At 40.3% G+C, this 72,089-nt stretch overlaps 1 non-coding gene across 1 annotated transcript; it reads right to left on the reverse strand.

The window, feature by feature from the left end:
* Window positions 1–250: 250 nt before the first annotated feature.
* On the reverse strand, window positions 251–394 carry LOC142447749 (small nucleolar RNA SNORA48). Its single transcript, XR_012784405.1, has one exon. It is a non-coding gene; the product is annotated as a small nucleolar RNA SNORA48 (small nucleolar RNA).
* Between the last annotated feature and the right edge of the window lie 71,695 nt (window positions 395–72,089).

Below are 72,089 nucleotides of genomic sequence, written 5' to 3' on the forward strand. Positions count from 1 at the left end.
TGATGCATAATTTTGAAAACTAGTTATATTACTAGACTTCCTTTGGTTGTTGTTAGGTGCCTTCATTGAGTCCGTTAGACTCATAGCAACCCTAGTGTCAAGAGAAGGACACACCATTTGCTCCTGGGTCATCCTCACTATTACTCTGTTTGAAGCCCATTGTTGCAGCCACTGTGTCAGTACATCTTGTCTAGGGCCTTCCTCCTCTCTCTCTCTCTCTCTCCTTCTTTTCTTTCTATTTTTCTTTTTTAAATGTGCCCTAAGCATGAAACAGCTCTGGCCACAATCTAGGCATCCAGCTAGGATGAACAAAGGACTTCAAGTTGGAATTGTCCCTGACTGATATAAGAGCGCCATCACCACTCAGGCGTCTCTTTGCCCATAGTCAGGGGGTTCAAGGTCTTCCTCTGTTTTGCCACCACTCTATTTTAACATGATGTCCTTTTCCAGGAACTGGTCTCTCTGGATAATAGGTTCAAAGTACATGAGACTAAGTCTCATCATCCTTGCTTCTCAGAAGCATTCTGGCTGTACTGCTTCCAAAACAGATTTTTTTTTCTTTCCCCCTTTGGTAACCAGTATTTCCACTATGCACCTGCTTTGGTAGCACATTGGTTGCTCATTGGGGTGCTAACCTCAAGGTCAGGAGTTAGAAACCACTAACTGTGCTGCAGGAGAAAAATAAGGCTTTCTACTCCTATTAAGAGTTACAGTCTTGGAAACCCACAGGGCAAGTTCTACCCTGCCCTACAGGGTAACTATGAGTTGGAACCAACTCAGTAGCAGTGAGTTTGGGGTTTATTTGAGTTTTAGACTCTATTTTATGTGTACAGATATTTTTCTATCATATAAAACAATGTACTTCAAAATCTGTTTTAACCTAACTGTTGTAATGGACTCTCTGATAGCAAGACGATTTACATCTCTGACCTATGTTCAGGGGATATTCACTGGAGACTTGATCCACCCTGAAAATTGATTTTGGGTTTCCACTGTAATGCATAGCTTTCTGCAAACTAGGTGTTCACAATTCAAGCTCTGATACCCTTCTCTCCTTCAGATTGGGATTGTATTGTTTACAATTGTTGGATCACACAAGCTGGTGGATTTAGTTGATGCCTCACTTAGATGGCTGCTTGTTTGAAGGTATGCCTTTAAGATGTTATTGTAACAGCTCGGCACCATCTGGATTCTTCACCACACTTTGCTATACCACTTATATCTTCAGTGATCTCTTCCAGGGAGTACCAAGTATGCCATATCACAAGAACAAATCATTCTTAGATTGGGCTAGAATTAAGTGCAAGTCCAAAATCCATTCACCTGTAGAGATATCATTATCATTTTATGATCAAGAACCTTATGAATCATTGCCCAGGGGTATAAGGTAATTCTATTGATAATATCACTGAGTTAGTCACTGGTATAGAATATAAAACACTGCTGAGAAAATGAAATTATGCAAGCACAGGATAGTGTCAATAATTCAGCAATACATGAATTGTTGACTTGTATGGATTAAAGTATTAAGTTACTGGACACTGTGTCAACTCTGCTCTGAATGGTAGAATTCTTCAGTGTAGCCATCTGGTCCTGTGCATTCAGTGGGGGGGGGGGCAGAATGGGGGGTGTTGTTTTGCAAATTTAAGAGCCATCTCCAGTCTCTTTTGCAAAGTGTAACTGAATTCTCTATCTGTATTGGTGTTAGTTCTTGTAAGCAGTGTGTCTTTAGGAATTTATCGTTTTCATCTACATTTTCCAATAATCAGAGTACAAGTTTTCATTGTAGCAGGCATGCTCTTCATTATCTCGATTAGAGCAGTCAGAGGATCACAAATTCATATCTGAGATGTTTATGCGACTCTATTGTCACTATTTTCTTTTGTCAATATAGCCAGCGTTTGAGCTATTGTTCCTTTCAAAGAACAATCTTCTGATTTTGTTGATTCTTTCAGAACAGAGAACACAAATGGAAAAACAGATTTTTGTTTATTTCTACCCTAATCTTATTATTTCTTTTCTTTTCTCTTTTTTTTCTGTTGTCTCCTGAGTTCTTTTGTTCGAGTTATCAGTTTTAGTTAATGATTTTGCATCTGTCTCCTTTTTTAATGCGGTTATTTATTACTATAAATTTTCATCTGAGTTCTGTTTCCACTTCGTCCCAAGAGTTTGGGTATGCTGTATTTTTATTTGATCCCTGGAATTTTTTTTTTCTATTTGTAAGTTCCATTGGTATTTAGGTGTGTATCGCTTTACAATTGCTGTCTCTTCTTGCTGGATTGACTTTCATTGCCTCTCATAATAGACTTTTTTATTTAAAGTATATTTTACCTGGTATCAACATAACCAATTCTGTCCTATTTTGTTTACTGATTGTGTGGAACATTTTTCTCGATTCTTTTATTTTCAGACTCTGTTTCCCCATGTCTAAGGTGAGTTTCTTATAATTAGCAGAAGTATGGATCATGGGGTGGGCAGTTGATTGGTATTTTGTTTTTGTACTTTATTCTGTCACTTTTGTTTGAGGCTTTTAGCCTATTTACACTTAAGATTATTAACTGAGAATAAGATGTAGGCCACATTCTTTTTACTATTGATATTTCAGTGTCTCATCTTTCGTTTCCTTCTGATTTTCCTGTTTCTGTTTGTACTTAGTGGTTTCTTCATGAAGAGTCTTTTCTCCATCATTCTTCATCTCTTCTGAACATTTCTTCTTGGTGATTTCTTAATGGTTTCCATAGAAATTACATTACACAACTTAGCACTTCAACAATATTTAATATAAAACCCCTACATGCCCTCCTTAATATATTTCCAGTCCGAACACTTTTCCTTTTTTTAAATAATTTTATTGGCAGCTCTTATAGATATTATAACAATCCATAATTCAATTAGATCAAGCATAATTGTACAATTACTGCCACCATCAGTTTCAAAACATTTTTTCTTTCTTCTTGAATCTTTGATATCAGCTCCATTTTATCCCCTCCCTCCCACCTCCTACTCCCCAGGAACCCTTATTATATTGTTATAATATAATTATTTTGCCATATCTGAGACCATCCGATGTATCCATTCACCTACAGTTCTATTACTTGTTCTCCTTGAGAGGGGTTATACAGTTATCCTTGCTCTCAGTTCCCCCTCTCTTCCCACACTATCAGGGAATCATTACTCCCATTACTATTTCTGAAGGTTTTTTCTCTCTTGGATTTCATGCCTCAATGATCTTAATTATACCAATGAATATACACAGCTCTAACAAGAGTAATGAGATAAATCTAAGATCATAATTGTAAGGGGAGGAAATATTCCAGAACTAAAAGACAGTTATGGGTTTCATCAGTACAATACTGTATCCTGGATATATCATTCCTTCCATGCGGCCCTTCTGTGAGGAACTGTCCAATTATCTTATAGGTGGGGATGGGTCTCTACTTTGTCTATGCCCCTTCACATCAATATGATTGCTTGTTTTTGAACTTCTGATACCTATTCTTGTCAGCACCTCATGATCACACAGGCTGGTGTGTTTCTTCCATGTGGGCTTCTTTGCTTCCCTGCTAGATGGTCACTTGTTTAATTTCAAGTCTTTAAGACCCCAGATGCTATATCTTTTAATAGGTAGGCACCATCAACTTTCTTCACCAATTTGCTTATGCACCTATTTTGTCTTCAGCATCGTGTCAGAAAGGCGAGTATCACATATTGCCGTATTATAAGATAAAACTGTCCTTGTGATGAGGTAAGATTTAAGTAGAGGCACAAAGTCCATCTACTTCCTTATATATGGAATACTAATACAAATATTTATATTCCTATCTTTATATATTTTTAAATATGCCTATCTTTATATATTTGTATATTTACATATATTCATATCTATATTCATACCTATAATTTAACCTTCTTGTTCTTTCCCCTATTTCTTTTTTCTTTCCTCCTATTCACTGTCATGTTTACCCATCAATCATCTCTCAGTAATTCCTCTTGGATAAATTTCAATTGATCATATATGGCCAGGAATGCTACATGCTACTCACTCACCTCCACTTGTAGATCCTTTGCCATTCCCCTGTCTCTGTCACTATTGGCTCATAGCTCCCCTCTTCCCACCTCCTCCTCTCCCATGGCCCACCCAGAATTGTTAGTCCCATTGCTATCTACTTGGGCTTGCTTCTCCTGCCTTCTCCTGCCTATCTTATATAGATAGACACCAAAAGAAAAAGAATACAAAGAGAGACCATAAAAATAATTCCATGTCAACCTGTTGTCCTGACCCAGAGTGGACAAGTATCTCTCTGTCATATAGCAAGAAGGCCCAGTTATAATATATCAGTCCAATCCATATTTATTTCAGGGATTTGTATCCCAGGACCGCTTACCTCACTGCACTTTTAGTGCTCCACCCTTGTGACTGGGGGGCACACCTCTACAAGACCCCGTTGCTCTTCCTGAAGTCGAGGATGGAGCAGTCTCGTGCCCCACCTCTCACCCCGTTATACCTTTATACGTTCAGTGTGGCCCCTTGTGAATATCCCCTAAACACTTCAGATGAGATGCCAAGCACTGCCCTCACCACCACCACCCTAGTCAGAAGTCTACAGGCAGGATTTCTCAGGAACTTCAAGGCTTTGTTCCCATTGCTGATCTGATGCACTCCCCTCTTTGTTTGCCCCATATGGGCAGGTCAGACCGGCCACACTCCCAGAACTGTATTTTCAGAGCTGTCCTCTGTAGTGCTGTCATCTTGGGAGGGGACATCATGTCTTGAGCTGAGGCTTGCCCTGTAGTCCTCTCTGTGAATTAGCTGCTCCGTGCAGAACAGCACCCACAAGGCTTGGTGCACCTGAATGAGGTTTACTCAATCTCCCTTTCCTGTGGAGATATAAACAATATCCTCCCTTTGGGTGGATTACTGCCCTGAGCCCCATACCCCTCTGTGGCCCATAAAGGCATATGAGAGGGGAGTTGGGAAGATGTCTTTCAGCACAGGGGCTATCTGCATCTTTTATTTATTTATTTTCTCCCTTTCTTTCTTTTATGATGTATGCATCACTGGGCTTGAGCTGGCTCTGGCCAGCGTAGCTGGTCCTCATCCTGGGACCTTTGTGATATGTACAGTTTCCCCTATGCCCATTCTGGTGTTTGAACCTACTTCAGTGGACTCGTGTTGCTCTTGTCCTTTTGTGCTTATCTAACTTCACTAAGCATAATATCCTCCAATTCTATCCACAAGATGAGGTACTTCATCTTTTCCTCACTGTTTGTTAGGGATGTGAAGTTCTCCATTGTGTATATACAAGAGGTTTTTTTTAAATTCATTTGTCTATTGATGGAAATTTTGGTTGTTTGCAATGCTTTGTGAATGTGAACTTTGCAGCGATGAACATTGGAACACAGATGTCTGGTCGTGGTCTGTTTCTTATTTCCTCTGGGTATATGCCCAGTAGAGGAATTGCTAGGTCATAAGGTAACTGGATTTCCATCTGTTTTAGGTACTGCCAAATTGTTTTCCACAGTGGCTACACGTAACTACAATATCACCAGCAGTGAATGCGCATTCCAGTTCTCACCATGCCCCCTCCAACATTTTTCTCTTTCTGGTGTTTTGAATTGGACTGTCCTGTGGGTGTTAGGTGGTGTCTCATGGTTGTTTTGATTTGCGTTTCCCGAATGGCCAATGATTGGGAACATTTTCTCATTCCAGTTCCCACCTTTATGAATCTGCTGTGCAATTCTTTCACCCAGCTCCTCAGTGAACTGTTCATTTTTTTCTTCTTATCAGCTTACAGGGTGCTGTAGATTTCAGTAATAAGAACCTTGTCTGATATGTCATTACTAAATATCTTCTCCCAGTCTGTGGGCTCTTGTATTATTCCCTTGATGAAGTCTTTTGATGTACACAAGTGTTTTATCTTTAGTATGTCCCACATGTCTATTTTATCTTCCTCTGGTCATGTACCCTTCATTATTACTGATTGTTCATGTATTCCCTACACTAAGGTTTTTAGTTTTTCCACAATTTTTTCATTGATGATCCTACCAGTTTGGGGTTTTACCTCGAGGTCTGTGATGCACCTTGACTTTGTCCTTGTGTATGGAGTGAGGTAAGGGTCTTGCTTCATTCTTCTGCAACTGATATCCAGTTGTTCCAATACCATTTGTTAAAAGGGGCATCTGATTCCCACTGGATATTTTGGGGGCCCTTATCAAAGATCAGTTGTGTGTATTCTGCTGTTTTTATTTCTGGATTTTCTGTTCTTACCCATTGGTTTGAGGATCTATCATGATAGAATTACCATGCTGTTTTGAAAACTGTGGCTGCATAGTAAGTTTTAAAGTCAGGTAATGCCAGCTCACCCACTTTACTCTTTTTCTTGAGGAGTTCTTTGTCAATTCTGGGTTTTGTCCCTTTCCATTTGAAGTTGGTAGTCAGTTTATCCATTTCTTTGAAAAATGAGGCCGGTGTTAGTTTCGGGATCGTGTTGAACCTATATAGTGCCTTACGCAGGACTGACTTCTTTACAATAGAGTTTACTGATCCACGAGCATGGGAGAGTTTTCCACTTGTGGAGGTCTCTTTTGGCTCCTTGTAATAAGGTTCTGCAGTTTTCCTTGAATAGATCTTCGGTTTATTTTGGCTAGATATATTAACAGATTTTCCAGTAATGCTCAGCTATTGTGAAGGGTACTGCCTTCTGGTGCTCTTTTTCTGCAATCCCATCAGTTGTACATCGCAAGCCAATTGCCTTCTGCGTGTTGATCCTGTATCCTGCCATTTTGCCAGATCCTCTATTGCTTCCAGCACTCCTATTGTGGAGTCTTTGGTGTTCTCAATATATAAAATCATATCATCTGCAAATAGTGATATTTTTACTTCTTCTTTCCCCAGACATATACCTTTGATATCCTTCCATTGCTTTACATTACTAGCAAGAACCTCCAGGATGATGTTGAATAAAAGTGGGGACAAGAGGCATCTTTGTCTGGTTTCCTTTTTCAGTGGGAATGTTTTCATCTTCACTTATTGTAACACTTGCTGTTAGATTTTCCTATATGGCTGTAATTATATTGAGGTATTTCCCTTCCATTCCTGTCTTCCTGAGTGTCTTAATTAGGAATGAGTGTTGAACATTCTGGAATGTTTTTTCTCTGCCTATTGGAATTATCATGTGGTTCTTGTTCTTGTTCTTCTCAATGTGGTGGGTAATGTTCATGGATTTGCAACTCTTGAACCATCCCTGCATCCCTGGTATGAATCCCACTTGTTCACGATGAATTATTCTTTTATATACTTTTGTATATATTATAAATTATTCTTTTATATACTTTTATAACATACTTTTGTATTCTATTTGTTAAGGATTTTTGCATCTATTTTCATTAGAGTTATCAACCTGTAATTCTCGATTCTTATTGGATCCTTGTTTGATTTGGGTATCAGTGTTATAGTAACTTCATAGAATGTGTTTGGAAGTTTATCGATCTTTGCTATGCTCTGGAAGAACTTATGTAGAATTGGTGTCAGCTCGTCCCTGAATGCTTGGTAGAATTCTCTTGTGAAGTCTCTGGGCCAGGGCTTTTTTAGTTGGTAGTTCTTTGATAACCTTATTTATTTCTTCTTTTGCTATGGGTCTGTTCAAGTTCTTGACATCTATATGAGATCATCTGGAGAGGGTTTGTTTTTCCAGGTATTTGTCCATGTCTTCCAAGTTGTTGATTTCCTTGGAATACAGTCCTTCATAGTACTGTGTAATTTTTCTGTGTACTTTTAATTTCATTAATTACTTTTTAAATTTATTTTTTTATTACTGTGTCTTTTAATTTCATTTGTGTCCACTGCAATGTCCCATGTTTCATCCCTCAACCTCAAGGATATTAACATCTGCTCCTTCCTATTTTTTGTTAGGTTTGCCAATGGCTTGTCAATTATGTTAATTCTTTCAAAGAACCCACCTTTTACTGAGTTGATTTTCTCTAAGGTGTTTGTCGTTGTTGTTTTTGCATTTTGTCGTTTATCTCCATCTTGATATTTTATAATTTCTTTCTTTCTTAGTTTTGCTATTAAGGTTATTATTCTGTAGACTCTGTTCCAGCTACTGAAGGTTTTGTGATAGGGTACCTACCCCAGGTCTCTCTTCCTTGTTCATATGCACATTTATTGCTGTAAAGCATTCTGTGATAACTGCCTTTATTGTACCCCATAGATTTAGGTATGTTGAAAGCTCATTCTCATTGGTTTCTAGAAACTCCATAATTTTGTCTCTAATTTGGGCCCAAACCCACTCCTTTTGAAAATGTAAGTTATTCATCCTCTAATTATTTGCCTTTTTACAATTTTTTTCATCTTTCTTTTGTTGATTTCCATCTCTTTGGCATAGTGATCAGAGAACGAAATCTGAGTGACCTCAATGTTTGAATTTGCTCAACCTTGACTTGTGTCCAGCATGTGGTCTGTTTTCAAATACATGCCATGTGAACTTGAAAAGAATTTGAAGCTTTTTTGCAGTTGGGAGGAGTGCTCTGAATATGTCTATCAGGTTGAGTTGTCTAATTGTAGAGTTTAGTTCTGTAGCCTCCTTGTTGAGATTCTTTCCCACTGATCTGTTCTCGGAGAATGGTATATGGATGTCTCCAATCCCATGATTGCTTTTTAAAATCTTTTCAAGGATTTGAGTAACGCATTTCGTGGGTCTATCGTTGGGCATTTGATGGGGGAATTGAGACCACTGATCTTCTGAGTTATTACATCCATCTGTGGATTCTTTGCTGTCATCTTGTATCTTTTGTGATATATATTTTTCTCCTTTCCTCATTAGCAGTGTGCTGTGTATGTGTTGCGGGGATTCATTCTTGTCTTCTTTTCACTGTTGGGTCAAAGACATCTTGGGCATTGCTTTCAGTGCTCTGACTTCTGGATAGTATTACAATATGTGGTGGTCTTATGTTTCTGCTCTGTGGATGTTGGCCTTCTGACCAAAGTGATTTGGAAAGTAATTTTTGTAATGCTGCCTTTTGTTGTTTTTGTTTTTTTTTTGGGGGGGGGGTGTTGAAGTATTCTCAAAATTTTTCCAGATCTGGGAAATCCCTTACCTCTCCATCTATTTTGATGGAGAGTTTAGTGGATAGAGGGTTCTTGGCTTATTTTCCTTCAACTATTGTTTGATGCTACTCCTCCATTCTATCCTCTTCTTCATGGTTTCTGCTGAGTAGTCTGAGCATATTCTTATCTTATTACCCTTATAGATGACTGCATATTTTTCCTCTTGTTGCTCTTATGAGTTTCTCTTTTTCTTCAAAGTTGGATAATTTGACTATTAAAGGCCTCGGTGTATTTTTCTTGGGGTTCAGTCTAATTGGTGTCCTCTCTGCTTCCTGAATGATTGTCTGGTTCTCCTTCATTACATTGGGGAAATTTTCTTCCAGGCATTTCCTCACTGTCTGGCCTGCTACTTTTGTCATTATGTTTTACTTTGGTATCCCAATTATTCAATTATTGTTTCTCTTCATAGCATCACTCGTTGTTCTCAAGTTTTCTTCAATTTCTTTGATAACATTGCTTGATTGTCTTTCATGTTTGGTGAATTCTACTTTACTGTCTTTGAGGTTGCTGATGTGATTCTCCACCTCTTCCAGCCTGCTGGTTCAGTCTTTTACCATTTGCTTTGCTTCTGCTGCATTTTCCCTTAATCCTTGCATTTCCCTTCCATAAGTGGAATCTATTCTCTCTATTTTTGCATTCTTTTTCTGTATTGATTCCCTCATTTCCTTTATGACTCCAAGTATTCTGTGGTGGTTCAAAGTCTGCTTCTTATATGTAAGTTGCTAGGTTCATGTCCTCCTCAGACATTGCCTTTTGTTTCACTTGCTTTCTTGCAGTGGTTGTTGGTGTGGTTTATTGTCTGCGTGGCATTTTGGTGAAGCTTGGCACCACTTTCCTAAGAGTCCATGAGCCCTGTGATTTCTTTCTCAAAGGCTAGTCGGAATGTATCCAAGGACTACCTGGAGCCAGCTGCCCCGTGGATTAGAGCTCTGACTCTATCTCCCTGGGATCGACTCTTTCCTAGACAGCAATAACTATCTGGGGGCAATGTGGTGACTTTCTTCAGCAGGGTGGGTCGGGTGGTTGTGGGCAGTAAGAGTGGTGGTGGGAAGGCCAATCTCATGCCGCTCAGACTAGCAGTTATGGGCCGTAGTGGGGGAGGGAGCCACTCAAGGGACCTGTACACAGACCACTCACAGGCTCCAATTGCTAGCAGTAGTGCCAGTTCTGTCGTGAACAGCGAGGGTGGCACTGGGCAGGCTAATCATGTATAGGTGGACCTGATTCACCAGAGGTGAATTTATAGGCATTTATAGGGACCAGGGTGCAGAGGATTATGGGGGAAACATATTTGGTGGATTGAGGAATAAGAAGCAGGTTCTAGACGCTGTAGTGGTAGGGGTGCTTGATGGGTATGTTGCATATACCAGGGTCCCTTATCGACCCTGTAAAGTGTGAAAGCGAGAGTACAGACCTTTAATTATTTGTGTTTACAACAGATGACCCCTTAATTATAGGTTGCTTCACAACTCCATATTCTTCTCGTCTTATGAACAATCCCAAGATAGATGTAGGCTATTAATGTGTATGCCCCTGTGAGGAGAGGCTTCTGTTCAGAAGGTGGTCTGGGTATGGTATGTGGGATCCTATGTTCCCCTGGCTACCTTGCCAGGGGTGGGGAAGGCTTCTGAGCAAGACTGGTCGGCACCCAGTGGTGCCCTATGTTTTCTTTCCAAGAAGCTAATGTGAATAGGTCTAACAACTATGTAGAGATAGCCATGCTGCAAGTTCAAGTTGTGTCTCTGTCTCCTTGCGGGGCTGGCTCTCTCCATAGAAAGCTGCTATTTGACTTGGTGAGTTTAAAGGAGGTTGTATGTTGCTGATGTGAAGGGAACAGATTCCAGTGATTATCATGGTTGGGATAAAGGGGGAGTATAGTGAGTCCACCAAGGTCCCTTGTCAACCCTGCATATTATGTAGGGACAGTGTTTGGTGGTATGATGTTTTACTGCCTTGTGCTCTTGTAGGATGCCAGAGAGAGGATGAGATTCAGGCTAGGGGGATGATTTTGTATCTGGTATGGCTGCAAGAGTAGTATTGATGTGATTGAGTTAATTATCTTGAGATAATGTACCTCTGGTGAATCAGGTCTGAGGGGACAGGGATGGTGGCAGTGGCCAAGTGGGGATAGGGGGATGGGTCTATCCAAAGTAGCCTAGGGGGTTGGAGTATAGCTATGTCTTACTCAGCAGGCAAGTGTCTTATGTGGAAGGAATGTTTTGCTGAATTACTATTGTGTGGTCTTTTAATGGCCTTTCTAAGAGTCCTTGTCAAGCCCAAACTAGTAAAACCTGTTGTGGGCCAAGGCCACTGACTTTACCTCCTGGGGGTATTCCCTGTTTTGTTATGTTAAAGCTTTGCTAATGAACCAAGCCTGTGTTGGCTTAGATTCAAAGATATGAAACTTTTTAAGTTTTGGGGTTTTTTTTTACTTTACAGTATCTGTGCCACACTGTCCCCCAGGAAAGAAGGATTTGCTTGGCCAAGTGAGTTTGGAGTTTTCTAGGTTTGAGTTCCCCTGACTGCCCTTTTGGCTCACGCCCAGCTCACTCCTGCCCGGCTCTGTAGGCTGTGCTCCGGAGATCTGCAATTTGATTAGGGTAAATAACCCAGGAACTCTCTGATTGTAGTAAGTTCATGTCTAATAATCTAACATTACCCACACTGGAACTGAAGAGAAGGGGATAGGGAGTGGCCAGTGTGGATGCTCTGTTCCTGGGAGGGGAAGTGGCAAGCCCATGAATGCAGTATAGAAGGGAGTATAGATGAGAGCAGAGAGGTGTGCCCAGTCTGAACGCTTATGGCTAACTTTCAGGGGCTCTCTGTGGGCCTGGGATAATGATAAGGTGACCAGATGTTCCGCTTTTGGTGGGACAGTCCAGATTTTTAACAATTTTTCCTGTGTCCCATAGCTTTTTAAAACAGTCTCAATTTTTGGAAAGAATGCACAACAAGCTAGGGTATACGGTTCCTGGCTGCCATGTAGCTATTTTGCCAGGATATGAGTTTTACCCGCTTTACCAATGTTAAAATCTGGTCACCTTATCATTATGACCAATCTTAGACAGCAGTCTGGGGAAATCATGCTGGCCAGTCTCAGATCTCAGGTGCAGGAAGGGGTGGTGGATGCTATCCCAGTGAACCTGAAGAGGGATGTGGAGAGACGATGGGCAGACCTGGTGAACTTAGAGCATCACAATGAGCCCTCTAATCATTCCCTGGGTGAAATCATAAAGGGAGGTCTGAACCCAAACCCTAGTACTCTGGGATTCTCTTTCTAGCACCCAGCCTCCCAATCTAGGCCTTCTTACTTCTTAATTTTTCCATCTAACAATGGGAGCAACAGGCAGATGATTCTACCTGGATGCCATCTTGAGACTCGACTCCTCCTTCCCAGTCCGAATAGTTTCCTCTCTTTCTTCTGTTCTGTTTTTGATGTTTTCGATTTCCTTGTTGAGTCTCATTGTGTACTGACATTTGTTTCTTGGTCAGTGTTAGTTTATTTTAGTGCGCTTTTGCTTACTTTAAATGAGCAATTCTTTAAAAGTCTTACCGCCATAGCAGAAAGATCCTTCTCATCGTTTGCTTTTGGTGGGTAATTCTTCCTTTATACCCTATGTGCTTTACCATTTTTTGTTGAACTTGGGCCACTTTATGTGTATGTGTGTGTGTGTAGGATGTTACTTCCCACACTAGCTGTTTCACGGGAGATAGGTGCGGCAGCCCACTTCTGCAAAGACTCACCGGGAATCCCATGGGATGGCTCCACACCACCTTGTAGACTACAATGTGGAGAAACTTAAGAGTCAGAAATCAACTGAGACAGTGGGCATGGTATCTTCTTCTGAAAACCACTAGAGGGCATGCTTACCCCTACATCTCTTCAGTGCTAATTCAGTTCTGAAGGCTTAGCCTTTAGCGTTCAATACATATGCTCAGGACAGGGCATGACTTTCCATAGGTGAAGGTGGCCAGCTCTCTGTTCCCTCATGGACATCCCCCATGGTGTTCATTGGAAGATATCAGCTAACCATTTCCCCTGCGTCTGTCCAAACTTTGGACTCCAAAGTACTCTCCCCCTGCTGCCTTTTATAGTTCTGGGCTCTGCCCATCCATTTCAGGTCTCAGTGACAATTCACAGCACATTTTTGCAATGTTACTGCCTTTCTTTGTCACCCAGTTGCATGGCTTGAAAATCCCCACAGCTGATAATTTGAAACTCCTTTTTAAAAAATGGTCTATAGTTTCTGAGATTAGCTCCCTTTCTGTAGTCCTTCCCTGGGGTATTGCCAAGTTCAGTCACAAAATTGCTGCAATAATGAGTAGGTGCCCTCAAAGTTCTTAGTTAGATTTTCTCAGCCTTGCGCCATCTCTGCCTATTCTCAGACTTCCTCTGACCCTCGGGCACCATCCAAATTTCTGAGAATAGAGCCTGTGCTTATTTTTACCTTTTTTTTCAGTGGGATAGCTTCTGGGGGAGTAAACAGCAGTTTTCACTCACTTTGTCCTCTTGCTCTACCTGGCCCCTTTCCCATTTCTAGTCTGAAGTGGTTAATGATCCTAGAGAACTTTGCCTTGAGTCTGTTACATTATATGATGAACCAAAAGCAACCATTGTCGAAAATACTTTATCTAATTCCAAATAGTTATGAGTTTTATGTAACACAATGTATGAAATGGCCCATCGCTAATACGTCTCTTTAGTTGAGTGTTTCTATGAATAGAATAAAAAACTCCAGCTCTAATATTTCAACAGAGAGAGCAGCAGAGTGTTAGACTGCATATTTGTATATCTTTTTAATAACCCCAAGTGCTAATCATTGCATTTAGAAGAAACAGAAAAACGGAGCAGCTCTTTTACTGAATATCTGAACATTTCTTCCATGCAAGATACTAGTATACAGTTAATTGCACTTACTTCTCCCCACAAGTCCTTAATAGAAGGATTAGTATTCTCCTGATTACAAATGACCAGACTCAAACTCTAAGAAGCTGAGTGACTTCTCCAACGTCATGTGCTAGTCACTGGTGGAACTGAGATATGAAATCTATTATCTGACTGACTTCAAAGTCCGGAACCTTGCTTTCCCATAACAAGGAGATACAAACAGACTTGGGGGCCTTTGAGATTGCATCTCTGAGCCTGTGTTACGATCATCTGTACGCTGCATGAGCTAGTGTCAGTTATAGCCAGACAACTTTTCTCTAACATAATCCTAAGATAAGTGAATATGTATGTCAAATACCCATCTCATTACTTCAATACCAGAATAATTTGGCCAAATTGGAATAATTATATTGTACTCATTAAACATATATGTATTCATTTATATTCTTCTATATATATATATTTAGATTATATCTCCCTACTCACAAGTTGATTAGAACTGATTTTTATAGTAGAGATTATATATTTGATATAATTGTTGTAAGTACCATTGAGAAAGTCAAATAAAGCAAAATCTGTAGTTTAAGATATATACCTTAGACATATAAATATGTATGCATTCACCAACCTTTTAAGCTAAGATAGAATATTTTCTTTGAGTGCACATGCACTGTCTACAGTTTCTAGCATCCTATAGGACATGGTATAGCTGTCCAAATGGATTTCCAAAACTGTAGCTTCTTATGGGAATAGAAAGCCTCAGCCAGTGGTTTCAAACTGCTGACCTTGTGGTTAACAGCCCAATGTATGACCACTACACCACCAGGACTCCTTTTTAGTAGATTATGTACTCAACCTTGATTTGGGCAAAAGATTCCAAAACAGCACACAAAGATTAACACCTGTGTTAGTCCAGGTGGACTAGAGAAACAAATTCATAGACACTTATATGTGTATAAGAAAGAGCTTTATATACAAGAGCAATTGAATATTGAGAAAACATCCCAGCCCAGCCCAGATCAAGTCTATAAGTCCGATATTAGCCTATATGCCTGATATCAATCTATAAATTCATCTTTAGACACATGTAATCACGCCAAATGCAGGATGATCACAGGCCAGTGGGTGGAAAGTCTTGTGGATTCAGTGGCAGTAGAGGCGTCTCAGCACTGGGGTGGGTCTCCACATGGCTCCTCCAGCTCTAGGTCTCTAGCATAGTTCCATGTGTCTTGTCCATAGGAATGTTTCGCAGGGAGTGAGTGAGTGTCCCATCTCCAGCAAGCTATTCATCTCCTTAGCACCTTCAAATGAAATCATCAAGCTGTCACTTGTTGACAGTCTAAACTCCACTCCTTCATTGTTAATAGTCTCAAATTGACAACAGATTATGTAACTACCACAGCACCTCTGTTCATTAAAAAGACTAAGGACTCTATTAATTATTATAAATTAAGATATAAACTCCCAAACATAGGAGATACACAGTTGAATAATTTTGTCTCTTTACCAGTTTCTCTCATTATATCTATCTATTTCTCTCTCTCTCTCTCTCTCTCTCTCTCTCTCTCTATATATATATATATATATATATATATATATATATATATATATATATACCTTTATTCATTTAAAAGGACATGTGTGAATGTTAGCATTATAAAATTATAGAAAATAATTCAAAGGTCTTCTCATCTACCATTGTGACTGATCAATGAATAAAAATTTGAAAACCCTAAGGTGAGACAGCCAGGGAGAGACATGGGAAACTTCCCTAGCACTATAAGTCTCTCTGTTAAGACACTTATTCTGTGGACGTCATTCTGGGATTCCCCAAGGGTAAATTAAATGGCAAAATAGGAATTAGATTCTTGGTGAATATCTGAAGAAGTTTTAGAGAAGAGGATCTTTATGTTTCTTGTCAATTCCTCATGATAGTACCTATGGCCATGTTATAATTAGCTGGTTATTTTCCACCCTCTGTTACTGTGGCTGTTTAAACCGAGGTGGTGGAATACTTCCACAGGCATGTAGCAGAGGGCATTTAAGTAACATGTATCATACTGTCTGAGATATCTTGTGATGATGTTATCCAAGAGGAACATCGGCATATTTGCTGTTACATTATAACAGCTGACTTTTGGAATGACATCAGAATGTCTGTTCAGAGATTCTGTATATGAGATTGAATAGGAAAGGTACCTTTACGATGTTTCATTCTTTGTTTTTTCTACTCTCCAAACCTACCTCATATGTCCCAGTAGTTCCCATCTTGGTCAATATGACAAAAGGGATTGGTTGTACAGGGGGTTAAGTGATGGGCTATTAATTTAAGTTAGGGTTCAAAATCACCAGCCACTATGCTGAAGAAAAAAAGATAAAACTATCTGTCCTCGTATAGAATTAGTGCAGAAAGGAATCGTTCTACTCTGTCCTATTAGAGGGTCACTATAATTCTGATTTCGATCAATGTGCTTGGGTTTGGGGCTTTCTTTTTGGTCAGTGCAACATGATAACTGTTCAAGCCTGGAATTGGGACGTTATTTTGGATTTGATCATTTATTTTTCTTTTATTTTGAATCCATTGTAAATTCTCTTGATTCTGTCTTCCAACTGACTGCTCTCCATCTCCATGGCCACCATCCCACCCACCATCGTTTTGTGCATGAATTATCACTAAGGACTTTGACATTTACAGTAGTTTCCCCATTTCCACTCTAGCTCCCCTCCTTTCCATTTGATCACATCATCAGTCACAATGATGTTCTTGAAAACCAAATCAGATCATGCCCCCTTTCTGCTTAGAAGGACTCATAGTTCTCTATGCCTTACAGTCGTTATGCCAGACTATTTTACTGAAATTATTTTTATGCTCTTCCTATAGCTGATTTCTTCGCGTCCCCCCAATTTCAGCATAAACGCAACCTCCTTTGAAGGATCTTTACTAGCCATCCTCTCTCAGGATACTTCCCTGTTATTATCTGCCTCGTATTTGTCTCACTCATGACGTTTATCAAAGTCCATAGTTTTTTTCCCCAATTTTTTCTCATTTTTCTGTTCTACCATAAGGGCTCAGCTACTAACCACAAAGTTGGAGGTTGTCTTCCACCAGGAATCACCTTGGGAAAAAATGCCTGATGATTTATACCTGAAAAACTATGCACTTAAAACATTGAAGTGCTAATCTTAAACACAGGTCTTTCCCATGAGTTAGAATGCACTTAATGACAACTAGTTTGGGTTTTTCTTTGTTTTACTTTGTTTTGTTTTTGTGTTATTCTACTTGAAAATGTAAGGTACCTGAAAGATGCACTATGTTTATCTAATTCAGCTCTTTAGAACTATAGCCTAGCATAAGCTCGCCTCCATTTATATATGAGGAAATATCCAAAAAACCCAGAATATTTTTCAAAGCTATATATTTAATGTTTTTTTTTAACAAAACAACCTTATCACCTTCAAAGTACTCTCCATTACACTTAACACATTTGTCAAATCTGCAATTTCATTCTTTGAAATATTTTTCAAACTCATCTGTTTGTATGGCTGACAGCACCTCCCTTATTTTTTTTCTTTGCTTTTCTTTTTAAAATAATTCTATTGGGGGCTTGTACAACTCTTATCACAATACATATATACATTGTGTCAAGCACATTTGTACATCGTTGCCCTCCTCATTCTCAAAGCATTTTCTTTTTGCTTGAGTCATTGGTATCAGCTCCACATTTATCCCCCTCCCGCCCACCCTCTTACCATTGTGAACTCTTGATAATGTATAAATTATTATTATTTTTTCATGTCTTACACTGTCTGATGTCTCCCTTCACCCACTTTTCTGTTGTCTGTCCGCCAGGGGGACCTTTCTACATTGTCAAATTGTTGTTCCCTTTTCATTCGTGGAAACAAAAAGAAGTCGAAGTCGCACAGAACAAGGTCCGGTGATTCATGGGGCAAGAGAGGCATGCTGCTTTTGCCCCAAACTGGCTCACTGAGATAGCTGCGTGAGCAGTTACATTGTCGTGGTGGCAATACCAGCCCCCCCATGTACCACCAATCAGGTCTTTGTGTTGTACACTGTTTTCTCAATCTTTCTAGACCCCCTAAATGGAAAGCTTGATTAACAGTCTGATCTGGTGGAACGAAACCCAAATGCTTTATGAGTCGACATTTTCATTCATTCAAGAAGTTGACGGATGTCCCAAACGAGGTTTGTCATCAATAGACATTTCACCTTTTGGGGAATGAGAAACCCACACCTACACTTGAGTTTTCCCCATAGCACTCTTTTTAAAAAAATTTTATTAGGGGCTCATACAACTCTTATCACAATCCATACATATACATACATCAATTGTATAAAGCACATCCGCACTTTCCCTGCCCCAATCATTCTCAAAGCATTTGCTCTCCACTTAAGCCCTTTGCATCAGGTCCTCTTTTTCCCCCCATCCCTCCCACTCCCCACTACCTCATGTACCCTTGGTAATTTATACATTGTTATCTTGTCATATCTTGCCCCATCCGGAGTCACTCTTCTTGTAAGCTGTGTTCAACATTTCAACAGTTTCTGCAGCATATTTCTCGAGCAGGAAACAAAATTTCACAGCCACACACTGTTCTCTTTAATCAGTCATCATAAAAAACACAGTTCCAGCAAAACTGCTTTTACGAAAAAATTCTCTGTGACCAGAGGGAACCTTCCCGGGGTACACCACCGATCGTACTAACACAGAGCGAGTTGCTCAGTGCTCCCCTAGAGGGGTAAACGCGTACTACAAAAGCTCTGCCCAACAGAGCTTTTTCCCTTTTGTTGTTGTTTTAGGGGGTGGGTAACCCCTTATATCTTTACTAAATAAATGACTAGCACATATGTAAATGAATAACTGAAAACCGAATTCACAGCCATTGAATAGATTCCTAGTGATCGTGAACTTACAGAACAAGGTTGGAGTGCTCTAAGTTTTCTGAGGCTGTCAATCTTCACGGATGCAGACAATCTCACCTTTGTCCCCTGAGCGGCCAATGGCTTCACACTGTTGATCTTTTTGGTCAGCATTCTAGCGCTGAGCCCACTATGCAACCCGGGAACTTTAAAAATGAATTAGTAAAGTGCGTCCCTCATACTCACTTAGGCCTTTTTTTTTTGACCCCAAGATGATGATCAGAGGAAATGGAAACGGAGCACCATATCATGCAACACAAACACTGTAGTTTTGCTTTCTTGTATAAGGAACCGGGCCTTGTTTCGTTCTTGTGTTTAGTACTTGGCCCAGTGTCTGAAACAATGTTAACGGCTTTGGAAACACCTGCTCCATAAATGAATGAAGGTAACGAATGATGAGAGTTTAAAGCTAAGAAAGAACTGGTATAAACCTTGCAGTTTGGATGAATAGCTCTGTGCAAATACAACGGAGTTGTTTGCAATTAACTGTATTGTTGAGGATGTCATTATGCAGGCAATGATTAAGGGTTCTTTTATTAGGAAGCATTGTTTAACACACAGAGAGCAGGAGTTAGCTTCTTCTGTTCTTCAATTTTTAACATAGTCATGCCAGTTTCTTGTTTCATGATTATAAGAAGCTCACTCACTCCTTGAAATCTCACACCTTTCTCCTTTAAAAAAAAACGTTTAGTGATTAAGCCTATGACATGATTAATAATAAAGCAAATGCTACTAATAGCATGATTTCTGTTGCTATTATTATTATCACTCATCAGTATGGTGAGATTACTCGTCCTTACTGAAAACTTACAGTGCGGAAGTGGTTTGCTGATATTGTTACACCTCACTGTCTTTACAACTGCTATGGAAACAAGACCACAGACTCAGACATACATAAAATCTTAATCCAGGAAGAAATTAGGAAGAATAGGCACCCACCAAAATCAGCAGGCTATCACACCTCATTTCCTCACGCCCAACAATTCCAAATATCAGTGAGGAAATTTCTGGATCCTGGGACTGCCCAAACATCCCGAAGAGCCACAGAGATGCCAGAAGCTTCTGCCTGGTCAATGCCTATTTGAACATCTGGCTTTGATGAGATGGGGTTAGTAGAAGGCAAGTCTCCCTAGCAATCTTCCTCTAACTCTACTTCTCAAAGTAAGAGGTCAGTGGCTTTCCTTACTCGCCCTCTCGCCTCTCCAAGAGTCCCCATTTAACACAGAGACAGGGAAGGCAGTGAAATTAGCCACCAATCCTGCTCCATCCAACTGGATGTTGTCACTGAGACTGTTACTGCATTTTCTATACTTGCTGCCTCTTCTCAGCGATTTTTAGGTTCCATTGCCTTGTATCGTGCATATTTTCCAGTTCTCTCAAACTTGGGGGGAAAATCCAGCCTCAAAATCATAATCCTCTTCACTGAAACCAGTACTATATTACAATGTTTGGTAAAACATGCAAATTGGATCATTTATAATGTAACATTTCTAGTGCCTGGAATTATTACTTGCATCAGGGTATTTCAGAACATAATTTCGTATTGCTGTGGTGTAATGTGTGCATGTAATGATGAGATCTTGGGATGGAAAAGAGGAGACCAAATAATGAAGAGAGAACTCTAGATACAAGGAAATATAACTTGCATTGTTTTTCTTTGCTCACTGTCTCTTTCCTACATAAAACTGCTGGCTTCTGGATTGGAGAAAAGCATATAGCTTCACATTTTGACTCTGTATCTGTAGTTTGATGTCTCGCACACTGAAATGGGTAGCAGCAGTCAGTGGAATCTGACTCATGGTGGCGTAAACACAACAGAAGGAAAGTTGGGCCCTCTATTTTGCCAGATATGAGAACCCCCTGCAGCTAGTTCTCCCTCCTGATGAGACACAAAGCAAGTTGAGATCCGACAGCATTCTGTTGCGATCCATAGGCATTCATTACCTGATTCCATAGCTCTCCAGGCCTTTCTTCCTAGGCCGTCTCAGTTTGGAAGCCTCTGTGAAATGTGTCCACCAAGGTGTTTGATACAGCAGGATAACTTCCAGCATCATAACCACACACAAGGTCCCATAATAGGATAAACTGACTGATGGGTTGTGGGTCCCACGCGGATCAATAGACTAATCCATTGATTGAATGAATACATTACAATAAAATAAGCATACAGTAATTCACAGGAAAGGGGATAGTATATGAACAGCTATGAGAGGGAAGCATATGATGGATGAAAAACTTCGTTTGTTCCCCAATTGTTTGGGGTTGTGTCATGTAATGAATGGTCCTTTCCTTAACCTCATTTTCAAAACACAATCTGCTTGGATCCTCAGTTTTGTTCTACCTGGACTAAGGGTTTCTCCTAAAAGATGCAGAAAGGGAGGGGGGGATTACATCAGCATACAGCCATTCTCTTGATTAAAAAGGGCAAGTTATTGCCTTGTTAGTTAGGGGACACTCTATACAGCAGAAACATGGGTGTTACTTGGGAGCTTGTTAGAAATGTGGGATCCAAGACTTACTGAACTAGAACCTGCATTTGAGCAAATCGTGGGGGTGATTCATGCCTACATTACATTTTGAGAAGCACTGGGTAAAGGCACATGCCCCTTTAAGGAGTTCATTAGTTGTTCATTAAGATGCATAGCGTAATGGTGAAGTCAGAGGAGGCTGTGGTTTCAAGGCTGAGTGGCTCCGAATGATGCATTCACTAAGGTCAGATGAGGAACTGGTTCAAAGTGGGAGTGAGGGAGTGGCTGACAGTCTTGGGAAACAGGAACTGTGCCGTTCACACTTTGCACCAGTCAAGTCAATAACAATCAACTACTCAATTCCAATATCGGGAGTCCACAGAGAGAGAAGCTAGAAGAGAGGCAGAAACAAGAAAAAAGAGATTTTATGTTGAATATGAGCAAAAGGGGGTTGTTTATTGTTTTGAAAGACCCAGGAAAATAATCATTTCTCTAGTCTTGTTTCTATCCGTCAACTACCCGCTGTCTTCACTCTTGTTCTCTGCACATTTAATATCCTGAGATACAATCCTCTTAATATAGTTGAAAGCCCATTTTGGATATCCACACTGTGTAAATGTGTGTAAAAAGCCTCTTAGCACAATTGTTTTCAAATGACACTTTCCATATCTTTTTCCTCATTTTGTAATCATTATTATTCACAATAACCCCATACAAGCCCACAACTGAAATCTGTTTTCTGAAGGATATTTTAAAGACCTTAACCTTCCTTGTAAGCCACTGTTATTCTTTATATCTCTTATTTTATAATGATTTTTCAGGCTCTTCTTGAGAGATATCATAAGCATTAATTTTTCTCAAGGAAAATGACCTACAAGCATTTTCATGAACTTTGCAAAAATATGCATATCTTAGTGGCATACATCATCAATGGTGGGCAGGAAGAGAAGAAAGCACCACTTAGTACAGTGCACCTATTATTGTCAGATATGAAAGTGCTGCACAAATATTAATATATCACATTTCTTCCCCAAGAAACAAGTCAATATGGTTAAACACATTTTACAGACACAAAGAACTGAATGCTCAGATTGGCAAAGTGATCTGGTGAAACCAAATAAAAACCAAATGTAGAGTTTTTAGATGAAAATTTCAAATGATTCAATATGTTGAATTATTTGTAAAAATCCCAACCTTTTCCTCTAAAGCCGTGGTTAATGGTAGGTGTGTCAAAATAATCGAAGGGCGAGTGAGCTTATTAGAGGGTGTGCCTTGAAGATCCTTGTCTCTTCATCTAGGCTTCCTTTGTTTGAGCTCATATCGGTCTAGCTCCAGCTCAGTCCCTTGGGTGGCCCAAACATTTAAACAACGGACTATTAACCAAAAGGTTGGTGACTGGTAGTTACATAATCTGGTGTCACCTTGAGACTATTAAAAGTGAAGGAGTAGAGCTTAGCCTGTCAATCAGGTCGTGACTTGATGACCTCATTTGGAGGCTCTAAGGAGATAAATAGCTCCCTGAAGGCCAGACCCATATATTCTGCTTCATCTTCCTATTGACAAGCCACACTGATGGAACCAGAGCCCTGGAGTTGGAAGAGCCACATGGAGACCCACTCAAGCCCTGAGATGCTTCCACTGTCACTGCATCCACAAGACGTTCCACCCACTGGCCTGTGATCTTCCTGCATTCGGTGTCATTGCATGTGTTGTGTGAGTCTGAAGAGAAAAATTACAGACCAATAGCAGACATAGGGGCTATATCAGATTTATGGACTTGATCTGGACTGAGCTGGGATGTTTTCTTTACATATAACTACTGTTTTAATAAAGCTCTTTCTTAAACGCATATGAGTGTATGAATTTGTCTCTCTAGTCAAACGGGACTCCACAGTGACTCAAACCCATCCAGAGATGCTCAGGAACAAGGACTGGGGTCTGCTTTTGAAAGACCCTAGGCTAGAAAACCGTAAGGACCAGGTCTGCTCTGAGACGCATGAGGTTATCGTGTGTTGTAATCAACTCAACTGTTTGTTTGTTTGTTTGTTTGTTTGTTTCCTTTTCTTCTTCTTCTTCTCTCCCCCCCCCTCAGTAAGTAAGCATGTTTATTTCATATTCATGAAAGTCTTCCCTTTCAATCAGGCCCCAAACTCCCCGGCCAATCCTGGCCCTCTGATTCACTTTGCTGAGGCCACCCCAAGATGCCGAAGGAGTACCACATGGAACTGATTGCCATTTTGTTTGGGGCGTAGTTTTGTGCAGTGGTATGACGGTGCGTACACGGAGTCGCAGACTCAGTCCAAATCTTATTGTCTTCCCTGCTTTGTTAATAATAATAGCTATCATTACTGCTGATTATAACGATAACTCTCAGAACAAAGCAAGAATCTCACTAATGATGATTATGAGAATTCTAAGAATTTGAAGCTAAAATAACAACATAATTTCAGGTTTTAATCTGAACAGGCTGGGAATTAAATGAGAGACTAGAAGTCAAGGGAATAGAGCCATGGTCGACATAATAGTGACAAAACCAATATTTTCCCCACAGACTCAAAGTTGGGAGCGGATTCATGATTGCTATTGTGTCTGGAATTTAGTGACAATGGAATGTTTCATCCTTTTAGAAGCACTTTTCAAATGCTTTAATATGGTTAATTTCTTTTTCAATTCCTAAAGTTTCCTCTCGTGGCATGATGGGTAATAGTAGATATGTTAAAATTACTAAAGGGCAATTGACGTTCTGAATAGGGTGTATGTTACAAGTCAATGTGTCTTCATGCATGCTTAAAAGGTATATTGTACCCTTGTATGTGTTCTTTCTCAAACATGAATAAGTAAATAAACCTAAAAAAGTAGACAATGCTATCCTTAACCCCCGCCCCCCCATCATCCTAGCTACCTTTTCATTTTCTAACAGATGATAATACGGACAACAAAAGGAATGTTCCATTCCTTTTAAGAGCATAATAGTTTCCTATGTTTCACTTAGGAGCCCTAGTGGGGTAGAGGTTATTCGTTGGGCTGCAATCTAAAAGGTCAGCTGTTTGAAACCATTGGGTGTGACTCTGGAGAAAGGTTTTTCTGCTCTTGGAAACTCACTGGGGCAATTCTACCCTGTGTGATTAGGTCACTATGAATTAACATTGATTCAATGCCAAGTGAACTGTTTCACCTATTTTTGCTCTTTCTCTCCCCTCTTTACATCAGGGAGTGCTTTGTAAGCAACTTACCGAGGGAACCACAAAGGAGGAGGCTCTGGAATTCCAACTTTGAGAAACACACTACTCAAATCAGGACAAAGGCAATTCCAGTTTTCAGTAGGCCAACATTTGAAGGAGATTCCTATTTATAGTTAGAATAAACTAAACAGGGGGTCAAAATGCATCACGTATGGGTCTTTCTGGTGCAATAAACCAAAGACCCAAACTTAATGCCACAGAGTTAATGTTGACTCGTGGTGGCAAGGGCAGGGTAGAACTGCTCCTGTGGGTTTCCAAGACTGGAGCTCTTTATGGGAGTAGCTTTACTTCAAAACAGTTAAGACAGTGAAATATCTTAATGAGATGGGTACATACTCTTCAACATAAGAGGCAAAGTGATAGTGAGATATAATATGAAAATGGGGTGGGGGTGGGGATGCAGTAGGTTTGGGTAGCGGAAATCAATTTCTTGGTTAATCAATTAATCTTCATGTATATATACATCTGGGTTTACACATCTTTGGACATTTTCCTCCAAATTATTTTTTGTCAAGTTTGATGTGATAGCATTATTTCTCCAAATATCCCATGAGCAAATGTGGGAAGAACTATTTAATACCAATTAACAGTCTTCCCCAGACCATCTAAGGACTTCCTCTAAGAAACGGGAACGTGTGCTTTTTCTTGAAAAGATAAACATGGTTTAAGGGGGTCGGGTTTGGCCATGATTTGGGACAGATTTACTAAATTTGGCAAAATGTGGTGTCCATGGAAGTGAAAAAAAAAGTGATGGTAGCAACTGTTTAAGGTTTTTTAAAAATGATTTTCTGGATGCACACTCATATTAAGCTTTAAAGGTCCTTTAATGTGACATTTCCTAAGAAATTCTGGTGATAATCTGTGGTGGACTTATTGGTAGTATTTACGTACTTCTAAGGGACCGCAATGTTACATTTGTAGGAATGACTTACTTCCTATTAAATAAATGACTCTTCTTTCACATGCTGAAAAATACTTGACTTCACTTTTTTTTTCCCTCTGCTCTCCCAAAGAGGTTTCTGTTTCTCCCATCATTTGTTGTTGTGGTCGTGAAGTTATTTTTCTTGGCAAGTGCCACCTACTCAGAGTGAGTCTGAAGGTCTTTTCCACTGTTGACATGCTGTGAATGAGCAAAAAGGAAGCTTGCTATCTCCAAATCATCAACTTAAACGACAGCATGATCAGAAGTGACATCACTATGTGGTTTCATTAATGATATTAAGGAACCAACTGCTTTCAGTCATTCTTTCAAAATCATGAAACTATGCCTTTTCCTCCACCCTTTCCCATTGACCACCCTTTGCTGAACTGCTTCAAGAATGTCTTCTCAGGACCCCGGTATCTTGTAGAGCACGTATGTAGTCCTAGTTCACTAAGAGTAAATCTGTCTCCTCAACCTGCCCGTGTCAAAGAGACCAAAAACAAAACAAAGCCAAGCACATTAACACTATTGACCTGATAACTTTCTTTTCCCAGAATAAGATCTGAAGAGAATTCAAGAAAACCACAGATACTAGAACTGATAAGGTCTACTTCCTGTGAATTCGTGTGGCTTGCTCATCAAATCATACCCCCTTTCTATTTTTATTCTAAATTCTATTGTCACAATACTTCTGTAATTGTCTGTGGACCCCGCTCTCAATTAAACCACACTGCTGTGCATGAAAACATTGGCACAGTTCGATGCCCACGTCAACACTGGACTCTCTTTTCCAACAGGTCTTCTGTTTGGGCTCACAGTGGTAATGAACTCGGTGGGCTTAAAACAAGTGTGGCTACTATAAAGAATACACTTTTGTTCAAACTTGGGAAGCGTCGTCCTCATGGTGTGCATGCATGTGCGTGTTGATGGATGGTGGCACTGAGGGTGGAAACATGGGTGTGAGAAATAGATTTCTGTACACCGAGACCAGAGGAATATGGTTTCCCAAGCTGTGAAAGAGGTCCAAATATTGGTTTGACTTCTGTCTCCTGGGATTGGCTAAGTAACCTGTGCTAGATCAGAGAGAGCCAGAAAGGATGTCATCAAATCCCACAAATATCGGCAAAACAATTCTTGTTTTGTAGCGGGTTTCTGGTGATCCTCTGTAGGATGATCATGACATCCCTGACCCCTGTCCTCTAGATGCCAGGAGCAGGCCTCCCTCCTCTTCGTTGTGACATCCGCAATGTTTCCACATTGCCAAAGCGTCCCTCCCCACCACCTTTAATTGGGAGCTACAGAATAATATCTAAACTAAAGCAGTCAAAATTCTTGACGGAATTCTGTTCTAAGATTCTGTCCATATAACATTGACTCTAAATCCAGAGCCAATTTCCTGGTGCACATTTCTCTTATTCCTACTTTCAATTTGTGCTAGAAGGATAGGTAGAAGAGATCCCATGAAACCTTTTGCTCACTTTTAAGTGGAGGTAATTAAAGAGTTCATGACAAATGCGTTTCACGTGTGTTAAACCAATGAAGCTTGAACCCCACATAGTTGTTGATAAGCTAGATTGTGAAATAACAGTAGCTAATGTTGGTTGAGCCCACCCTTATGATGGTAAATGCCTTTGTGGAGATAGTTCATGGTTGAAGGGAGCATTATTATTAACTGATTTACCGAGAAGGAACATCCAGGTTAGGGACAAGGAATAACTTTCTAGGGATCGCAAAGTCAGGACGTGGGGGAATACAGACTTGAAGCCAGGTCTATGTACCTCAAGGACTGCGTTTGCAACTACTTTCTATCCTAAGACAAAACAATGTGGCTTCTGGGGTTCCAGTTAGTGGAAACAGAGCTCACAGATCCGTGGCTTCTGTGGGCATCTGCTGTGGCTGGCCTCATTACACTCAAGGCAGAGAAGGCAGTGTAAGGTGACTGGGTTTATGGTGCTTGGGAGCTGGTGGGCATGGTCTCTGAGAATTCCAAAAGATAATCGTGATAGATGTTTCTTGCAGCATACAGGATGATCATGGAGTCTTATGAGGAAGAAGTTTTAAGAAAATGAAAAACAAGATTAGTGAGGAAAAGGCCAGCAAGTTATGCTGAGGATAGTTTTTTTGTTTTGTTTTATTTTTACACCCCTCCCAACATCTACTCATTTTTCAAGGGTAGCAAGGGCTGTCCCTTGAGAATTTCATTGGGAAACGTGACCTCCACCAATCTACAGCTCTGATGTTGCCCCTCAGATTTCTTTTCACTTTCAAAACTCAAAGAACATTTAAAAGAAACAACAGATGAGCCCCTTGGGGATGCCCAAACTGCCATTTCTACGTGAGATCAACTGAAGCATGCAGGATGCTTTGGGAAAAGTTTAGCAAGGTGGAAGTACCACTTTCAGAAGTGTATAGATCTAGATAGAGGATGCGTTGGAAAATATGCTCACATTTTGATAGTTTGTTCAATGAAAATTCCTATAATTTTTAGAAATGCTTTTTTACTTACCCTTGTATCCTTTCCTGGCATATTATGCCAAGCATGCTATGAGGCTTGTAGTATAAACATATTTATTCCTTGCCTTATGGGGTCTGTGATGTAAGTATGATTGCTATCTATCTACCTATCTATCTGTAAATATTGAAATTCAGAAAACAACGAGGTTGTGTAACTTGCCCGAGGTCACAAACTAGTGGATGATACATCAGGGATTTCAACTCAATTCACTACACTTTGATGCCTTTCAACATGAAAATTTTCAATACCACATCTTGACACTTTATTATACAAGTGAGTAGTCCCGGAGGGTTGTCCCGTTTTGGGTGAGGATTTTTTTTAATGGAGGGGTGGAAATCATCAGTATCTTTCCTATCAAGGGAGTTAGTAAGGGGGTATGTCAAAAGAAAACTGCCAGTACATTTTTGTGTAACTGCAAACATGATTCTTTCAATCTCACACAGGAAAAAAAAATCTAATCTTTAATTTATGCTAGAACTATTTTCAATGCCTGAAATAGCCACAATCTGACCAATATCCAGCCAGTCTCTCTTTCACTATAGCTTATTGATCACCTACTATTTACTAAGCACTGTAACAAGCACTGAAAACACACTCGTGAATTAGGCATGATTACTGAAAAGCTCAAATACTAGTAGTAAAAGAAACCCCCGGTTATGAAATATGTACAGAGAGATAAAGGAATCAGAAACACAAGAGCAAATTCATAATTCCACCTTGGGAAAAGCATGTTCAGGGCCGTCTTCTCAAGCAAGCCATCCCTGGAGCAGTCACTGAGATCATCAGCTGTCTCAGGTGGAGAGACAAGTTTGAACTGGGAAGCATAGTAACAGTGTGGTAATTCCATGATCTGTGGTCAGTTTGAGGCTTAAGAGTGAAGGAGTGGTGTTTGGCTTGTCAATCAGGTCACAGCTTGATGACCTCATTTGGAGGCACTAAGGAGAAAAATAGCTCGCTGGAGGTGGGATACAGGCTCGCTCCCTGCAAGACGTTCCTGTTGAAAAGGCACCTGGAACTACGCTAGAGTCCTGGAGCTGAAGGAGCTACATGGAGGCACATGCCAACCCTGAGATGTCTCTACCGCCACTGGATCCACCAGACATTCCACCCACTGGCCTGTGATCATCCTGCATTTGGCGTCATTACATGTTTTTCGTGAATCTGAAGAGGACTTTATAGATTGGTATCAGATGTATGGGCTAATATCAGATGTATGGACTCAATCTGGACTGGGCTAGGTTGTTTTCTCAATATTCAATTGTTCTTGTCTATAAAGCTCTTTCTTATTCACATATGGGTGTCTATGAATTTGATTCTCTAGTCTACGCGGACTGACACAGATACCGTCAGAGAAAGAGGTGTCATGAATTGTGGCTGGAGGAGAGGAACTGGTAGATAATAGAAAACTCAAAAACAAAAATGAAAAGGTAGATTAGGATAAGAAAGGAAAGAGTCTTGAGCTGTATTCTGAAAGGTCTAGAGGACTTTTTGTTGGTTGGCTTTTAAATTATTCTTGTGTGTGTGTGTGTGTGTGTGTATGTGTGTGTGTGTACATAATTGAATCATCAAGAAGCTTGAAGTAAGAAAGTGGCAGAATCAAAATGTGTGTTCTAAAAAGCTGCTCTTTAGTCGGATTGATGGGTTGGAGTTGATAAATGCCCCAGTTTGGCCTAGACATTGGGTAACTAATTTGTCTTGTAGTGGGTTATACTTTGTAAGATAACGTTCATGACCGAATACAGAGCAAAGCACCAATTTGGCCTAACCCTTTCCGCCATGGCACTACCTCAGGATTAATAAAATCACCATACAGGAGTCCTCCTGGGACACATATTTCTGATCAACACAGTCTAGGGAATGCAGTTACAGCTTAACCTTCCTTTCCCCCAGAAGACGTCTCCTAAGTTTAACTAGCCTAAAAAGTCTTGGCAAAAGTAAAAGTAGGCAGTGCCAACAGCATTAATATTTTACACCTACAAAGCAGCTTTTTAGCCAAGGCTCTCAGAGCATTAACAAACATTCATTTTTAAAATCCGTGTTTCTATGTGGTGGAAACTAAAGACAATGATTGAACTTGCTGTGGTCTCACATTTATGAGCAGAACCCGGAATCAATCGCTCTCTTCACCCTTATGTAATCTACAACCCTAATAGTCACACTAGATGAAATTGGATCTCTGACTGGAGAAGATGGTTTGAAAGAGGTATCTTAAACCCTGTGGTGTTTATGACCTCATCATGAGTCAAATACCTGTGTTAGATACCTTCCCCCACCTAGATAGTCAGAAGGAGCAAAAAATAATTCACACAAATAAATGAATGCCCCAAAAGCTTCATACCAGGAGAAAAGGGTCTACAAATTCCCCATCTTTCTATTTCGCAAGGACCACCGAGCATAAAGAAGCCATACGCGTGTACTCTTTATTTTAGCCATGGTTGATGACAGCAGTCATTAACTAGAAAAGTGTAAGGTCCTTGAGAATTTCCAGTGCATCTCCCTCCTCTAAAGTTATGGATCATTTTCTAATCAACATAACTGGATCAATTTCAACTGGAAAGAGGAGCTTAGAAAGAAAGAGGTGTATTTACACCCTTCCTTTGAGTTCATGGATGCCAGTAGCTACAATTAATTTTGTATGCTCGGTGTCCACAAGCCATGAAACATCCATTCAACTAAGCCATTGTTCCCACAGTTCTCATGACCTTCGGACATACAAGGATCCCTCTTTCCTGGCGCTGCCCTTTTCCTGGAAATGGAGGAGAAGAGAAGAAGGAACGCAGAGGGGACAGTTTTGTTTCCTGCTAGGATAGCCTCCTTGGGTGGCTAGAGCTGCAACTCCATTCTGCCTTTTGAGATGATCTTATAAGTAAGACATTTGGAGAAATCATAGTTGTCATCTCACATGGAACCACCTAAGAGGTAGTGAAACCCATTGAGATTTAAAGTGAGGTCTAACCGTAACCAGATGAGTGATTTGTGAACAGAGGACTCGTGTCGGGCTAGATTTTATCACTGCAGGAAAGAAGGGGTTAAAGTAGAACACTATCTTTAAAGCAAAGCATGTAATTCCTTCTATCCCTAATACCCTAGGGTTGGGTTTTTTGTTTTTGTTTTTAACATCGTGGGCATTACTGGGTATCTTTAAGAATATAATTATACAACTTTAGATATTTTGAAGAAAAAAAAAGAGGATCATTTTCTCCTCCCCAAACCCCAGCTCCTTCTTGTAGCTCAGTAATAAAGAGAAATTCTTCGAAGTGCCCAGGATGGGCACTGATTCTGACTCATGGCAAAACCATATCTCTGTTTTCTCAGATTTTAAATGGATGATTTTTTTGTTTTGTTTTAAGTAGATCACCAAGCCTCTCGTTAGAGGTTCTTCATTGTGAACTTTAATCTGCAAACTTTTGAATACCCAGTACACTCACCGTTCACATCACCCAGGCATGCACTAAGTACTCAAAAATGCTCCTGGAATGAGAAATGCTTTAAGTGTATCACATGACCTCAGTATTCTCCAGCTTTATAAACACAGTCCTACATTCCCGCCATCATTCTCATAAATAAAGGACAAATTGAACATTCACCTCTGTTTACTGTTCAATTATCTAAAAACTGTAAGAACTTCAAATCATAAAGACCAGGTTGATTGATTGGGTAGAGAATGGTAGTGTTTGCACAAAACATGATCCCAGCAGTCTGTCGAGGACTAAATCAATTCACATGACCATGGCAGAGAGGAGTGGGAGTGTTGAAGGAGTCAGGGTGAATCATGTCCAGCAAACTTTGCCTCTTCCTGAAACAATGGAGAGGGGTGTTTTACAGGCAAGGGAGGTTTCAGGAAAGTTAATAAAAATCTGCTCATCTCAGTGAAAGGGGTCTTCTGGGGGAATCCCCTCTATGTGGTCAGGCTTGCGACAGGCCATCTGGCTCTCATCGTTCTCTCTGCTTGGAGGGGCATGTCCACATTTTAGATGCAAGTATTAGGAGTGAGGCCTGTCCTTCAAAATGAGGTGGGTTGATTCCTCACTTCGGAAGAAAAGCAGCACATGTTTGCCAATCCCTCATGCATTCGAACAGAATTACAATGTTGGAGCAAAGGAGAGCATAGTACATGAAGCCCCAGTATCTCAGCGCATGGTTCAATAATCGATCGCTGCAGAGCCGAAGGACAGCCTTTACTCAAGGACAAAGTTCCGAGGGTTAGGAAGCAGGACGAATGGAAACAAGCAGCCTGTGGAGGGAGTGGGATCAGTGGGGGCCGTGGGTAGGCGGGTTAAGGATGCGTATGAATTGTTAAGTGTAAAACTGTGGTCTGCTCTGCAAACCTTCATCTAATTCACAATAATATATATGTGCACCTATATATGGATATATATATTAAATCTAATGGTTGGTTTGCACTCTAGAACAGGCCTGTAGAACCTTTTTTTTTTTTTTTTGCCAAGGACCATTTGGATATTTATGACATCACTCAAGGGCCCTACTAAATTATCACCTTAAAAATTAGCCTGCTATATTTGGTCAAACATTTAAGTAACTCACTCCTGCTGTGATGGCTGGCCATGTGTCTCTGTGGTGAGGCACGAGATGTTAGCCAATGTTGATGATTTCGAGGGCCGTCTCCAGCCCACAGGCCGGATGTCCCCAGCCCGTGCTCTAGAAGTGAGGTGAAAGTTGTACAGGGACGATTATGATCTAGAAAGCTGATCATGCTGTGGATCACCAAGATTTCCTTAACGGATCAAGCAGGTATACAGTCGCTCAAGAAGTAGACATTTGCCAGAGAAGGGTATTTCTTATTCAAAGACAGCTGAGTAGATGTTCTCAAGAATCACAAATGGAGTTTCCAGGCTTTGAAATGTTACTTAATTTATTCAAACTCATCGGTCCCTTTTAGAAGATAATCCCATCTTCTTATTTCTCAAACCATTTTCTCATGATTTTTATGACTTAAGCAACATATAACCTCAATGAAATCCAGCACAACTTGAGAAAAAAATTATAAAGCTCCAAAAATACTCATCACAAGTAATGAGGAGTCAGGGGTGTAGCCCAGGGATTAAAAACTGACTGTTAATGGGGCATTCGATCCTATTTGTTGCTAGGTGGTCAGGGTTCAGGGTAAGGTTTTTAGTTGAACCAACAGTTCTAACCAGCTATCGCCTTGGTTCCCATTGAGATAGCCTGATTTTTTGACTCATCTCATGAAAATCTGGCATAATTTATATTATATAACAATATTCCAAAATCTGCCTGCCTAGTGTAGTGTGGTAGACAAATCCAAAACATCTGTCCTCTGCTCGATCTTCAAAATCCCTAAAAGAGGTTATATGATCATGGAAAATAAAGGTTCTCCCTGTGTGCTGTAGTAATTCAAAACCTAGGGTCTTAAACAAACATTCAGAATCAAATTTGTCTTCTATAATTGATTGCAAACACATGTTGAAATAAGTGTGTGCATAGCCCATCTCCAACACCCAGACAAACGAAAGCAGTCTAGCCAATCGACGTGTCTTCCAGATGCATGCGGGTCTCGTCTGAATTATGTGGAAGTTGTTGGTGTTGGTGGGAGCATTGGTGGCCTCAGTGAGCAAGTTACTGATTTCATATCCCTGTGTAGATCCCTAAAGAGCCGATGCTTGACTTAGCTAGGTGACTTGCTTTGACAAACGGAACTGGAGCAATATTAACGCAAGCAAGGGATTGATGCGTGTACACTTTGGGTTCTTTCTTTTAGGAATGTTTAGTGCAAGCCGTCTTGCTCAAAGGAGCTCAGTGTCACAGCTGAGTGACAACAGCATGAGACAGATGCTTTGGAGGAAGAGAGTTTGTATTCGATGCCCCTGCCTGCAGCGAGCTTATAGCTGAATTCAAAGAAGTGAGCTCAGACGTAAAAAAAATAGAAAGAAACTGCCAAGCAAGAGCTCAGCCAACAAGTAAGTATGACATTGATGATGTAATTTCAATCTCAAAATATACATATCTTAAGTGTTCATAAGGAATGCTGGTGAGGTGGTTATGCGTTGGGCTCTGATCCACACAGTCAGCAGTTTGAAACCACAAGCAGCTCCCCCGGAGAGAGACTGGGCTTTTTACTCCCGTAAACAGTCTCAGTTCATCTCACAGGCGGTCGCTATGAATGAGTATCGCCACCATGGCTGTGAATTTGGAAGCTTTCATAAAGGAACCTTGGTGGCGCAGCGGGTGCGGGTTAGACGGAGATTCACAAGGTCACCAGTAAAAGGCCTGGTGTTCTGCTCCTGACTTAGCTACTCACTGGCCAGTTCGACCCTGTCTTATAGCATCATGATCAGTTGGCATTGACTTCCTGTGTGTGAGAGAGAGAGGGTGTCACACATAGTATTAAATAATGCAATATAGGTAACTATTGTGATATAAATGTTTGTTCTGGTTTTTATTATTCATACAAAGTCCGAAATTCAATGTCCTTCGTGGGGAAGAGAAACTGTCAAGAGTAAGTTGGTTGCTTACCGTATTTCTCTTCTCCAAGAGAGTTTTCGGTATGTTTGTAGTCAAAAGAAATACAAGCATCAATTGAGGCTTCTAAAATTCAGAACCATTGAGGTGGTCATGTACATTTTCATGTATTAATACACTATGTTCAGGGCTAAAGCTTTAAGAATACAAATGACTTTAAATGGAAGTGTAAGCCTACATATATTTTATTAGCTTGAAAACGTGTATTTTCTATCGAAGGTTTTGTAGCACAAAATTTGTTCTTTGTTTTTCTCCAGTGAAGTTTAACTGACAAATGAGAGATTTTCTTTTTCTGGTTTTGTTCAGACTTGATCATTAACTAGTCCATTATAAATGTTACCTAGCACTGTTTCACTAGTAATAACTTCCACTGGCTGTGTGTCTAAGTGTAAAGTAGTCAGTCTTCTAAGGCCTTGGTGCATATATATTACTACCTACTAGATGCATAAAGATATTCTTACTCCATTATGAAAAAAATTAAAGATGAGAAGAAAAATTTCCAAAGTCACACACAAATCATTTAAGTGGCAGTTCTAACTAGTTGCCTTGAAAATCTGTTCCTACAATCCTGTAAATCAGAGCTCAGAAAACTTTTTCTTTCTTTTTCAAAAGCATATATATATATATATATATACACACACAAAAGTATATATATATACACACACAAAAGTATATATATACAAAAGTATATATATATATATATTATACTTTCATCAATCAATCTTATGACATAGATTTATGCAATCATCACCACGATCCATTTCAGAAACTTTTCCTCTCGTATTCGTTGTTAGCTCCCCATTTCCCCCTCCTCCCCTGCCATGCCCCTAAGCCTTTATCAACTCACTTGTTGTCTATGTAGATCTACCTATCATGGTTTCACAAGCAGAGAATCATACATACAAAACACAAACAGGAAACAAACAAAAACTAAAACGCAATCACTAGACAAACCATAGAAAAACTTCAATAGTGAAACAACTTTAAAATGAGTCAAAGGGGAGATGAAATGATAAGGCATTACATTTTAACCTAAATATATCTCCTATAATTGACTTTACAATAGACTTCTGCCAATCAGGTGCTCACAATTTGAGGGAATGATACCATTCTCTCCTTCAGACTGGATTTGATTATATACAATCCATGGACCACCAAGGCGGGTGTCCTTCAGTGTGACTCTGGTGGAGTCATCATTTTGGGGCTGCTACTTCTGTGTGCACTCAGTTGACGCATCACTTAGGTGCCTGGTTATTTGAAGACAAGACTTTAAGACCCCAGACACGACTCATTCTGATGGGGTGGGGGGCACCCTCTGGTTTCTTCACCACACTTTGCTATAGCACCCATATCATCAGTGACCTCTTCATGAGGGTGAGCACTGAGCAGGACCATGTCATAAGAACTAAATGTTCTTAGATTAAGTACTTAGAATTAAGTATAAGCCCCAAATCCATTAGTATAACCATGCTTTGTATCTGTCTCTGGTGACATATGGTTAGACATGTGACTGCTAACCACAAGGTCAGCAGTTTGAAGCCACCAGCTGCTCTACGCCCTAGGGAGTAGAGCGTTAACTCTCAGAAGCTTTGAGGGGCATGTCTACTCTGTCTGATAGGGTACCTATGACTTGCCATTGACTATATATGGCAGTGAGTTGTTTGTGTTTTGATTTTTGGCTTTCTGGTTCCCTTTAGAGACATCATTCTCATTTATGATCAAGAACACTATACAGCATCCCCTGGGGCATAAGGAAATGATGGCATCATTTAGTTAGCTAATGGTATAGAACTTAATACACTGATCGCACACATTTTTCTGCTATGGGACAGATAGTGAATATTTTAGATTTTGTGGTCCATATAGCCTCTGTTGCAAGTATCCAACACTGCCATTGTAGCACAAAAGCAGCCACGGGCCATAAATAAATGGGTCTGGTTCTGTCTTTATAAAACTTTATTTATAAACACAAGCAGTAGACTGGGCTTGGCCTACAGATGCAATTTGCCAGACATCTTTTGGCCAGTGGTTATTGGAATCAATAGCTTCAAATCCACCAAGAGTGTTAATGAAACACGGTTGTTGAGCCCCACCCTGACTTTTTTATACAGTAGGTTTGGATAGGCACAAGGGTGTACATTTCTAACAAATTCTCAGATGATGTTGATTCTGCTGGAACGAGGGACCACATTTTGAGAGCCACTTCTATAAGCATACTGGCTTAAGATTTACATCTATCTTAGTATGTGAGTTAGTTTATTGTGCCAGCCTGCCCGATATAACCATGTGGGGTTAATTGAAGGGCAGAAAGATAAATGGCTCAGTGAGCCTTGTCTTCCTAGTTCTTGGGTCTCTTGCTTTCTGATGCAGGGTGTGGCTGCCTCAGCCAGTTCCCTGCTTCAGCTGGCAAGGCTCACTTCCTGCAAGACATCCCCGAGGAGAAGCCATATGGACCCACCCTGATGCAGCTATGGGTGCTGGACCAGCCATGTGGAGACCCCTTCCAGGGCTGAGATGCTTACATGTTCACTGATTCGGCTTTCCTCCTGCAGTCGGCATCATTGTGCGTGTTTTTGTGAGATGGTGGAGGACTTGTGGATTGGGGTCAGGCATATGGGTTAAGGTTGGACTTGCGGGCTTGGGTAGCACTGGGTTGGGATGTTTTCTTGATGCGCATTTACCCTTTATATAAAACTATCTCTTATACATATGAGTTTTTGTGGATTTGTTTCTCTCAAATACCCAGACTACTACAGCATGTTAAATGAGTGAAAATATCTTTGTTACCCCTTCCTCTTCCTTTTATTTTGGGCCCATTGGGGAAGAGGTTATGAAGACTGAGACTATCAGGGAGGGAGTGGTTAGAAGGTGAACCCAGATGGAAAGTTTGTCCATCATACTCTATCCCTTCCTGTAATCAGTCAAGCACGATTCTAACCTGGCAAGGGCTGGTCTAAACACGTGCCAAGCAAAAGGAACATCTGCTCCCTTGTAATGGGACTATAGCGCTCGGAAGACACAAGAGCTAATCCTAGTACCCAGAAATATAGGAAGACACATTCAAAGAAGAATGAATTTTTGAGAGCTCAAGCAAGCGAGAAGAATGAGGTAGGGTTTATATCCGGGTCACCTGAGGAGGAGGCATTGTCAAACAAAGCATCTGCAAGACTGCCTTGGACTGTCTTGGCATCATTGCCAGAATCAAGAGACTATTCCTGCAGCACAATGAAAGCCACAAACTTTGAATAACCCCTTGAACACAAAATATAAAATCGCAAAGTAAGGGAGGGGGAACTTTCAAAGATTTATCCAAAAATGGAAACTACTATTCAAATAATTTTGTATTCATCAGTGATAATAAATGGGGAAAATACCATTTCTTTCTCATTTTTCTTCTCAGACACCAGTTATTTAGCTAAGTAGGGCAGAGGGGAAAGAGTGCCCATGGTAATAGGGGAAATATTAGAGAAAAAAATTTTGTGTGAAAATAATTTTACAAACACTTCTGTTTTCCAACAAGGGGCATATCTATCCCAAGAGCCTTGGAGCTGTGCCTTGCACAGAGCAAGCTATTAGGTTAACAGCTCCCAGAAAATAGCTTCACACAGCTCTGATTGCACCGAGCCCTCTCAGGTCTTGCAGCAGGTTGGGCTGGGCTTCATGGTGGTTTTGTATTTCCTGTTCAAATGTTTATTAGTTTTATAAAGATACATAAGCAGGAGGGGTCAAGGAGGGAGGGGGAAACACAAGAAACAAAATGGGATTTTTCAGGTAGGAACAGGAATGTAAGGAAAGGCCGTATTGCTGAGATCATGGAGGTCGGTGCTGGACCCTGGACAGCCAGGCCCAGGTTGAAGCTCAGAGAGTGCCTCCTTGGAACCTGCACCCTCACCTCCACCTTCTCACCCCTTCTTTTACTTCTCCGGACAGGCTTGCCAAGTTACCATACATACTCGAGTATAAACCGAACCAAATATCACCTGAGGCACCTAATTTTTCTTTAAATCATTTTATTGTACCTTTGTTGCCATCATCATTCTCAAAACATTTGCTTTCTACTTGAGCCCTTGATATCAGCTCGTCATTTCCCCCCTCCCTCCCTGTTTTCCCCTCCCTTAGGCACCCTTGATAATTTATAAATTATTATTGTTTTGCCATATCTTACACTGTCCAATGTCTCCCTTCACCCACCTTTCTGTTGACCATCCCTCAGGGAGGAGGTTATTTGTAGATCCTTGTCATTGGTTCTCCCTTCCTACCCCACCTTCCCAACACTCTCCCGGTATCACCACTCTCACCACTGGTCCTGAAGGGCTCATCTGTCCTGGATTCCCTGTGTTTCCAGTTCCTATCTGTACCAGTGCACATGCTCTTTTCAAGCTGGATTTGTAAGGTAGAATTGGGATCATGATAGTGGGGGGGAGGAAGCATTTAGCAACTTGAGGAAATTTGTATGTTTCATCATTGCTGTGCTGTGCCCTGACTCTCCTCCTCCCCACAACCCTTCTATAAGGGAGTGTCCAGTTGCCTACAGATGGGGTTTGGGTGTCCACTCTGCACTCACTCTAATTTGCAATGATGTGGTTTTTTGTTTTTGATGCCTGATACCTGATCCCTTCGACACTTTGTGGTCACACAGGCTAGTGTGCTTCTTCTATGTGGGCTTTGTTGCTTCTGAGCTAGATGGCCGCTTGTTTACTTTCAAGCCTTTAAGACCCCAGACGCTATATTTTTGATAGCCGGCCACCATTAGCTTTCTTCACCACATTTGCTTATGCTTACATTTGTCTTCAATGATCATATCAGGAAGGTGGGAACCCGCTGATATGATTTTTTTGTTCTTTGATGAGGCACCTAAGTTTACCACCAAAACTTCATTAAAATGTACTGGAAAACTCGGCTTCTACATGAGTCTATACAGTAATTCCCCGTCTTAGATGGTTGCTGCTATTAGGCCCCAGGGAGTCCATTCTGCCTCCTCTTGACCTCAGAAGACAGAGTAGAACTGCCCCGTAGGGGGATCCTAGACTTTAATCCTCACAGAAGCAGACCACCAGGCCTTTCTCCCTCAGGGCTGCTGAATGGGATCCAAATGCCCGTTTAAGGAAAACTAGAACACACAAAAATTTTCAGTCCATTTCAGCACCTTTATAGAGTGCATGGACAGGAAACGGACCTTCTGGATGTGAGTCTTGACTTCTCAAGATGCTAGTCAGGAGGCCCAGGAGCTCAGTGTACTTTCCTGGGTGCTAGATAACAGTAGGACTTATCCATATGCTTGTGTGCTTGTATATAAAACCTCATTTGTAATCATTTGGAATGAGTAGGAAGTTATAATAAATGAGATGAGATGCACACGTCGTTGTTTGGGGCCCTCAAGTTGGTTCTGACTCATAGCGACCTTATGTACAGCAGAATGAAACACGGCCCCTTTGGTGCCATCTTCACAATTGTTCTCGTGGTTGAGCCCCTTAATGCAGCCACTGGATTACTTTTTTGTGTTCACAGTCTCCTTTCTTTTCACTGCCGCTCTATTTCACCAAGCATATGTTCTTTTTCAGGGTCTGGTCTCTCCTGATAACATGAGATGAAGTCTTCCTATCCTTGCTTCTAAGGAACACTCAGGCTGTACCTCTTCTAAGATCTGTTTATTCTTTTGGAAGTCCACGGTACTTTCCATTGTATTGGCCAGAACCATAATTCAATGCATTGATTCTTTTCTCGTCTTCCTTAGCCAGTGTTTACCTTTCACATGACTGAAAATACCATGGCTCGGATGAGGCGCACCTCTGTCCTCAATGTAATCTCCTGCTTGTCAATGCTTTATAAAGGATCTGTGCAGCAGATTTATCCCATGTGAGATTTCACCTTTTGACTGCTGTTCCATGAGCATTGACTGTGGACTCAGGCAACATGAAATCCTTGACAACTTTAACGCTCTCTCCATTTATCATGATGCTATCTATTGGTCCAGTTGTGAGGATTTTGGTTTTCTTTACATTGAGTTTTATTCCACACTAAAGGCTGCAATCCTTGATCTTCATCAGCAGGTACATCGATCCCTCTTCACTTTCAGCAAACAAGGTTGTGGTCATCTGCATATCACAGGTTGTTAATAAGCCTTCCTCCAATTCTGATGCTGCATTCTTTTTTCATATAAGCCAGTTTCTCCAATTATTTTCTTCAAACACAGAAGGAATGAGCAAGGATAAAACCCTGATGCACATATTTCCTGATTTTAAACCATGCTATCCACTTGTTCTGTTCACACAGCTGCTTCTTAAGCCATGTGCAAGTTTCTCATAAACTACAATTAAGTGTTCTGGAGTTCCCATTCTTCTCAAGGCTGGCTATAGTTTATTATGGTCCACAGAGTTGATGTGTTTGTGTAGTCTATAAAATACAAGTAAACATCTTTGTGATATTCTCTGCTTTGAGCTAAGACCCATCTGGCATCAGCAATATCTCTCTTCTGAATCAGGCCTTAATTTCTGCAAGCTCCTTGTCTATGCACTCTGCAATTGTTGTTGGATGGTCTTCAACAAAACTTTATTTACACGTGATGTTAATGAGACTGTTCAAGAATCTATGCATCCTGTTGGGTTACCTTTCTTTGGGATCTCTTGCAGCCATTTGTCCAAGTGGCTGTCTCCCAAGTTTCTAGGCACAGACAAGTGGGTGCTACCAGGGAGGCTGGTGGGTTCCCACCACTGACCATTCTGTTTGAAGGTATTGATTACCTAGCGTGCCACCGGGGCTCCGTTGCTCAATAAATGCTTTCTCAACATTATGATAATTGTTAGTATTATGATGATTGTATGTTCATTTAAAGGAATTATTGGTTTCAATGGTTCTGGTGTGTTGTCCATTTATCATGGTACTATTTTATATGTTCTTCTATCTGACTATCCTTGATCTTGCCTTGTTACTTGGAAGGTGAGGAGATGAAACTTCTAAAGATACGTGTTGAAATAACCAGAGAATAGCAATGATCTGAAAGACAATCCTATGTCGTATCCAATTCTTCCCGTTTGGGATGGTATATGGGAATCCCTTGGTACTTTTTGGTCACTTCAACTAAACAATTTGTCATTTTAGAAGAATTCTTTTTTTGTTGTTGTTCTAAACAGAACTATTTTAAGTTTCTTGTTAGCCCAAAGTCAGAGCTCCCTGTTGGGCTGACTGAGACCATCATAGGGACTGCTGGACGACTCAACTTCTCCCTCTGCCTCTCCCAGGCTCTCTCCCATGCCTCTTTCACTCCACCGTTCTTGTCCCTAGGTGTTCATCCCAAGGGCATTCAGATGACTCCCAAGTCAACCACTTGCTTGCTTTATTCATCTTCTCAGCTGTTTCCCAGGGAGTGCTTGATGCCATCCAGTCAGACCCCATTCATAGCTTCCTAACCCGGCACCATCCGCACACTCTTTGCTATGTTTGGATCCATTGCTGCAGCCCTTGTGTGAATCCATCTCCTTGACGGTCGTCCTCTGTTTCACTGACACTTACCAAGCATGATGTCCTTTCCCAGAGGCAGTCCCCTCCTGATAACATGCCCAAAGTACGTGAAGTCTCACTCTTCTTCCTTCTCAGGGTCATTCTGGTAGCTCTTACCTCTCTTCGATTATCCCCTGTTGGCCATCTAGACAACATAATCCCATATTAGATTATTTTGTACACATTCTTGGTCCATCAGATAAAATAATATGTAGCCTCTGGCAAGTATGCACTAAACAGTGTGGTTGGATAATTATATGTCCTTGTGTCCAGACAACCTCCTCCCTTTCTCGAGTAACTTCTGTTCCTATTTCCAGACAATTTAATCCGAGTGAAATCTCTCTGCAAATCACTTTCTGGTTCCCCTTGACCTTTCTTTCTTGGGATTCTTAACATCCCTTTCACTTTACCTGGGATAGTTTTATGTGGCTTTGTAGGTGTTTATTTGCCTATTCTCCACCACCTTCATTTGTTATTACCTTAAGGATTTGGACTGTGCCTTTGGCCATTGCGTCTTCAGAAAATGCTAGATAGTCATAAATGTTTCTTGACTAAAACTTAGATCTCCTTATAGGAGTTTACATTAGAATCACCTAGAAAATAGTTAGAAGTACAGATTGCCAGGTTTGATCTCGTGTGCAATGAATGAGTGGTCCCATGCTTTGGGTTGCCGGAGCCCGCATTTTCGTGGGCCAACTTGTGGGGATGACTGATGGAGAGCTCAGATTTACTATTTTTACTTAGAAGAGATCCATCTGATGATATCTTTGCCTGTGTCACATTAGAGTGATCATTTACTTTTTGTTCAAGACTAAACTCTTGGTCAAGAACATGCCAACTAAGTTTGAATAGACATCACAAAAGATAATGTGCTTTACAATGATCCAGTTTGGTGACTGAGCATGCGAGGTCTGGAGGCAGTTTGCTAGAGTTGACTACGTTCTGCCATTCCCTGAGTGTTCAGCCGTGGTTAAATTCCATCTCTGTTTGTGCCCTTATCGCTAAAGCAGGGACAAACTGGCCCCTTCTATGTTAGGTAGCATTCACTGAAGATCAAATGAAGGGTTTGATGTGAAAAGGATAGAATTGAACATGACCCTTTATAAATGTTAACTCTATTATTATTACTATTGTTTTAGAAAATTTAAGGGTCAGAACAGAGGTAATCATAAGGGGAGTGTAGCCCAATTGTCAATGTTTAGAAATGAGACAGGAGCATATAACAATATCCACAAGTTGAAACTCTAACCCCAGAACATGCATAATCTTCGCATTGTTGGTTGATATTCCGTAATCTCTTGGACGCTGGCACTAAAAGATTCTTTTCACAATTTTGTGGTCCCATCAGGGGTTTCGAAGCTCAAAAAGTATGCTCTACAGTTCAATAGTCTACAAGAGACTTGTGTGAAGGATATTTTCTATATCTTGCGGGATTGAAATTATGTAATCCTTCACCTATTGTAATTCAACTGAGAGTGGCCTGTTTCCTTAAAACCGCTCTTTTGTACAGACAAGAGTCTATCAATGTGTCACCAACATGGAGACCCTGGCAGAACATTGTGAAAATTGCCTACCTGTAATTTTGTTTTCTCATTAGAGGGACTGGGACCAGTCTGGGTGCTGATGAGTAAGGTCACTGACACTTAACAAAGATGCAGCTGGACTGAAGCATTTGATGCCCAAACTCAGCAGCCCCTCCTCTCCCCTCCGCCTCCACATCCCCCTCTGGCAGGAAATTACACCCAAACCACAGAAAACATTGCAAATGCTTGCATCCAAAGAGTTATAATTAAGTTGATCAGCTTAAATAAAAAGACTGTGACCTGCTTTTTACTCTGTGTAAACAAGCCAGGTGAAATTATCTGTTTTATTTTCTCCAAAGTGCTCATTTCCTTCAAGAAGACAGAAAACTGTCGATTTCATAGAATTAATGCAGGTTGGCCTTGAAGAAAGGTTTGCATATAAAAGACAAAAAATATGACTATGAAAATCGTTGAACATTTTTTTTCACTGTGAGAAAGGATTCCTTCTCAGTGTGGGAAATGTTCACCTAGTAAAGAGCAGGATGCAGCTCATGTGGTAGATTTGAAAAGCTGTCATACCGAAGGCAAGTTAAACTTGTTTTGGATCATCCAGGCAAATGGACAGAAATATGTCGAGGGAGAGATTTATGAGCCCTCTGAGTTTATGATGTAGCATTGCCATTATATTAAAAGCTGACACCCTCCTTACTCTTAGAAAGTAAGCTATATTTGTTAGCCAGACACCCTGCCTGACAAGCTCTTTAGCAAAAATATGAATTTTGCAAAGAATTAGATTTGGACAGAATGCCTTTTTTTTTTTTTGGTAGAGTGACTTTTCCTTTGACTCTTCAAATGTTTGATACAAATAATGAAGCGAACCCGAAGCTACTTGTTAGAGGATTGCTCATGAAGACTGGAAACTGGTGGTGGAGCTGAGTGCTGTCCTTCCGGCAAGGAAGGACTGACGACTGGGACTAACATGTGACAGGTAAAATGTCCATGAGCGGAGGCCTAAGGAAGTAAGTTGATGGAGATCTGTTAAAATCGTGGCGAGAATATTCACTTGCAGCATTGATGAGCTGATTGAACCAGGGAAGCGCCTGTCACTTTTGCTGGACCAATTCCATGATACTCGATGACTGAGAAGTCTGGAGAAATAAGTCCATGATACCCTCATGTGCCCGCCTATGTCCCCTTAGTCAAAACCCACTAAAGGCACCGCCATGGACTCAGGCCCCACTCACAGTGACCCCTATAGGACAGAGTAGAACTGCCCCTGTGGGTTTCCTAGACTCTAAATCTGTTTTGGGAGTAGAAAGCTTTGTCTTTCGACCTCTACGGGCTCAGTACTTTCAGACTGCGGACCTTCCACTTAACAGCTTGGTGCATAAGCCACTGCATCACCACAGCTTCTTTTGATGCTCCACTGAAGGAGATGACTAAGAGAAAGACATATTACAACTCACAGGCCATCAATGCAACCCTGCTCACTGCGATATGTGAGCCTGAAGGAGGAACCCCAAATAAGGCTTGGGTGAAGACAGTATCAGAGAAAAGTTCTCTGAAGATGTGCCAGTGGGTGGGACAAGAGGTAACAAATAGGATGTTGCAAATACCAGATTGCCTGGTACTTTGAGGAAACGGTCAATGATTGAGCATAGCTAGCTCCCAAGAGTAGGATGGGAGATTTGGGCTATACCAGTCTTGGAAGACAACTGGAGGTCATATCATCAAGGGTTTCTTCTGCCAGAAAGTGGAGTTTCCCTTGAGCAGAAATTGTATCTTGAAGGCAAATTTCATCTGAAAGACAATAGGACATTGTCTTTAAGCCAGAAACAAGAGAGTGGTGTGGGAGCAGCCAAGGACAGACCCATACATGTCAAGAGGTTCTAGGCAACTCTTAGCTATTTACCTGACCAAAGGTAACCGTCCTCACCTAAGAACCCAAGTAACGTTTAGAACCCATCTCTCCTCTGAAAACTTCAGTTACTGCCGACCCTTGTCTTTACCCAGGTCTCATTTGGTTGCTGCTCTTTGTGTCCCTTGTTTCCTTGCACTCTTTCTCATGTGTCATTTTATATCTTGATATGACTAAGTTATTCATGCTTGAGATTCACATGTCTGTGGAAGACAGCCATAAATAATAAATGAGTGAAACAAAGCAGGTCCACAAAACATCTCTGTGCATGGTAAACATGTAGTATTTTATTACACACATACACAAACACAGACACACTCATAGGAGGTAAAAGGAACCTCTGTACCATAAGAAACAATAGCACAATGACTCATAGGCATGGTTAATTAGTAGTGATGGCTAAATAATAGGGAAGTAATAGTTAGGTCGGTGGCAAACAGAGAGCTCATTTCCTGGTATAAGAGTGGCCAACTCAGCACCAGCTGATTGGTAGGGGAAACATGGGGAAGCCTAGTGTAATACGATCTGGTTTTTTTAAAAATGGAAATGCAGATTTTTATGTGTATTATATTGATTTTAAAAAGTGATTCAATACCTTTCTAAATATTGAAGACCAATATCAATAGTCAAGATGTAGCCTCACAGCCACAGATTACAATTTCTGACATACATTCTATCTGTCCATGAGATCTAGACTCTTGCTTGATCCTAAATATAAGTTGAATACAAGTTGTTTTTCCTCTTTTGATACTTGGCACCTCTTGTCTTTATCATTGATTTGGCTCTTACTTTGTGAATACTTTTCTTTCTAGTTATCTTTCATATTTACCTTCAGTCTCCTCTACTAGATTAAATCTCCAGCTTATCAGGAACCATCATGTGAGCACCATCTTGTGCCTAGTCCCAGCTTAATGGTTTTCTTTATAAAGGTTCCACAGTACCACAACACTAAAATGAAGCCATGGCTTATAACAAACAGAGGGTGTAGGTACTATGTTGTGTATGTTTCCTATCTCCTTTGATTCTTAATTTTTTTTCATAACCATTGGTGTCTTGGTTCCTTATTTACCAAGAAAGAATCTGAAGCCAGGTAAGGTTCAACAACTTGCCCAGGTTCACGTGTTTAATAAGTTGTGATGGTAGGGCTCACACATGGCCATCTGGCCTTCGGAAGTACTATCCTGCGCTGTGAAACTGCCTGGTGATGATGTGAGTGATGCTGATGAAATTAGCGACCTTCCCTCAATCTGAGTGATTCCACCGAGCTCTCCTTGGGATAGTTAAATCATTCCAAATAACTTTCAATATAATTATGTCCAGTACAAAAGAGAAACTCGACTGGCCTTTTGACTTTATCAAGAGAATTATCCTATGGGAGTTGGTCTTTGAGCCAGTTTTCAAACCATAGATTCACAAACATGTATCCTGGTTTCCTCCACATTTTAATTTGAATATAATGCTGTACATACACCCTCAAGCATTTTTAGAAGAGTAATTTAAAAAAAACCCTTCATATTCAAATAGAACTTTGGTGTACTGGTAGTCACCAGTGAGCTGACAAGTAGTCTCACTGATTATAAATAATGTATAATTTAGTGCTGTAAATAAATGATTATAAATAAATGTTCTACATTTGGAGCTAGCGTTGATTTGGACTAATAAACCATTACTATCCTCTGCTTGACATATTGGAGTTCTCTGTCTGATTTTGTTTGCAGTCTGCTCTATGGGGAAGCTGGCAAGCCTCTTTCCTACTATATAGCTTCTTACTAAGTCAGTGCTGCTTTCCCACCTAATTACACAGGCCTGAGTTTCAGTAGAGACAGGTTAGCATAGCATTGTATTTATGAAATATAAGACACAGGTCAGTTGTAAAATGTACCTTTATTTTATGTTCCATTAAAAACAACCAATAATCCCAAACACCCCAATCAATAAGATGCAGTAAATAAGAACTTAGACTTTAAAATCAGACTACTTGCATGGGAATCCTGGGGCATCCTACCTCCTAAAACCTTCAGAGAATCACTAAGCCTCTTCTTCTGGAGAACTAGCCAAACACTGCAGTTTAACTCCGGATGGTTGTGAAAACTGGAGGATAAATGTAAGGATAAGGGCTTAGGATCTACTACGGACTTGATAAATGTTTTCTATTGTCCTTATTGCAAGCTCTAAAATAAACCTTGATTTATCTGACCTGATTGTATAAGTTTGTACCAATTAGGGTCTAGGTGCAGAGGTCAGACTTATTTTATACTGGAATAAACGCCTGCCTCCAGGAATTCATTCTTCTCCTTTTAATATCTTTCAGAAACTCTTTTCTCTTAGTCAGGTGAGTGAACACATATCTGATTGAATGTGCTTTTATTCCTAAAGGGGGAGGTTTGTCTGATGATATAAAGCTCTGTTCAGATGCCAATTTCATCTTTTCTGATGGAGAGGAATTAGAGGCTTTTATCCATCCTTGGTGACCTCTACATCACACAAATACATTTCTCTTGCTCTTGTGTCCTACAACCCTGGAGTACTTTGGAAGGATAGAGTAGGTTTTTCTTTTGAAATTTTGATCATGAGAGCAGTCTTGGGAAAATCTTCCTTGGGTAAATAAAGAATTACAGTTCTGAAGCTAATTTTAGCTGTAGGTATTCCTCCCACACCCTCCAAAAACTGCGATTATTGGACTCTTTGATGGTGTATACTAATTATTCTGTGCATGTGTGTGTATGAATAAATAAGAAAGTGACAGTTCTAGTCTTAACATCCTCTTGAAGTACCAACGTTAAGGGATTGGTATATCCTGAAAATGCCTCACACAGTGCCATCACCAAATCACATGCCCCACCAAATGCCTGGATTTCTACTGCATACGTCAGTGTGGGCTAGACTGTGCTGCAGTAATACATGGAATCAAAATCTCGTGTCGCCATCCAGTGAAGGTCAGGTACTTCTTTCCCAGGGAAGTTTATAACACAAGTCTCCAGACTTCTTCCATTTTTTCACTATAACATCTAGTGCAGCAGTTCTCAACCCTTCGGGGGTCGAACAACCCTTTCACAGGGGTCACCTGATTCATAACAATAGCAAAATGACAGTGATGAAGTAGCAACAAAAATAATTTTATGGTTGGGGGGTCACCACCACATGAGGAACTGTATTAAAGGGTCTCAGCATGCATTAGGAAGGTTGAGAACCACTGGTCTGGTGTATTTCCCAAGGTTGTTTTAAAGAGGGAAGGGGCCCTTGGAAGGTCCGTGAGAGAGTTTAAGGGAATGGCCTAAAACCTGCTGATTTTGCTTCACTGATATCTGAACCCTTTTCCTTCTTATTCACCATCTGTGTTTAGATTAAATTTATTTTTCATTTGGAGTCCTGGTGAATCACTGGGTTGCAAGGGTAGCAATTCAAATTTACCAGTTGCTCTAAGGGGGAACTATGAGGGTGTCTGCCCCAGCAAAGATGTGCAGCATTGAAAAATGCCTGTAAGGTTGCTAAGAGGATGAATCCACTGTGATGGCAATGGGTGGGTACCACCAAGTAGCTCTTTACAAGACCTTCCTACACTCTATCTCTCTTGCCTTCTGTCCTTGAGTAGCCTACAGATCATTCCCTGACAACCAGATTCTCATCCCTTGGTTGGAAATAATTTACTTGAGGAGCCTACGAAGAACCACTTGTGGCACCACACCAGGTGGTTTCTGTGGTCAGTGGACCTATGCATCTTAACTGGGTTTCACATTTCCTTGGAAACTTTATTATACTCTTGATGACATTCTCCCCCCCCCCCCCATCTCGTTCAGGCTCTATACACTTTTCTTCCCTATGTTAACATCTTGCAGTTCCGTTAGCATTCACGATGCAATGACATACCTTTGCTCTTTCCTTTGAGAAGTTAGAAATTCAGCCATGTCCATTTGAAGAACAGAACTCCCGAACTAGAGCTGCAGCTGAAATGTGGGCACAGGCTCCAAGCAAAGAGAAGAATCAGAGCAAGCGTAGGCCTACCTCAAGCCAGAGTGCTCCAGAAGATTCCTAGGAAGCTGAGTTTTGTCTAACACTCTTGTCTCCTGGATACTAGTATTCAGGAAATACTCTGGCTCTCCCTCCCACCCCCACTTGTGAATTGGCTTACTTGCCACAAGCTGCCCCAATTATCCAAGTTTCCTGAACACAATTTTTTCATGTTAGTCAATATTTTTCCATCTTTTAAAAATCGACCCATTATTCAAGATCCAATTAAGGTATGCTTCTTCCTACAACAAACTTTTCTTGGTTAGAATTAAATGATACTGCTACATGCTCCTAAAGCACATTATAAAAACCCTGATTTCATGCTTACTCTATTTTGCTGTTTATAGTTATGAGTTGGGTGTCCACTACCTCATTGCTTGCTCCTTAAAGACAAGGAGTGTGTACTAATCTTAAAGTCGCAATACCATGTCTGGAGCATAGTAGATCACTAGAAAATATACATATTAAATACTACTTAAAATTCTTGTAACCTCTAAAATGAAGAGATATCATAATGTTCTAATATAAGACTATTCAATATCTATTCAGAGGTGATCTTTTTTTAACAGTTTTATTGACATAATTCACAAAGTATACAAGTCGATGTATTGAGCATAGTAGATCACTAAAAAATATACATATTAAATACTACTTAAAATTCCTGTAACCTCTAAAATGAAGAGATATCATAACGTTCTAATATAAGATTATTCCGTATCTATTCAGAGGTGATCTTTTTAACAGTTTTATTGACATATTATTCACAAAGTATACAAAGAGGAGGTTGCAATAATCATCATAGGTGATATTTTCCAAAATATGATTCCAATGCCTTGAAAATCATGTTCTGTTATGTTAAAGGATGAAAATACCTTTATATTTTATAGCATATAAAGTTATAGTCAACATAAAATCCATAAAGGGCCTTGTCATTTTTGTATGATCCAGTTTTGTGCTTTCAGTCTGCTCTATGAAGGTAGCTAAGGTTTTTTAATTAAAAATACACTAATAAGCAACCATCATTCACAGAGTTCATCTGAACCATCTTCTTCAGCTACCTATGCTGTACCGAAAGACATTTTCTCTAAGACATTTTCTCTACTGCTTGTTCCTCACCAAACCCCTCTGCCTTTCAGATTGACTGATAAATTCCAACCTCATGGCTCTTATTCTATTACCCCCAATTCATGGCTTTCTCTTTGAGTTCTGGGCAGGATATTTTCTTGGGTAAATCTACTGACTGCTATTGTTAGGTGTATCCAGTTAGTGCAGTCAGTGGGTTCTGAGTCACAGAACAAAATCCGGTCCTAAGACATCCTTACAATTGCAAGTCTATTTGAGCCCTTTGTTGCAGCCATTGTGTCAATCTATCGCATTGACATTCTTCCTCTTTTTCTATGACCTTCTAATTTACCGGGCATGGTATCCTTTTCCAGAGACTGGTATCTTCTGATAACATTTCCAAAATATGTGAGATAAAGTTCTATTATCCTTGCTTCTTGCATGATAGGTTTGTTTGTTCTTCTGTTAGTCCATAGTACCTTCACTATTCTCATTCAGCATCTTAATTCAAATGTATCAGTTCTTCTTCAGCCTTTCTCATTCACTATCCAACGTTTGCATGCATATGAGGTGATTGAAAATATCATGACTTAGGTCAGGTGCATTTTAGTCCTCAAAGTGACCTCCGTGGTCTTCAACACTTTAAAGAGGTCCTTGTGCAGCAGATTTCTCCAAAACAATGTATCATTTTGATCTCTTGATTATATTTTCATAACCATTGGTTGCAGATCGAAGTACTTGTTCTGTTTACATGACTGCCTCTTGGTTCGTGCACAGGTTCGGCCTGAGTACAATAATATGTTCTGGAGTTCCCGTTCTTATCAAGGTTAACCATGGTTTATCACAAATACTGTTGAATGCCTTTGCATTGTCAATAATGCACAAGCAAACATATGTTGGGCAGTCTCTGCTTTCAGCGAAGATCCGCTGAACATCATCATGATATCCCCATGCCACATTCTCTTCTGAACCTGGCTTGACTTCACAGCCCTTCCCTGTCAGTGGATTGCTACAATCACTGTTGAATTATCTTCATCAAAATTGTACTTGTATGTAAATTACTTGTTGGATCATCTTTCTTTGAAAGGAGCATATATATGATAATGTTCTTATCAATCAGACAGGTAGATGCCTTCCAAATGTCTTGGTACAGACAATTAAGCATGTCTGGTGCTTTGTCACATTATTGAAACATCTCCACTGATGTTCCTTCTATCAGTGGATCTTTGTTTACTGATGATGCTCTCAGTACAGCTGGGATTTCTTCCTTCGGGCCCAGTAGTTCTTTATCATATGCTGCTTAGCTACTGACTGTATGGTTTTATTTCTCACCAACTTATTTTTTTCATCCTGATGAAAATCCAATATTTGGAACAAAACAGGAAAGAAAAGTTTACACAGGGGCTTCAATTCATAGGAAAATTCAATGACAAGATAATGGGATGTTTTCACAAACTTTTAAAAGTCCCGTTGTATGATATCGGATCCATTCGGTTGCAATCAACAACATGTCTTAACTCAAACTGATTTACGAAAACAGAAATTTATCAAATCTTCTAACAAGACCAGAGGTAAAATGAGTTGCATGTCTGTATTCTAGAAAGTCTCTTGGCTGGGTGCTGCTCAGTGTTTACTTCCTCCTTGGGTCAATAAAATAGATGCAGTAATCTCAGGCACCAGGTTAGACATGAGCATATTTAGAGAAAGAAAGTGTTTATTCTGATGTTTCATTTTTGGAGAAAGAAAATTTTCACAGAAGCTCTCCCATAAAATGTCAGTCAAATCTTATGGATAGGATTGGGTCATGTGCGATGTATAAACTAATGGCTTGCAAATGGAATGGAGTTATCCTGACTGGCTAAGCTATTGACAGAGTCGGCCACAATGAGGACTGCTGTGGTTAGGTGCCACCTAGTCAGCCCAGAAAGGAGGGAGAGGGGAAAGAAGGAGAAGCAAACTAGAATTGGCATCCTCTTTGGCAACTTGAACTCACTGAACTCATGAGAAAACTCATGAGTAGATGCGAGACAAATAATTGGCATATTTTAAATATTTCTAGTGGGTCTCCAAATTACAGAGTACCTTAATTGGGGAAAGGAAGATTTAGAGGAATTGGAAGACTAATGCTTGATATTATTCACATATAATAGTAATACTTTAATAAATTTTAGCTAAAATTTGTTAAGACTATAATGTACATTATGATATAAACAAATTGATGAAGCTTGTAATTCGATAACTAGGTTATATATTGAAATATCCTGAAATAAAAGTTTAATTTTTTGATAGGTGTCACATATCTATTTCAGGGTGGCTCAGTCTTTATGTTATTCTTACCCTAGGACCCAGACTGAAGAAGCAACTGCTATATTTGAAATATTACTGGAAGGAATGAGGTCTTTAGAGTCTCATCCCACATTTGAAAGCATCAGTCCACATGTTACTTCTGTACAAAAATCTTTGATCAAACTAGTTCTATGATGCAATTTAACTATGAAAAATAACTGAAAGTGGCCAGAAGCTCAGATGTCCCACTGGAAGGTAGGAAGCCAGCAGTGTTTGAGAACAGCATTGGTGATCACGATAGCCCACCCTTACAGGCATCCAACATTCAGTCCATTCAAACAATCCAAGAAGTGGAATCGTTTATTTTATTTTTTTTATTTTATTTATTTATTTTAAAATGTTTTATTAGGGGCTCATTATTATAACAAAAATTGTTTCTTATTCCTACTTCGTGTACAACAGGAGAAAGGTGGAGGTTTCTATCCCCATAAATGGTTACAGTGCTACCCTGTCCTGTGGGGAGCTGTGAGTCGGAATCCACGCGATGGCAGTGAGTTTGGTTTGGGCGTTTGCATGTCCAATGTAAGTTGGCTACGGCATTTTCTTCATTGTGCTCACTAAGAGACCCAGGCTTACTGAAGCATTGTCTCAACAAAAGTATCTTCAATCATCAGAGAAGAGGGAAAACTGTGCACAAACTTTTAAAGTTTCTGTTTATAAATCACACTTGTTACCCCCACCTACATTTCATTGGCAAAGAAAGGCACATGGCCATGCCTAAGGTCAAAAGAAGTACAACTCGTTTCTGTAACCGGAAAGCAGGGAACTGCACTGTCACACAGCACTCAAGAGTAAACTTTAGCTTGCTTTCTTTCTATTTCCCCCGTGTGACTTCTTGGGATTTTCCATGACTGCTCTGGTCATTATCAAGTAATACATAATCTCTCACTTGTGGTAGCAAATAGGCTGGGATAGGTTGTATCATTAAATCAATTCCCATTTATTTAAAAGTCTCTTCACAACACAGGTTTGCCCTAGCTTCAGTTTGGAAGGTTGTACTGGGTTGTTGGGTATGGTCCAATATTTGATCGATTACATTTTAAGAGCTTGCTTTGTTATAAATGAGCCCTGGTGACACAGTGGTTACACATTGGGCAAGTTCAGCAGTTTAAAACCACCAGCCGCTCTGTGGGAGAAAGGCAGACTTTCTACTCCCATAGACCACTACAGTCTGGGAAATTGAAGGGGGCAGTTCTGCCCTGCCCTATATGGTCACTGTAAGTTGGCATTCACTCAAAGGCAGTGAGTTTGGGTATTAATCCTAGTCTATTAGTTATGTTCTCGATGTTAGAGTATGGCAGGAAATCAAATAGACAATATTTTCATAAAGCTTATATTTCAGTAGATAACTGAATTAAATATTTAATGGGATAGGGGGTAAGCAAAGGTCTAGGGTGAAGGATTTAAATGTGAATGGTAAATAGAACGTACCAAGAAGATGCTGTTTTAGTAGGGATCAAATAAACTATTTTAGTAGGGGTACCCAGAGAAGTTGGCATTTAAGTAGAAAAGGTGGTAGAAAATGGGGGCTGGGTGAGTTTCCAGTTTGAAGATGATTAAAAGCTCTAGAAGTGGACATTGGAAAAATAAGGTGGACAATAGGGTTAGCATGATGGTTGGAGAAGAATTGGAGAAAGGGTGTGGTGGCCACATTTGACCTCCTCAGCTTCCTTAGTGGGAAGGAGCATTCACATGTGCATCTGTGTAAGGATGCTTCCTAGGAGGCAGAGGTCAGACATGCCCTCACCCTCTATTCTGTTTTATCCTGTTCTCACACCAGCGGTCCCGCTCGTGGAACTCTGCTTTTCTGCTGGATTCACGAATCTGTTGTAATGGCCATACAGGACTCACAGAAAATACTCAGTGTGGTAGTTACATACTCTAGTGTCAATTTGAGAGGATTATGAGTGAAGAGGTGGAGTAAAGTCTGTCAATCGGGTTATAGCCAATGAGGCCTCTGCGTGGGCATGGCCTTCTCCTGAAAGTTCTGGGAAATCCTGATTTTCCTCCTTGGAGGCAGGAGACACTTTCTCTCTCTGCAGACTTCCTGTGAGACATCCCTGAGGAGAAACCTCATGGACCTACCCTGATGAAGCCCTGGGAACTGGAGGAGCCACATGGAGACCCCTGCTAGTGCTGAAATGCTTACAACACCACTGGATCCAAAGCCTTTCCATCCACTGGTCTTTGATCATCCTGCACTCAGTGTCATTGCATCATGATTTTATATATTGTTATTGGGCATCTGGACTAATATCAGACTTAAGGGCTTGGGCTGAGCTGGGTTGGGATGCTTTCTTAATGTGCAATTGACCTTTATATAAAACTCTTTCTTATGCACATATGTGTGCCCATGAATTTGTTTCTCTAGTCTACCCAGACTAACACCCTCAAGATTATGGAGGTTTGTTAAGGAAGTTAATGAACAGGCCATCACAAGCCAAGATAATAAAAATCTTAGGGTATAGCTGATGTTAAGGTGTGTTCTCTATAGAAGCAAAACTATATATGCATATACATACATGTATGTATATATACACACATACATATATACATCATACATATATATCTTACAGTTAGCTGCCCAACATGTAACACACACACACACAAGAAAGTTATACCAAAAACATGACTCAAACAGCTATAGAAGCAGGTCAGCCTAGTCTAGCCCAGTTGAAACCCATTAGTCAAATGTTAAACGAGAGGCTTCTCTCGACTGTGTAGTGATGGGGTCTGAGGAACCAGGAAGCCAGAAGATAACTGGTTGATGGTGTCAGCCGGTTGGGCTTGTGTCTGCTGAGTCAAATGAACTCAAGACAGGTTAGATTGTAGGTCAGACAACAGGCCACTTATGGCTCTGGAATCAGCAGGTAATATGGCTGGCTGTTGGCTCAAGCCCCCTAAACTGTAAGTTGATGAAAGTGATGGAAGATCCAGACCCTGTAGAGAAAGCAAACAAGCTCTTCAGAGTGGCCACTTATGTATGAAGTAGGCCACACCCCGTGAAACATCATTAGACCTGTAACCTAAGTAGTGGGGTGCAATGTACCCTAATCTTCCCCCAAGTGCTTGGCAACTAACAGCAGAGCCCATCGTGAAGCTGATTACATTATGTTAGATTGCATCATGGGGTAGCCTCAACTGCCAAGGTACTGAGAATCCTGGCACCGCCAAGTTGACACAAAACCAAATGATCACATAGCCCTTTGTCCACAGTCTTCTCACTTACACCAGGAACCACGTTTCTCTCTGGTTCTCCATCTTTCAACCCCCTTGAGCTCTGCTCCACATGGACAAGTGTTACAACATTCCTTAAGCATGGAGAAATAGCTCACTCAGGAAGCCAGTCATCTGACCAAAGGCACTCAGCTTGCCTCATTCTCTTAGCCTGGAAAACCACCACTGCCTATATCTTGATTCCAGTGCAGCTCTCCTGCCCTGCCCCATGGTCTCAGTGCTGTGGCTTCTGCTTCTGCTGTCACCACTACTTCTGTCAGGGATCTTACTTATGCTCTATTGAGTCCACTGTCCCTGCTTCTGAAAATACTCAGTGTCATACCCAACCGAGTGGCAAAACTGACCGATTCCGGAGTTAGACTTATCTATATGTTATTTACTTATCTATACTTATATGCCGGGTGGATGTTCCCACTCAGTGACTGGTGGGAGTTACAAAGACTACAGATAAGAAAGCCATAGCATGTAATTTCCCTTTACCCCAAATATATAAAGATATGAGGCTGGAGAGTAGAAGAGGGTCAAGATCATGTAGGGTCTTAAGGTCATTGTGGGGTGTTAAAGAGTTTTGTGTAGAGGAAAGACCTTGCTTGTGTGGGTTTTATCAGAGTCAGAATTGACCTGATGGCAGTGAGTGACTGATTAGAATTGAAGGTAACTTGGGAAGGCTGGAAAAGGGGGACCAGTCAGAAATCTGAAATTGCTAGTGACCTCATCCCTGAATTTTCTTTGAGAGAGATAAAGCCTCAGGGTGTTTGTTTGTTTGTTTGCAGTTCATGTCTGTGTTGAGACTTCTTGGATCCTCTCTATTGTTCTTTTGGGTAGAGTACCCAGATCAGCTACCACAATACAATCTAACTTTCCCCATAAAAGACCCATTGGTGGCTCAAGTCAAATATCAGCCACATAATAGAAAATCCTATAAAGTGAAAAATAACACCAGGAAGGTGTCATCATAAGCAGAGTCTAGAGCTAACATACATATTAGAAACATAATCCATGATTTGACTGTGGAAGTTTAGAGAAAGAAAATTATGACTTGTGAGATAAGGTTTATTGTACCAACCTGGCCGATAAACACCTGTGGGGTTAATTGAAAGGCAGAGAGATAAATGGCTCAGTGAGCCTCACCTTTCTAGTTTTTGGGTCTCTTGCTTTCTAATGGTTGGACCAGGTTGCAACTGCCTTAGCCAGTTCCCTGCATCGCTGGCAAGGCTCACTTCCTGCAAGACATTCCTGAGGAGAAGCCACATGGACCTACCCTGATGCAGCCCTGGGTGCTGGAGCAGCCGTGTGGAGACCCGTGCCAGCACTGAGATGCTTACATACTCACTGATTCAGCTTTCCTCCTGCAGTCGGCGTCATTGAGTGTTTTTTGTGAGATGAAGGAGGCCTTTGTAGATCAGTGTCGGACATATGGGCTAATGTTGAACTTAAGGGCTTGGACAGCACTGAGTTGGGATGCTTTCTTAATGTACACGTACTCGTTCTATAAAACTCTGTTACATACATATGAGTTCCTGTGGATTTGTTTCTCTAGTTTACCCAAACTAACACAACTCGTAGCAAGATTTTCTGCTTTTACTAAAGTAGGGAGTTGGAAGTCCAGTGTGGTGGTGAGAGTCAAGAGTGGTATGTAGGACATGTTCTGTTTGGTATGCCCATATATCATCCAAGTAGATATTTCTAAGAGGCAAAATTTCAACACAAGCCGAGAAAGTACCTCAAGACTTACAACAAACCAATTTGCAAACATTTCATATAAACCCAGTATTAAACATTCCATGACACTTGGGGGTCTACAAATATCTTGGTTTTATGAGGTTTTTTTCTCCCTTTATTTTTGAAACACCTAAAATCTTTAAACATATGAAAGAGTGTGGAAATTTCTTTTAAAGCACCTGGATATACACCATCCAGATTTAACAAATGTTAACATTTTGCTATATTTGCTTAAGATCTTTTAAAAAATAAATTTCACAGTACACATCACTCTCCTCCCTCATTCTACTTTTCTTAACAGTATGGTATTATTTTTTTGTGAAATTCTTAAATAACTATGTATGCTTTTATGGGCAAACTGCACGTGTACTTAAAGCATAAAAACAAGCATATTGAAGACACATCCAAACCTTTTTTTTAAAAACATTTTATTAGGGGCTCATACAACTCTTATCACAATCCATACATATACATACATCAATTGAATAAAGCACATCTGCACATTCCCTGCCCCAATCATTCTCAAAGCATTTGCTCTCCACTTAAGACCTTTGCATCAGGTCCTCTTTTTTTCCCCCTCCCTCCCCGCTCCCCCCTCCCTCGTGTGCCCTTGGTAATTTATACATTGTTATTTTGTCATATCTTACCCTATCCGGAGTCTCCCTTCGCCCCCTTCTCTGCCATCCATCCAAACCTTTTTGTTAAGCAAAATTTGTAATTTCTATAAGTTCTAATTCTATTCTCACACATCAGAAGTTCCAAAAACTCCCCTCCGTCATTTTGGTGAATGACTTTCCTCTTCCAGCTGAAACCTAACACAAGCCTACTACTTTGGCAATTCAGGAACTTTGGAGGGGCTATTATGAGTTGAATTATTGTATATACTCTTGTATAAGCCAAGCTTTTCAGCACAAAAAAAATGTGCTGAAAAACTGGGGTTCGGCTTATACACGGGTCAGTGGTACCCCAGCGAGGTGTAACATCTCACGGGTGATTGCCGCCGTTCCTCCGCTGTTCATTCAAAGCCCTGCTGACACTGCAGGGCTTTGAATGTTTGTGTACTCACATCTAACCAATCAGAGCCGTCCTATGATGTGGATTGCTCCAATTCACAGAAGCACCCATAGTGATTCACTTATACCCGCAGCTGAACTGGTAAGGATGTGTCTGTGGCTGCGCACTGTCTCTCCCCTCTGGTCTCTCTGTTAATTCACATCCTGCATTTCCCACCCTAGGCTTTTACTCGAGTCAATCAGATTTTCTGGTTTCCAAGGTAATAATTAGGTACCTGGCTTATACTCAGGTCGGCTTATATTCGAGTATATACGGTAGGTTATCTGGAAATATGTATAGTAAATCATAGCCTCTATATTCCCAGATGCAATTCCATTTGGGAATAAGGCTGTGTTCTGTCGTATGTACACTCTCTACTTTTTTTGGTCTCTACTTTTCCTCTAGGTACTAAAAATCATTGCAACGGCTGCACAGAACTCACGCTATTCCCAATTAAGGATTTTTATTATAGAAGTTTACAGGTTGCAATGCAGGTGAGAGATGCTCAGGATACAGTTGTTCAGGCAGGACGTGATACAAAGTTTGTTCAGGGTTGCTAATAAATGCACAATGGGCACGTTACTCTGCCGTAAACCTCCAGCTGTCTCCTACCCCCAAATACTGTTTTATTTGCCCTGTAGCCTGGGAGGTTCACCCTTCTGACTGCTGGCTTGACTGCTGTGCCTGGGCTGTCACAGTTGTCTTCTGGACCCAGGAAGTTCACTGCATGGCAATCTCGGGGTCCAGAGGTGTGCTCCACCCAGGCTCTGGCTCTTTCTAATACCTTCCCTCTTGCTTCTCAGAAGGCTCATTTTCTACTCAGCAGGAGGACAACCATTATGAATCCCCGTTAATACTGACTCCTAGGTGAATCCTGTCAATGTCTTCCTCCACCATCTCACCCAGACCCATACAGGAAAAGGTCCTTTGGTGGGAGTGACAGAGATTTAGGCTAGAAAAGCCCTATTAAAGAATTCGCTGGTTTACTTTGTTATGTTAATGATCCCACATCATTGTAGGATGTGTTTTCAACCAATCGGATCTTTGATGTAAACAGAGAAGACAGGCTCAGAAGCAAGCAAGCAAGCACAGATGGAGGAAGCTAAATGCCGCATGACAATCCACAAGGAATCAACGCTGAACAGAGACAAGACTTTGCCCCACAGTCAACACAAAGAGAAACCCTTCCCATAGGGCGGATACCCTGAATTTAGATTCTTATCCTCCTATAATGGGCGCAAAAAAAAAAGTTTATTTATTTTTATCCAAGATACTCATTTGTGAAATTTCTGTTATAGCAGGACTTGGAAAGTAAACAAAGAACTTCTGGACTTCCATTCATTGGGGCACATCTAAGATGCTCATTGTCCAAATCAAGATTTGAAAGAGCAAGACTTGTCTTCCACTGGCTTCACGCCCTCATATCGAACTTGACTCTGGAACTTCTATCCTGCTTCTAATGCTGGTAGTATCTAGGGTTCAGGCCCCAGCGTCTGCATAATACCTTTTCAGAGATCTACGAACCCTGCTACAATTGACTGAGAGACAAGTAAGAGGTCTATGGCACCCCCTAACCTCAAAATATCAGGAAACATAATTCTTCTCAAAGTCAAGTCTCCCCTGACTCCTTCAACATTTGAAACCTGCAGCTTTGAGCCAAGAGAGTGCTCAACCACCAGCTTAGTTAACTAAAGGCTTCTTAACTTTTCTCCAGGGTAATAGACCCAGGCATTCGGGACAATATGCTCTATCAAGCCTAAAAGAAAAAGACAAAAATACCTCTTCTTTCCCCCAAACTTATAACCCAGTCAGTAAGACACCAATCATTTCTTGCGATCTTATTATTCCCACTGAATATACTCTGTGCTCTTATGCTGAGTCCTGCTGACCTCATTGGCTTACCAAGTCACTGCCGGTCAATTCTCTTCTCCATCAACACTTCTTTCCCCGTGAAGAATGGTGGACAAGTCTTGGGCCTCTGTCATCTCTATTTTTTCACTATCTACTACTCTTGATTTCATCAGTCTCTTTTTTGAATTTTAGGTCTCTGTAATTTCAATTGTCTTTTTTTTTTCTTTCAAAATTATGTCTTCTTCCCCCGACTCCACCCCTCTTTCATGGCATTACCTGATAAATGAAAGAGTATGTCTACCAATATAGTAAGATCAAAGAAAAGAAAATATTTAAAAGTATTGAACCTCTTTCTCCTCCCCTACACACATACACACACAGCAAATAACCAAATGCTCTGACTCATCAACTCAAGCCAGCACCAAAGTTGGAAAATCCATCTCAATATTTCTACCAAAGATTTTTACACCTAGTATTATTCCCAGGCATCTTCAATCTCTTCATACACATACAAAAGCTGAACAACAAGAAAGACAGACTGAAGTGGACTTACTGCCTTTGGACTATGATGGGGTTGGAAGAATCTTAAATACACCACGGACTACCAGAATTAGGAACAAATCTGTGTTGGGTGAAGGACAGTCCATGTGCTTCTGTGAAGAGAGGATGGCAAGACCCGTCTCTTGTGCTCTGGAGATGTTATTGGGAGAGATCTAACCCTGGAAAAGGTCTGCGAGCTTCATAGAAGACAGGACGAGTGAAAAAGAGAAAGACCCTAAATGAGAGGGATTGGCAGAGAGGCCACCACAACAAGCTGCCACCTAGGAACAATTGTAAGGGTGGCACAGGATCAGGCAGTGTTTCCTTCTATTGCACGTAGGGTCACTGTGGGTCAGGAGCAACCAGGCAGCGCCTATCAACAACAGATATTCTTATGTACTTCGCAATTCAACCTGTTTTCCTCAAGTCAGGCAAAAGAAGGTGGATTCTGACTTAATTTCACTATTAAAATATGTTCATTTTGCAACAAATAATAAAATTCGACGTAATAGATTGCAAAGTTATAGGAGTTGGGATTTTATGAAAGAAATAAGGGACCTACCCACTGCCTAAAAGATTGAGCTTCTTGCCCAATAAGTTCCCTATGTCACTTAGAAAGAAATTTTGGTGAGGTAAAACATCGATGATGTCAAGTGATAAATGGTCAAGTGATAAAAACAAAAGTCTATACACCCAGAATGAATATATTTAATTTTTCCAGAAATACTAAATTTATTCCAGCATAACCATTTTACTTTAATCATCAAAGAATTATCTCAGTGGCTTTGATCCCAGTCACTCTTTGACTTACAAATATTTAGGGAACACATGTTTCAGGTGTCCAAAGAAATGTAAACGAGTAGGCAAATCGCCTATTTTCTTTTATATTTTCATATCTAACATTGCTAAATAATAAAAACAGAATATTCAGTGGTTCTTTTATTAACTTGTGATGAAATATCTATCATGAACTTGCTGTTTCGACCGATGTAACGTGTACTATTCAGTGATCACACGTTTCTGCCTGCTGTACAACCGTCTCAACTGTTTCTAAAACTTTTACCGAATTTAGAAAAGAAAAAAAAAAGGAAGACTGAAATCGCCACATATTTCAAAGGCTTTTAAAGATAATTCTTTGTTCTTTTTGCATCTCTCCCATCTACAATATGCAGGGCATACAAGAGGCATGCAATGAATATTTGAGAACGGAAAATGATCTGTCTAGAACACTTTTAGCTGTAGCCGTGCCTAAAGGGGGGGAAAAAAAGCGATCATTCACAAACTCAACGAATCCTTAAATTGCATTTTGTCAGCAGCAAGGTGGCATTCCACGTTCCCTTTTCCCACAGTCTCCCAACCCCAAATCCCTAAAAGGCTGAATTCAGGAAGGCAGCACTGGACAAATCAAATGCCTCATTAAGAATGCCTGAAAAATTGTGGCTAAAGATGAAATTAAAGCTCTTAGACCAGCGTGCAGAAAGGTGGAAGGAAAGAGAGGAGGCAGGGGACTGGCGCAGATTTCTGTGATTGGACGGTGGTTACCTAGCCAGCAAATGTTTCTGAAAGCTACTAACTACTAATTGTGATAAAGGTTTCTAAGCCGGGAAATGGCGAGTCTCTCTCTCATTTTTCTGCCACTCTGTAATTCATATGCAGTTTGGGGATGGCACTATGTCTTAAATACAATAATATCTTCGAGAAATGTGAACGCTCTAAAGTTAACAGGTGTGCCCATTTGGAGCCATAAAAGGGTCGCAACTCAAGAGGTTTGAAATCATTTAATAAGGCGTAACCATTTTTCTAAAGTTCTGTGGTATTTATTTTTTTCTTATCCGCCCCAAAAGCTGTACGATGCGGCCTAAAGCAGGGATGCAGGCAGGAGAAATTACTGACTTCATTATGCTTGCTTGGTGCCTCCAGTACAAGTATTTGGCACCAGGCATTCTCGTTCTAGGCGGCTCTGTGGAAAGCTTTTGCCCCAACAGAGCTCCACTGGCTTCTTGTGAAAAGCAACAGCGAGAGGGAGGTTATGCTGCATTGTGTGCCAGGCTCAAAGGTTTGTGTTCTCCCCTATGCCTTAGAAAAGGCTCCCAGTGAGGCCTAGCAACCCCCCAGTTATAATGGCCCTTGGGCCACTGTATGTCATTCAGGGCCTTTGGAAGAGAGATTAAAGTTTATTATTATTGCCATTAATGGCATTACTTCTATTGTTTGTCATTATCCGTTGCTTATTGGAAATGAGCATTCTCTGCTCTTTTGAATCATTCCATTGCTTTCTCTGCAGTCGGTAGTAGAACAGCCAGTAGCTTATCTACAGGAGAACAAAGGGCCATAGTAAAGCTATTGCTTTTCCCTGGCTTTTCTTCACATTGCTGGGCTTGTCTTTTCAGTTACTAGGATGGATAAGAAACTTGGCAAGAATGAAGTGTTTAGCTTTCACGAATTTGGCTTCTGTAAGAGATTAACCTCCAAATTTCAGTTGTTTGCCATAGTGCAAGTGTATCTCTTACTAATCTTAAATCTAAATTCAATATTACAAATGGGCAATCAATACTCCTTTGAGTATCAGGGCACTCGGATGCCTTCCGTATTACTCACTGCCATCAAGTCACTACTTGTCATCTAGGAGTCACCAAACTCATCTCTGATGGCCCCCTTCCATGCCCATCAACAGAAAAGGAGATGAGCGTGGAGAATCAGGTCTACGAGTTCTCAAAGGAGGACATAGTCCATCCACGCATGTGTCCCTACCCATCCTGACTCAGAAAGGATTCTGGGAAATACTGTTTTGTAAGTAGTGAAGACAGCACTGGGACCCAGACAACCCTACCTCATCGACTTGCTCTTCACCCCTTTACTATATTGATGGAATCGCTTGGAAACGCAAGGTAACTTTATCTGATGTCATTTGTGTGGATTGACAGCACAATGGAAACACGTTTAACAGTTCCTGGCAAGTGGCACAGAGCTAGAGATTTTTTTAGAATTCTCTGTTGTTTAGCAGACCTGGTGGTGCTGCCAGGTAAATTTTAGTTCAAACCCAGCAGCCACTTCATGAAACAAAGACGAAGCTGGTTACGCCCATAAAGATTCACAAAGCATTGGAAACTCGATATAGTGTCGCTATGAATCAGAATCAACTTGATGACAATGTGTTATTGGTTCAGAGTCTGTGGGTGATACACAGTTGGTACTAACTACTAAGCTAAAGGTCTGAGGTTTGACGCAGTAGTGCTCCTGGTGAAAAAGTTGACGATCTTTTCTGTAAAAATTATACCCAAGAACCCCACAGGAACTGTGATGAGTCAGGTTAAATTGAATGGCAACAAGTTTGGTTTTTGGTCTTGTTTCAGGCAGATTGGTATGAGGTTTCCAAAAAGTTATGTTCACCTTACGGCAACTCTTGCATTTCTGGGAGTAAATAGCACAAAGGAGGACCCAGAGCAGACATTCAATGTCAATATATACACTCTATTCTGAGGCCATTTAAGTTCTCTAGAGAAGGGAACTGGAGGTAAATGGCTGGATGTCTGTGTTCTGTTCTTACTTGAATGAGAAGAGAGACAATCTACTGTTCTAAATACAGGTTTTCACTCAACTGGCCCTTGCTTTTAACCGCACACCTGACTATCGCCCATTCCTCTATTGATGCAGCTGAGCTGCTAGTGCCCACCGTGCAGCCTCGTTTCTGTTCTCTCCCTCTGCACAAACCCCGCCTCCTCCCACTCCACCTTAGCAAATTCCATTTCCTATCCATATCCAGAGACCTTATTTTTAAATGTAATGGATAACTTAGTTCCCTCTTCCCTTCATTCCTGTGGGGTTATAAACCATTTTTGCTGTTTGTAAAAATACATATTCCTGGGTTTCATACTTGAAAATTCAGATGAAGTAAATCTCACTTGGATCCCATTGTGTTAGTTAAGTTTTGTGACAACTTGGCTGGGCTAGAATTCTCAGCAGTTTGACAAGTGAGGCTTCTCCCATAATGTGACCAAACATAATGTCAAAACTCGATGAAGATTAGGCTGGAGCTCAACCGGTTACTCAAGTCACAACCTGATGATGTCTCCTTGGGATGTGTGGCCGCCTTCATGTCCATAAATAGACACTGGGCAGAACCTTCTCTCTCTCTCTCTCTCTCTCTCTCTCTCTCTGCTGGCTAGGATCTTGAATCTGCCTTTGGGGGGACGTGGGCTGGTACCCCATCATGTGGCCTGTTGAAGCTGAGAGCTGTAGACAGTCCGCCAGACACCTGGCAACTTTGGATTCATTTAAGTGGGTCTCCAGCATCCTGAGACATTCCTGCTCATCTGCCTTCTTCCCCTTTCCTCTGAGGGCAGCTTTGTGAGCTAGGAAGGGTCTCCAACTTAGCATCTGACCCATAGATATGAGTCCGACTGGCCTTGTCCACTCTGTGGGTGTGTGAGCTGTTTTCTTGATATACATTTCTTTCTGATAAATAGCTATGGACTGCTAGTGTGTTTCCCTAGAAAATGCAGCCCTACACAGCAGACATCTCCATTAAATACTGTGGGAAAGATTTTAATACACACAGACAAAAAAATAGAGAAAATAAGACAACAACCCCACATGTAAGCATCACCCAAATTTAATAAATGCCAATCTTTTGAAATATCATTTTTATGTTGATGTATTTTATGGCTAACTCAGACATTGTGTCATTTCCTTTCATGCATTGCAAGATAATTCACAAAAAAATCAAGACATTATCTTAACTAATAATAATGCCACTATATTATGTTATCCAACAAAATTAACAATATGTCTCCGAATCATCTAATACCCAAGTCCATATGAGTTCCATAATTGCTTCAAAATTTATTTGTATATTTGTATATTTTCAAGAGATCAAAATAGAAAACTTAATTTTAAAAAATGATGAAGATTGACCAGTAAGAAAGCATTTGTAGGATAATTTCACGAATACTGATACAAAAAGCAGACATGAAATATCAGCAAATAGATTTCAAAGCACCTTAAAATAATACATACTCTATTTTCATCGTGATTACAACAAAACACTACAGGAATGTTTTATTTTGCCACATGTGCTCATTACGAGTCAGAATCAACTTGATAATATTCAAAAGCACACTCAACAGAAGAATCAAACAGTAATGATTACATATATACCAGAATTTATTTTCTCAAAGATAGCAGGACTCTGTATGGACACAAATGATTCTAGTGCAGAAGCAAGAAAAGAAAAGCTGAGCTTAGAATCTACTGCTGAGTCCGAAAATAACAAATTACCCAAGAAATTTTGGAAACAAATCGAAAGCACATAGGAACAAGTTTGAAAAGGTTCTCGGGGGAATTTGGGATAATGTGCATAACAAAATAAACAATGACAAAACGACAATAAAAGATTACCAGTCATTTAATAAAAGACAGACAGGAACAAAGAAACAAGTAAATACAAGATGGGAAGAAAGTCTTTTACTTAAAGTAGAATAGCAACTAATGAATCTTGTGGAAATGATGAACAAAAACACGTTAAATTTGAAAACATTAAGAATGTGGTTTGATTTGAAGAATGATGGAGTGAAGTTGGTTCAATATAAGAAATTGATGTGTTCAGATGATATTAACAGGAAGAAGAAAGACAGAAGGAAAGAGAGAGGAAGGGAGGATGAGGAAGAAAGGGAGAAAGGAAGAGGAAAGAAATCAGACACACAAGCACCTCACTGAATGCAGCAAATGCTTTTGACAAGATACGAAGCCCTTTGAGAAAAACATTTAATAAATGAGCAAGAGAGAGGAACTTCCTCGTCAGGCCCAAGGACGTCTACAGAGCACTAGACATGATGGTGAAAGACTGTTTTACCAGCATGGCCACCACCTTTCGGTTATCTGTTGCTGCTACAGCAAAATAGCATTAGTGTCAGAAAAGAGAAATCAAAAGGAGCAGGGAAAACGACAGGGGGGAGGGGTTAATTAGTAGTGTAAAATGTTGAATACAAACTTGATTATCTGAAATGTGAACCCCAACTTAATTCACAAGACAGGAAGAGATACGGAGGAAAGGAAGAAAGAAAATAATGAATCAAGAAAAAGGGAAAGAAGGAAGAGAGAACATAAAAACCTAGTGGATGACTTTTAAAAACATTATTTTACCGCAATTTGGTGGGCTAGAAGAAAAGGCTCTACCCCTCTTCAACCTCGGTGGGTGGGGTGGTAATTGTCTATTTTTAACACCGGTGGGCCTGGCATTTCTTTGAGAGTTCCCTGTGTCGTGGTAGAAATCTGCCCCCGAGTCTAAGAGGTTTCTAGCACAGAGACCCAGGGTCTAAAAGCTGTGCTTCAGAAATAGTTCTTCTTTCTTGGTGGTGCTGAGGTTTCTCCATTTACTTGCTTCCATTTCCTTTGATCTCCTGTAGAATGACAGGTGATGCAGGACAAACCCAAGGGAGATTCTCCTTACATCTGATCAGTAAGTAAACTATCTTGGAAGAAGTACAGCCAGAAGAAGGATCTCTAAAGGCCTGGAGGGTGAGATTTCATCTCATATACTTAGGACATGTTTTCAGGGGGAACCCATCCCTGGAGAAGGAAATCATGCTTAGTAAAGCAGAGGAGCAGCAAAAAAAGAAGAAGATCCTCAATAAGATAAATAGACACAATAGCTAAAATTGGCTCAAACATAAGAGCAGTGAAAAGGATGGTGCAGGACCAGACAGTGTTTCTATGTTGTACATGGTGCAGAACCAGACAACTGATTTAATGGCACCTAACAACACCAATAACATGGCCACAGGAAGGGATTTTTACACCAACCTAATGCTGCCTCATTAACCACAGTCAGAGATGAGGAGTTATAACACATAATCACATCAGGTCACAAAATAGAGAGCTACCACACAATCCTGGGAATCATGACCAAGGCAACTTGAAACTTATTTTCAGGGGTGAAAACCTTCTATGATCAGTAACAAAGAAAGATTGTATGATTTCACCCCCTCGATTTAATGTTGTTCTGGAGGTTCTAAGCAGGTGAGTTAGAAAAGAAAATGCATATAGATTGAAAATAAAAGAAGTGAAATTTTCTCTGTTTATGGATAACATAATCTGAGGTTAAGGGATCTACTAAAAATACATACGAGAGCTATGTCCTCATGAAGTGATCACAGAAGAAATCGATCCTGTTGCAAAGTGTGATGAAGAAACTAGATGGTGCCCAGCAATCAGAAAAAATAGATTCTGGTCTCTTAATGGCTTGTTTTCAAAAAGCAGTCATCTAAGTGTGGCATCAGCTAGGTCTACCTGGAAGAAGCACATCAGCCTTTGCGATCCAAGGATTGTAAAAGATATATAATCCAAATCTAAAGTAGGGACTGATACTAAAGCTTAAACTATGAGCACCTACATTTGGGAAGTTAAAATTTAGCATTCTAGCATTTGATCTTTCTTATGATTCATTTAAATTTATTCTAATTTGTAATATTTTCTTTCTTTTTGATTGAGGTTTTTATTTGTTTTACTTTGCTATTCTTCAGGGTTTTTTTGTTTTGTTTTGTTTTCGCTGTTGTTGTTTGTTTTTCAATGTTTTTCTGTATGTGAAATCTAGGATAGATACGTCTATAGAGACAGTACCTGGATTCATGGTGTCTTGGGGGTATGGCAGGGAACATTAGAGGGAATTATGGAACTAATAATGATTAGTGCGAGATTAAATAAAATGTTCAAAAAAAGATTGTACAATGCTTGTACAATGCTTGATTGTACAATGCTTCCTGATGTGATTGAACAATTGAATTGTATAATATGTGACTATATGTACACCAAGAATACTCCTTAGAAGCAAGGATGGTGAGACTCAGTTTCACAAAATTTAGACATATTATCAGGTGAGACCAGTCCCTGGAAAAGGACATTATGTTTTACAATGTAGAGCAGTGGTTCTCAACCTTCCTCGTGCCGTGACCCTTTAATGCAGTCCCTCATGTTGTGATGACCCCCAACCATAAAATTATTTTCGTTGCTACTTCATAACTGTAATCTTGCTATGTTATGAATCATAATGTAAATATCTGATTTGCAAGATGTATTTTCCTTGTTACAAATTGAACATAATTAAAGCATAGTGATTAATCACAAAAACAATATGAAATTCTGTATTGTGAAATATTTATTTCTAGTGACAAATAAATGAAGTTTTGTCTTGAAGCATGGTGTAGCATGGGTAAAACTCTTCATGCCTGGTACTCATGTGGGCGTATCTGCATGTGGGCGGACCTGCCTGGAGACGGATAGAGGAGTGGTGTGTGTGTATGTGATGACTTCCACAAGTATATTACCTGAATCAGATTATAGATAGCCAAGGGACATGTATAAATAAAAGTGCATTCTGCAAAAGAAATGATCTGTTTACCACATAATGACAGTATTTTGAAAGATAATTTTTGAAAGAAAGAAAGTCTGAAGAACAATCCCTGATTTAATGAGACATGGAATTCCATGTAATGCAAGATCAGGGACCAGAAGAAAAAATAGATTCTCCCAGATGTTAGTGTCATGCTTGGCAATTTTCTTAAACCAGTGATGCTGCTGAAATGTTGGGCAATTATCTAACATCCAGGCATTCACTAATTTTATTGTAATAATGAAAAACTTCCTGAAGTTGAGAATGGTACTAAAATTATATAAGAGTATATATTTTTTTAACCTGGGAAACCCACCATGGTATATTTAAGAATAAAGGGATATAGTGCAACTTAACCTGGAAAACAAAACAAAAAACACCTGAAATGATTGTGGTACTTACATAATCTAATGTCAATTTGAGACTATTAAGAGTGAAGGGGTGGAGACTAATCTGTCAATCAGGTCACAATGACCACATCTGGAGGCACTACAGAGAAAAATAGCTCGCTGGAGGCGGGACACATTGACTCCCTGGGAGACATTCCTGTGACAAGCCACATGGAACTGTGCTGAAAGCCAGAGCCCAAGGGCTGCAGGAGCCACGTGGAGACCCACACCGGCACGAAGATGCTTCCACCACCACTGGATCCACAAGACTTTCCCACCACTGGCCTGTGATCATTCTTCCTGCATTTGGCATCGTTGTATGTGCTGTGTGAGTCTGAAGAAGAATATATAGACTGGTAATGGACATATTGGCTAATATAGGATTTACGGACTTAACTTGCACTGGTTTGGGATGTTTTGTTAATGTACAATTGTTCTTTGATATAAAGTTCTCTCTTACACACATATGAGGGTCTCTGGATTTGTGTCTCTGGTTAATCCTGACAAACACAATGGTTAAACAAAAAAGTTATAGAATGTCTGTGTATATATTATTGGGTATGTTTGATTAGGTAAGAAGAGCCAGGAAAATTTTCATTCATTTTTAATTCCAATTTTTGCATGAACATTTTAAAGGTCCCCATAGAGAAAGAGATATCTAGAAGGACAGACAAACGTATGGATACAAAGAGAGCACCAGAGAGAGTGACACACCAAATGTAGAACCGTCTTAATAAAAAGAGAAACTGAATTAATGGTATACTTTTTTAGGAGTCCTGAGTACCATACTTGAACTTAACCAAAAGGGTAAGAAGGAATGGACCACTTGTCTCTGTTTGTCATACAGTGGTGGCTGTGTGTTGCTATGATGCTGGAAGCTATGTCACTGGTACATCAAAGACCAGCAGGGTCACCCAAGAGGAGCAGGGTCAGCAGTGTTGAGAATGGAGATTCCAGAACACTTAATTGCGTTAATACAGGACCTGTACCTGGATTAAGAGATTTGAACAAAACCTGGAACTACTGCATGATTTAAAATCAGGAAAGGTATCCATTAAGTTTGTGTCCTTTCACTATACTTCTTCAATCTGTGTGCTGAGCAAATAATCTGAGAAGAGTGGGATTATATGAAAAAGAATATGCCATATGATTGTAGGATGTCTTAATAAAAATTTTCGAGGTACAAATCATGCAATTTTGCTTACTGAAATAAGGAGGCCTTGAAGCACTTGTTGATGAAGATGAAGGATTGCAACCTTCAATATAGATTACAATTCATTGTAAAGATAACCCAAATCCATACAACTGGAACTATAGGCAACTTCATGATAACTGCTGAAAGGTTACATTTGTCAAGGATTTCATCTTGCTTGGATCAATAATAAATGCTCATGGAAGTAGCAGACTTCAAACAACACATTGCACTGGATAAATCTGCTACATAAAATTTCGTTCAGTGTTCAAGAGCAAGATATCACTTTGAGAACAAAGGTGTGACTTGATCTGAGAACAAAGGTGTGACTTGATTTGAGCCATGGTATATTAAATCACCTCGTAAGTATGTAAGAGTTGGACAATGAATATGGAAGACTTAAACACATTTTAATTACAGTGCCTGTGAAGAATAATACACAAAGAACAAACACATTTGTCTGGAAGAAATACATCCAGAAGCCTTCTTACAATCGAGTATGGAAACGCTTCATCTCATGTACTTTTGATATACTGTTAGGAGAGACCAGTCCCTGGAAAAGAACATCATGCTTGGTAAACCAGAAGGGCAGTGGAAAAGGTGAATACACTTGATAAAACAGATTCATTCTCATTGCCATCTAGTCCATTCCAATGCATTGTGGCAAGGCTGCAAATATTTATAGGGACATATGTTGTTGTTGTTGTTCAGTGTCATTGAATTGGTCTGACCCATGGAGACCCTCTGCACAACAGATCAAAATACTGCCAGGCCTGTGCCATCC

The sequence above is a fragment of the Tenrec ecaudatus genome, chromosome 4 (genome assembly GCF_050624435.1).
Source record: "Tenrec ecaudatus isolate mTenEca1 chromosome 4, mTenEca1.hap1, whole genome shotgun sequence".
NCBI classification, from domain to species: domain Eukaryota; kingdom Metazoa; phylum Chordata; class Mammalia; order Afrosoricida; family Tenrecidae; genus Tenrec; species Tenrec ecaudatus.